The sequence below is a fragment of the Callorhinus ursinus genome, unplaced genomic scaffold, assembly GCF_003265705.2.
Source record: "Callorhinus ursinus isolate GAN/ISIS: 27379988/994484 unplaced genomic scaffold, GSC_fseal_2.0 scaffold88, whole genome shotgun sequence".
NCBI classification, from domain to species: domain Eukaryota; kingdom Metazoa; phylum Chordata; class Mammalia; order Carnivora; family Otariidae; genus Callorhinus; species Callorhinus ursinus.
The window spans coordinates 1718681-1790105 of NW_027397150.1; the positions used below are offsets into that span (position 1 = coordinate 1718681).

Consider the following 71425-nt stretch of genomic DNA (forward strand, 5'->3'; position numbering starts at 1 on the left):
AGAAAACTGTGCACCAGGGTATGGAAAAGATGGTGGTAGATTAATGTCCCATGACATACAGATAGGAAAACCCACAGATGCTTCCAGTCGATACATTGTGTCCACATTTACAGAGAACAAAATGTATGCAGAGTGTCCTGGTGACGTTACCGTTATAATTTGGAAACTCTTAACCACATGGGATTTGGCCTACACTAGGAGTGGGACTAGGGTCTCCGTGGACAGACTGTTGTCCAGGCCAGCTTCGTGGGGGTCACACAGGGCCCTGCTCTTCGGGGGTCCCTGCCTAGAAGCGTCCATATGCCAGCCTTAAGGCTTCATCATTGCCGTCTTGAAATACTTAACTTTTGAACAAGAGGCCCCAGATTTTCACTTTGCACCGAGACTTACAATGATGTAAACTGCCCTGATTGTTACAGTGACTATGCAGGAACTAAGTTTCATTCCTTTCATCCAAGCTTTAAACCTTGCTTTAGCTTGGGAACAAGATTTTATTGATAAACAAGCCTTGTTTGCAAAAAAAAAAAAAAAAAAAGCAAAGTTCTGACTTACAGGGAGTAACGGATGTTACCATTTAAATTGTAAATATTATAAAATCGAGAGAGTTAAACTTGCCATCTTTTTAAATTGATGTGAGAGGAAATGGGGCCCTCTCATCCCCAGCTAGTCACTGTGTTCAGAAGTGAGCTGGTTGTCATGGAAATGCATAATAGCATGTTTATTTGGGTTAAATATGAAGTCAGACTTTTTCTGACAGAAGAGAAGTTGATTTGGCTGATTTGTTTGACAATGAAGAGTGGTTTTGCTTATTAGAAAGAGTAAACATAGGCCTCATTGTGCCCAGGGTAATCGTTTATGCATGTTGTCCTAGCATGATAACTGGCAGCCCACCATCATTAGGTTATAAGGCAGATAACTTTCACACACCGACAGAGTTAAATCTCCAGGGCTAAGATTTTTTTTACTGCTCCCCCTAGAAAGTACATAATAAAATGTATGTTATCAAAATATTATATTAACCCTGGTGTGTTAAAATTAATATTCAAAATTTTCTAAACCTTTCTATGTATATCGGGTTAAACAGAGACTTCTAAAGGGCAATGGATAAAATTAAGGGTCACTCGATAAGTCTTGATAAAGTCTTTTTGGTATAAATCAGAGAAATTGGAAATTCGGGAAATAAATCCATTTGCAAGTCAGGCAGTTTTTAAATGTCTTGTTCAACAGAGTTAAGGAGAATCGAATCAGGGGCTAGAACCTCATATGTAAGTTTCCTGATAGAGAATTTGCGACTTGGGCCATATAACTTGGAAGGAGCTCAAAGGATTAAGCATGGATGGGGGATGTGGCGTGGGCTGTTGACCCCAGGGGTTTAGGAAGTCAAGCAAAACTAGCCCTCACATTTCCTTAGACGAGGAGAGTAATCTTTGTGTACTTCCTGCCATAAAATGTAATCCCCTCACTCAAGACTTGAGGCAAATGGAGTTTCTCTTCCTTAAAGCCAATGGAGCCCAGAAGCTAAGGAATGCTGAAAAGTGGTAAGTAATAACCCACAATGAGAAGGGGGGTGTCAGAGCGACACGAGACCCAACTTCATGAAAGAGTTCGAATAATTGGAGCAACAAAATAAAGCAGCATTGGATTACAGCCTAAGATGTAAAATAAATATCTATGAGTTCATACTGATATAAATCAAGGATTCAGTAAATAAATATGTGGGAGAAGAGACAGACATCTCACGCAGAGGAATTCCAAATGACTTTACATACACACTCCCCCCTCAAGGAGGGGGCAATTAGGAGAGGTTGGGGGGTGACCCCCCTCCAGAGGTGTGGGCCCTGCTTTGTGACCCTCTTCCAATGGGCAGGGAGGCGGAGTGGGGAGACACCCCACAAATACCACCTCTGCCAGGGGGCTAAGTCAACACTGACAATCACAGATCATGTCACAGTTTTATACTCCAGCTGTAATGTGATGAAAGTGGTACTTCACCTCTGTGATCAGCCTCCCCAAACCGGCAACCACAGTCTAATCATGAGAGGAATGCCCCATGAATGCCCATCACGGAGTGCCCTACAATATACCGACCAGCACTCTCTAAAACTGTCAGGGCCATCAAAAACCAGGAAGGTCTGAGGAACCGTCACCATCCAGGGGAGGCTGAGGAGATTCGACAATAAATGTAATGTCACCTTGGATGCAATCTTCCAATAGAAAAAGGACATTCAGGAAAAACTAAGAAAATCCAAATAAACCAGGGGCTTTAGGTAATAATAATGCATCAATATTCGTTCATTAACTGCAACAAATGTACCGTATTAAAGTACAATGTTCATAGTAGGGGAAATTGTCAGGGGTAGGGGAGTATATGGGGAACCCTTTGTACTATCTTCCCAATTTTTCTGTAAATCTAAAACTGTTCTAAAATATAAAATCTATTATAAAAAATAGTGATAATAAAAATGAATGGAGCTTAACAATCAGAATATCTATCATTATTTTATCATCTTTATTAAACTGGGACAAATTTCTACCTTTATATCTAATAATAATGTATACGAAATACAGCATATGGCGGAACATACTAAGTTTTACCATGGGGATCCAATCAGTAAAAAGACCCAGTCTCTTTCTTTTTTAGAAAGATGTATTTATTTATTTGAGCAGGGGAGAGATGGGGGGAGAGCGAGAGAATCTCAGGCAGACTCCCTGCTGAGCGTGGAGCCAAGGGAAGGCTCTATTCCAGGACCCTGAGATCATGACCTGAGCCGAAACCAAGGGTCGGCTGGCTTAACTGACTGAGCCACCCAGGTAGCCCGACCCAGTTTCTTCAATAAACAAATTACAGGGGCAAAAGGTGACAAACAGGGAGCCTATGAAGAGGTTTAGGAGACATATAAACCAATGGAATGTGAGGACTGTGTTTGGGTCCTGATCTAAGCAACCAAACTCCCCTGCCCCACTTCTCTCGCTGTCTTGCCTGGGCATCCTCATCACCTGCCTGACAAACTATCTGCACCCAAGCCCATGTCTCAGGGTCTACCTTTGGAGAATAAACTTAAAATAAAATTTTTTTAAAATAGAAGAAGAAAACTGTGTTCCATTTCCAGTTCTTGGCTGCACATAGCCTTGGAATTAAGCCCAGCTCCCCCTTCCCCAGCGCCAAAGGACATCAGTCAGTGGGGATCAAGGTGAAGGAACTGGGTCTTTCCTATTCTCTTCCTTTTGGGGCTTTCAGAAGAACCAGTGTTTGTGGACAAGAAAGAGGAGAGGGTGCAGGAGGGGGAGGAAGGAGAAAGGTAGACATCCTCTAGAGGCTCCTATGGGTACTTTTTTTAGTTTATTAAGATAGAGGTTCCAACTTCCAACTGGAAGTTGGAACCACAAACAGAAAGAGAAATGAAGAGCCTGGGAAATGTGAGTGGGACATTACAATTTATTTGTGCATTTTTGTGACCCTGATTGTTTCTTAAAACTAACTCAGAGCCATTTCTCCTAGAGAGGCTTCTGCTGCCAGATAATGAATCAGGTAATTCTTCCATCTGCCCTAACCCTCCTGTATTTATTCATCAAAAGACTGTCTTCTTCCTGATTACAAAACAGATTCAGTAGGAAAGATCCTTTAATGAGAATTCAAGGAACACTATCACCCTAACAGGTCCTGCTGGGCAGCAGACACTGGGACAAATCACTGAAGCTCTCTGACCTCAGCGTCCTCATCTGTGAAACAGACTCTTTGCCCCATAAGGTTTCTGAGACCCTCTTTAGTTTCAAGAATCCTACAGTGCTATTATTGGTGGAGAAGCTCATTCCTCTCAGGAATGTATCTGCCCCCCCCCCAGGTTCACAGTGGGCTGGAAAGGGAGGAGCTGACCCTGGTACGGACCCCCCACTGCACAGCCTGAGCCCCCCCATGGGAGGAGCCAGCACCCCCCAAGCTGCAGTGGGGTTGGGGACAGCCCAGCTGGCTCCAGGCCCCCAGGCCAGGCAAGGGATGCAGGCAGCCCCCGTGCACCGGCTTAGCTGCTCCTGGGACCAACCGCCTCAGAGGCTGCCTCCCCATCACCTCCCTCCAAAGACTGGCCCTTGATGAGGTCCCCACCGAAGGCAGCCTGCTCTGGCTCCAGGACTCCTCGAAATGTCCTTAGAGTCTTCCTCTCTGGAGGGCTTCCCTGAGGACAGGCCTCACTGGCACGGGAGCGTGGCTGTGAGCCAGGGAGATAGAACACGGGAACACAGGATCCTCATGATTCTTGAGAGGGCCATACACACGCACACGTGCGCACACAAATGTGCACACAGAGCCCCACACACGTGCACACACGGCCCACATGCACACATGTGCACATGCATGCACGCACATGGACATGCCCATGCCCACACATACACACACACACACACACACACACAGACATGCATAGCCACACCCACACACATACCCACGAATATGGTGCACACAGCAGCACACACGCGCTCACGTACACAGTTGACCTAAGGGGTAGAGTCACCGCGGTGCCTGGCGGCAGGGGACCGCTAGCTCTAGCTAACAGTGAGATCAGAGAAGACTCACACACTAGAAAAGGCCAACAGAAGCCTCATTAACTGTAGTTTAAGCCTGGTAAGTGTTAGTCGACTCTTCAAGAAGCCTACAAGCCATTCCCCTGAGGCTTGTAGGAGAAACAAAGCAGCGAGGGGAAGTGATTTTCTCCACAAGCAAAGGCCTCAGTCTGCCACTCGTGTTGTTAAGGAGCATAAATCCCCATCAATAATCACACTGATCTTCACGTCACTTCTCAAAACATAAAATGCCTTTCAGCTCCTCACCTCATCTGACTTTCACAACAAGCTGTGAGTTACTGGGGTCATGAGGAAAGAAGCAAGGGGATCGGGAGACCTAGTCCCTGCCACCCACTTGCTGGTGGCTTAAGGGAGTGACTTGTCCTCAGGGCAAGTTTTGCCTTCATTTTACAAACCAGGAAGCTGAGGCCCAAGCAGGGTAAGTGACCTGTCCCTACCAACCAGCAATATCACGGCACAGACTGGAAAGAGTGAACACTTGAAGCAACAGCTTCTTCGTTACGGGGTCTGTTGTCCACGTAGAAATGATATCCGGGGGCACCTGGGGGGATCAGTCTGTGAAGCCTCTGCCTTCAGCTCAGGTCCCAATCCTGGGGTCCTGGGATCGAGCCCCACGTCGGGCTCCCTGCTCAGCGGGACCAGAGAGCTCTCCCTCTCCCTCTCCCTCTGCAGCTCCCCTTGCTTGTGCTCTCTCTTTCTCTCAAATAAATAAATAAAATCTTTAAGAAAGGAAGAAAGAAAAGAAAGAAAAAAAGAAAGAGAAAGAAAGAAGAAAAAAGAAAGAGAAAGAAGAAGGAAGGAAGGAAAGAAAGAGAAAGAAAGAAATGATATCCAAAGGCTGAGGTGGGCAGGACGTAGGACTCCTGAGGTGCAGAAGACAGGAAATCCATCACTGAAAAATCATTTTTATTGTTTTCTCCTTGTTATTTCTTCAGAGAAATGAATGTGTGAATGTCAATGCCTGTGGAATCAATATGGAGCAAAACAAGGGGGTGAGCATGACTCACACATGTGACTCCCCCGAACCCCAGGTCTGACAAATAACCTGAGGCCACCGAAGCATCACAGGCCCCACCTGCCAGTCACAGCTGGTAGTGAAGAAGTGTCTCATGCAGACCTACCCTCACCACTTCTAGGCACTTCGACGGGGCGAGAAGAGTAGAGGCCTAGAAGTGCGGAGTCCAGACGCCCAAAAGCGCCTCAGTTAAAATCATCTTTTCGTTGCTATCCCAAATCTACTGCTTGCAGGTTTGAAGCCATGCCTCCTAGCTCTGATGGGACACGACAAGCTGGTTTGTGCCTACAGAACCATTTCCTTCCTAAAGATTCCAATCACACCCTTTTCCACCTTGCTCTTTACCACCTGAAGAGCCCTTGGTGGAGGAGCCCCTCCCCTCAATACTTGTCTTCTCAAAGGACCGCCCCCCCAACTATGCTGAAGCCTGGGGGAGGGGCTTTCCCCAAAAGAAAAAGGAGGAACTGGAAGCAAAGCAAGAGTTTCACCACAGTGCTGGCCCAAGGGCTCTGCCAGCAGCCGAGCCCATGCAGGTGGGATGAGGTAGCCCCTGCTGTTCGCCCCCCCAGGGGAACATTCACATCATGGCCCCATTGTTGGGCAGCCCATCTGCCCACTGCCTGGCTTCCAGCTGTAATCTCCCTATCTTGAGTTTTATTTCTCCTGGATTTTTAGGGGGAGAGGTTCAAGACAAGGTAAAAAATTAGTGTGTATTTTTTTATCAAATATAGCCCTTTGGGAATTGTAGTGGGTGTGACTCAGCTTTACACTAGGAAGTCATAAAGTCTGCCACTGCTAACCTCATCCCATGCCATCCTCCATGGTGCAGAAGTACCAGTACGACATGATTCGGTGCTTACCCAGAGAAGGAAGAATCACTGATTCCCAAACCTCTCTGTACCACCTAACTGCTGCTTTCTGTGTAAACTCTGCTGTACTGGTTTCACTTGCTCCATTAACATTTATAGAATGTGATTTATGAACCTCAGAGAGTCTGATCCATTGCACTTTATACAACTGGATAAGCTGAAAGGAAAATGCACAGACTCATCTTGGCATTAAAAACAAAAAAGACGGTTGTCCCACTTATGCAACATCATGGTCAGATGATAATATGCAGAGGACGCACACTGGCCGAGGGGCTGGAGAGCAGGTGCACAGTCAGGATGGGCTCAGAAGCATGGTGAGGGTTGTGTCCGGAGAAATTGCATCCAGCTGTAGAAATGGAGGCCCAAATACAGCAGCCTAAGCAAAACAAAGTGTTCATTTTGTCACATACAAGAAATCAAAAGATACAAGGCACAGAGGGTGGTGATGTAGTTCCACAAAGTTGTCAAGAACCTAAGTTTCCTCGAACTTATGAACCAACCATTCTTACTCGGTGACTCCCGTTCTCAAAGTTACAAGATGACTGATGAGATCTAAACCATCATATCTGTTTTCAAAACTAGCAGAAAAGATAAAAAAAGACTAAGGACAAAAGATTATGCCCTGGCATTCTGTCCACTTTCAAGGAACCTTCCCAGAAGTCCCACCTAATGACTTTTGTTTATTTTTTTAAGATTTTTATTTTTTTATTTGACAGAAAGAGAAACAGAGCACAAGCAGGGGGAGCGGGAGAGGGAGAAGCAGATTCCCTGCTGAGCAGGGAGCCCGATGTGGGGCTTAATCCCAGGACCCCGGGATCATGACCTGAGCCGAAGGCAGACGCTTAACCAACTGAGCCACCCAGGCACCCACAACTTTTGCTTAAATACCATTGGCCAGACTTTGCTTGTAACCAAACATAAGGGCGATGAACCAGGGTTTACTTCGAGGCAGAATGGAAAAATAGATATTGAGGGGGCAAAAAGCAAATGCTTTCAGAGCAATCCACAATCTGTATAAAGTCAGTGAGCTGGGTTGTGAGATCTCAGCTGAGCTCAGCACACAGTGGACATGAAATCGAGATGGTGAGGGGTATGTACGGTGGGTGTGAGCTTAGCAGGACAGCGGGAAGCATGCAGAGTCAGGTGGGAGATTAACAAAGTGAAGAGTGGTACATAATCTGGGTGGGCTCAAGTGAGACAGCCAGGGGTATGTAAAGTTGGTGCGGGTTCAGAGAGTTAAAGTTAGTGTCCCTTTGGCCAGCACGGATGAACTTTCACGAAGCCTTTAGACCCATTTTGCAGCTTTTGAGAGCATCAGTCCGTAAGAACCACTTGCACAATTAAGGGAAGTGAGAAACGCCCTGCTGTCCTCGATGGAGGCCATGCCCACCCCGCGGGCTGTGTACACACTTTGTAATGAGGGTCTGCCTTCATCGGGACAGATGTCACATTTGTAGAGACAGGTGGTCCCTCTTGTCAGTCCCAAGCAGCCTCCACTTTGCTATCGTCCTTCTGTGGCCCAGCTTCCTCAGGTTAGCAGGCTTCATACATCACAGCAGGCAGGTTTATACACCTCGACCCAAAGCCAGAACTGCTAGCAAATTACCTTGACATGTTGATTGCTTGCCTTATCTCACCCTGGAGGCCTCCCCAGTCCGCCTTCACACCCTCAGAAACACTTCCAATTACTGCACTGGTTTATCAGGGATTGCTTTCCTGGTGTTCCCATTCTGCTCTCTACAACCTTGGTTGTCTGAGTGATAGATCTCTGAGTTGTTGCTGCATCCCTCTTAGACATGCCCCTGCTTATCTTTGCCTCTGTTCCTCGAGGATGGGTTTTATTGCCACGAAGACTCGGCTTGCACCCTCTGTTGTACCATCAGCACTAATGGTCACTCGAGCCACTCTTGTGCACCTATAGGTGGCCCCTGTAAGAGAGATTTCCAGAAGCAGAATGCCAAACATAATACTTCATCAGACTTCTTGATTTACACAATGGGAGGAAATCTTTACTTAGGATTTCAAAAGACAGTAGAGAATTTCAACATTAACCAGGAATAGTGCTCTGTTGTTGATCCAGCCAATGCCAAGTTGATGACGGGAAGGAACACTGGTGTGTCACAGGATTGCAAAGCACCATCCCAAATCCCTCCCAAGGCCAGCATTCCCAGCCACCCCCTAAGTCCCTGCAGCTCAAACACTGCTACGCCTATAGTCAAGTATGACATTGTAGAGTTCAACAACTTTGAGAGCCACACCTGAAATTGCTTGATTTGGGTTAGGACTGTGGTTCATGACATGCCCTTAAAATCATCATAGACTCTAAGAGTTGGCATTGACTCATTGACTTATCTGCCATAAAGTCATACATTTAGAAATAAGCTCAACGTGAGTTCTTAAGAACAGTGGTCTGAAAGAATCAATATTTGAGGACCCACCTTATTATTTTTAAGATTTTATTTATTTATTTGAGAGAGAGAGAGAGAAAGTGAGAGCACGAGCTGGGAGAGGGGCAGAGAGAAGCGGACTCCCCACTGGGCAGGGAGCCCGATGATCCCAGGACCCCGGGATTGTGACCTGAGCAGAAGGCAGACAGTTAACTGACCGAGCCACCCAGGGACCCCAAGGACCCATCCTACCTTAATTTGCATATGCCTAATGTATTCCCAGAAAATGGTTAATAGTTGATCCAGTCTCCTTTGCCGAAGAAATTATCCATGGTTATATATTCTCGACAAACCTGTGAGACAAAGTGCCGGAGCTCTGCTGGGAATCAGATATTGAGTTTTGTTTTGATTTGGGTTAGTTATCTTGGATGGGAAATTCCCCTTCCTTTGATAATACCCTATTAAGTAAGTTGGGATTTCACACAGGTAAAGTTACGTCAAAAATCTAGACTCTGTGGGGAAACTGACTTTTAGAATGTTTTGTTCACTTTTAGAATGAGGAAGAAGCAATCAAAATTATCATTCATGAACCCACATCACAGGAACATGTCTGGTCTTCTTTGGAGAGGTGAGCTGACCCCAATTTCAGGCCACCACAGGAACTCAGTATAAATTTCCAACACTATGTTATAATTTATAGAAGCCTAGCTAACTCAACAACTGGCAAGAATAACAATTATTGCTCCTTGGTTACAAAATATTTCTTTTGTTCGAGCATTCTTTGAACTCTCATTCCGTATAAAACAGCTTCATCATCAAAGAGGCCATGAGAATTTTGCCAGTTGCTAGATGGTAACATGAGGTTGTTGACCGTTCCATGGTCCTCTTGTTTACTTGGCTGCTCAATGAAATGGAATCTCCCTATTGGTCAGGACTGCTGCTCATGAGGGGTCCTGAGCCAGGGTGGGAAGCCAGGCAGAAAAATAGAACAAATCTGGGAATTACAGGTAGGGGTTGGAAATGGGGAAAGCCAACAGGGCTCAGAAGCCAAATGAACAGTCAGGAATCAGATACCTCTCAGGAGTCAAGATTAACCTCTCAGGATGTTAAAGACCCAGCCAGCAGTTAGGAACCAGGAAACCCACAGGTACCAGAACCCGGCAACATCAGATTTGGAGTCATCATCACAATGGGTTTGACACTGAGGTACCTGCTCTCAGCGGGAGAGGCTCTTCCTCCAGTTCTGTGGGGGCAATCTAGGATGTGACCCTTCTGGGTAGTGCAGGTAGAAGCAGAGGGTCCGTGTGAGAAGGGATGGAGTCGAATGACAGAGGCACATGTGTGGAATCACACTGAAAGGCACAACATAACATTTCAGTGTGGTGCTTGGGGACGGTCAAAACTGCTAGCCGGTACTTAGACACTTATGTCGTGTCAGAATTGGGGGGCACACTGGCCAGGAATAGCCATGAGGGGTCAGGGGAAAAAAATGGAAATGGAGAAATTTCACTTTGACACTGTCCCAACTCCCTCTCTGTCAGTTCCATATCTCCACCTTCTGGCACACTTCCTTGCTGGTTCTCCAGTGCCAAGCAATCCCAGGCTGCCCATCTGTGGTCCACATTCTTCTTCGGAGGCATGGCACTCATATCTCTCCATTCCTCAAAGTTGTCCAAGTTTAAAAAAAAAAAAGGTGCTTTTTTTTTTTTAATTTAGAAGGCTTGTCACAGATGCTAAGAGGAAAGCAGGTGCACCAGAGAAAGTCTAAAGGAGATATAAATGATGAATATGCTTTGTGCTCCTGAAGGTATTAGTACTTGAAGGGAAGAACTAATTAATACAAAAGAGCCTCTAGAGCTCTGCCCCCCAGCACTCTAGATGAATAGGGGTTAAAAAAAAGTCTCTCTTCTAAAAAAGAAATCCTTAAGCATATGACTTGAGTTACAGCTTTTTAAAAAGTTGTTGGTTTTCCTTCACAAGAGAAAAAAAATCAAGGCTTCTAAGGACGCTGTCTGAAAGGGATAACTGATTTGTCTCCCTTATCTCCCTTTTAATCAAATATAGTTCTAGGAATAAACACAGACAACTTGAATTTTAATGGTTTCCCAAAAATGATACTTGGCCATATTAAAAAAAAAAAGCAGACATTCTGTTTTCTAGGACAAGAGATAAATTATTACAGAGGCCACACAGCACAGCAGAGAAAGCTCCTATTTTCCCTCCAAGCCCCTCCTCATCCCTAGCTCATCTCCTCACAGAGACAACACTTGCAGAGTCCTTCTGAAGATTACAAATCAGGTATGTGAAGTCAATAAACAGACCCGGCACACTGATGAATACCAGCCATTGTTGAATGAGCTCGCTTACCTAAGGGACGCCCAACTGCCTCTCCTTGTAAACGCATTTCTACCTCATCCAAGGAGAGAGCGTGGCAGGAAGAGTGTTCAGGGGAAGCAGGAGAAATTCCTGCATAAGATCCAGAAAACTGGGGAACAGTCTCAGCTTGCACCAGTTGGCTGTGTGAGTCTCCGCAAGACATTTGTGCCCTCTGGGCCTCTGATTGCTCATCTGAAAAAAGAAGGATTTGAACTACACGATAACTTTGGTCACTTCTGGATCCGGGGATCTCTTATACCAATTCATGACCTTCCCAGGCAGAAGGAAGGCTGGTAAAAGGCTGCCCCTTTTAGACGGTTGCTCAGATGGTCAGATGTTTGCCCAATGTACCTCTGCGGTCATCCTTCCACCTGTGGTTCCCAGACCTGACTCACCTCTTCAGACCCTGCTCAAGAGCACAAATGGTCTTCGACCCTCAAGACCAGATGGAAACCCCTCCACTGATACTGCCCTGAGATTTAGGATAAGATGCTTAAATTATCCAGTCCTCAGTTTTCTCCTCTGCAAAAGTAGCAGAGTAATCTTCACCTCATTGAGCTGTGATTAGGATTAGATGAGACACCAAATAGGAAAATGATTTATAGGGTGGATGGCACAGTGCAAAGCGAATATAGCAGCTGCGATTATGGGTGGTTTAACACCATTGGAAGCACTCTGTGGGAAGGACCCCAAGAGGTTGGATTCCGAGTCTGGACACTGGCAGGGTCCTGCCCTTTGGGGGTTATGTGTGCCCAGAAGAATCTGGCAGAATGGCATTGGATTTTGCTGTAATCAGACATTGTTTTTTTTGTTATCCTAACCAAGAAAGGAAGTTTGTTTAAACTTTCACTTGTAGGCAAGGGGAAGGATCTTGTTTTAATGGCCCGGAAAAAGTTTTCACACCATTAACAATATCCTACCCATCTGACCTGGGGTTTTCCTATTTCAAGAGGCAATTGTGGACTTTCAGGAAAACCACCTATTACTAGTTGTAACCAATCAATCAAGCACAGGAAGGAACTGCAGAGCTGTCCCCACAAAGCCCCACTCTTCAGCTCTGCTGGGCGTCCTGGCAACAGAACACAAGGCTCCCATAGTCACAAGGAGGCTACAAGAAAGAAAAGACACTCAGAAGCAGGTGAGCACACTGCTGGGCTCCGCAGACGTGTCCTGAGATGTTCTCTGTTTGCAGGGCTGCTCAAGGCGGTAGAATCTCTTCCAGCATTCTCTCCACATTGAAGCCAAAGTGCTATTTGTTGATAAAAGGTTTTAAGCAGTTACCTCAGAAGATAGCCCCATGTGTTGGGTTTTCTGAGCAGTCAGCTCTGTGGAAGCCTTAATTAGCATCTGTCTCTCTCTCTGAGTCCATCCCATCCACATGTGCAGGTCACATGCCCTTGGACAGAGCTGGTTTCATAAACAGAAGAGTAAGCAAGTACTTGCATAGTATAATTTGGGACATGTCACAATCTCTGCTGCTCAAAATATCTTCCTGGCCAAATGCCACAGTGCCCAGCATTCCCAGCATGAAACCCACTGCGGCTAGTCCTGCCTGCCCTTCATCCTGTCCCTGGGTGTCTACACAGATGAGTCACAGCACCCCATCCAGGCCTGGCCCAGTAGCACTCTTTCGTGAGGCATCCCATGATCCTCCATTCGCAAGTGATCCCTGACTATTCTGAATTCGTGCATCGTTTATGATACATATGACTTCATGTTTACACATGTGTACTATTTCCCACTGGGCACAATCTTGAGGGTCAGTCCCTCATCGAGGTCTTATTTACCTTGGTACCACTGTCCCATCCCCAGAGTGGGCCCCTTGTAAGGAACCAGTATCTGACCCACGGACACCATGTGGGTGAGTGGGTGGTAAGCCAGCTTCACCTGGGCTGAGTTTTTGTTGTCCACCAGCTCCACATACCCCTCAACTGTCACTCTGCTTCTCAGAGTTTCATTTCCTTCCTATGAACTAAGGCCACCTGAGAGTGATAAAATGCCAGAGTTCTCCCAGCCATCGTCACTAACCCACTGGCTGAGTTTACAGCACACATCGGTTCAGCAAATGCTCAACATGACCCGCATCCATTGTTGGAAGTAGCTTGACAATGTCCACACTGCAGTGAAGTTTTTAAAAAGAAAAAAAGGTAAAGAGAATAATAAGATGAGGCCAAAGGAAGAGTAAACACACAGAAATAAATTCTCTATAGTCCTATTGAGTTATAAAGGTGGGGCAAGAATTCACCTTTGAGCTTCCCAGCAACCAAAGCAAAAAGATATGAAAGTAAAAGTACATTAGTTGTCCAAGAAAGGGCAACTCTTCCTGATATTAAGATCTAAGAGAAAATGATGTAGTAGCCATTGCCCAAAAATGAATACACCAGAGAGTTTCATAGAATGGTTTCCTGCTGAGGGGAAGAATGAAGGGGGGGAAATCGGAGGGGGAGACGAACCATGAGAGACAATGGACTCTGAAAAACAAACTGAGGGTTCTAGAGGGGAGAGGGGTGGGGGGATGGGTTAGCCTGGTGATGGGTATTAAAGAGGGCACGTTCTGCGTGGAGCACTGGGTGTTATGCACAAACAATGAATCATGGAACACTACATCAAAAACTAATGATGTAATGTATGGTGATTAACACAAAAATAAAAAATTTAAAGAAAAAAAGAAGAATGGTCTCCTGCTTCATCCTTGCATACAAGAATGTTCCGGTGATCTAGTGCTCTACCACGACCCCAAAATCATGGTTTCAAATGATAGCAATCCTTTAGTATTATCTCACTGGGGACTACCTGGGCTCAGCCAAGCAGTTCTGGCTCAAGTTCTCTTACAGAGCTGCAATCAGACAGTGGCTGGGTCTGGAATCATCTGGAGCCTAAGAAGTAGCTGGAGGCTAGAACAGCCAGGCCCCTTCGGATACCTGTAGGTGCTCTCTGCACGAGACTTCAGCATGGGAGTCTTAGAGCAGCCAGAGTTCTTACGTGGAAGCTCAGGTGGAAAGGGAGAGGGCCAGGCAGGCTTTCCCACCTCTCTGGAGCCGTCTCGAAACTCACATGGCATCACTTCTTCCGCAATCTGTTTACCAGATGCAAGTCACTAGGGCCAACCCACACTCAAGGGCAGGGAGATGAGCCTCCATAGTTCGATGGAAGATTGTCCAAGAATATGAGAATATGTTTTAAAGCCACCATAAATTACACAATAGAAATCTGCAACCCAATAAATGCTCTTCTTTTGAAAGCCAAAGAAGAGATAGTCTGACTTAATCAAGGGATTAAAATCTACCATATCTAGGGTTGTGCTGCCCAATATGGCAGGTAACCACTGGCATGCACGGCTATTTCAAATTATTTAAGATAAAACAAAAAAGTATAAATGCTATTCTTCAGTCTTAATAGCCACATTTCAAATATTCAGTAACCACCGGTGGCTAATGCTATCATACTTTATAGCACATTTATAGAGCATTCCCATTATTGTAGAAAGTTCTATTGGCCATTACTGATCTGGAATAATGAGAGGACTGTATATCCTTTAGCTGTCATGCTCATGCTTCTTATTAAAGCACTGGTAGGCATTGGGTAGCAGAAATGTCTGAATTTCAACATTTTACAAGAGTATGAACTGCATGAAATCTGTATTGTTAATGAAGGAGATGCCCATAGAGCTTGAAAATCAATAGGATGAAAGATAGCTTCACTTTCCTTAAAGTAACTGAAGGCCCCTAACCAAGACCCAGATTGCTGGCCACCCCACCTCCATGTGAGGGTTTCCAGAAACTGTCTCCTACAAACAGTTAAGAAAGAAAGATAAAATCTAAGCTAAAAAGTAAATCTCCTCACTCCTTCATTCAACCAGTGTTTACTGAGCAGGCATGGATGCTACTCTGTATTCTTGAGAACATTTCCAAAATAGATTTTACTAATCTCCTAGGCCCCACAAACAAACAAACAAATGTCAATAATGCACCCAAGAAATATCTACTTTAAAATGGCATAATTTTCTCATGAAGCCACCAGAGACAAATGGTTGCAAAATATACCCTTTAGTAGCTGAAAGAGTCAGCCAGCTATATATAATCATCAGCTACAAGCCAATTAAATTGAAAATACTATCTGCCAAAAATGATGATTTGGGATTTAGAAAAGTCCAAGTCAAGCCACTCTGTTTTCCAGTAAGACAGAGAGGCCATTTCTGGTTAGTGACAATAAAATTATTTCACCAGCATAGAGAATAGTTATTTTTATACTTTTCATAATAGGGGCATGTGCAGCTAGATCATACATAAATTGTTGCAAATCATTAAGAAATGAATTAAAAAGAAGCACTGGAGGAAGCAGAAGCAGAACACTGTCCCATTTTTTAAAGACTGGAATTACTATCTGATCTGTTAGGAGACCATTCTCATGAAGGCTTTCCATGGTCTAAAGCTCAGGTTGAATGGAAGCATTAGTTACTGGATCCTGAATCCCAGCTGTGCTGAATGTCTTCTGTCTGGCCTCCTCATCCCCTATGCACACCTCCGCCCCCTGCTCTGTGCCCCAGGAGACTGGCCCTGTGGACTGCATAAGTAGGCTCCCTTGCCCCTTTGTTTCTGAAACTCAGCCAATGGATGGCATTAGCAAGAGATTAGAGGATGGGAAGATAGAAAGGCTAAGCTCTCTGTGCCCCCAGCTCCCTCCCTGCCAGGCCACCATGGGTTGCCTCTATTCCCCAAGCAAAGGCTACAGTTCTTGTCTCCATAGAGTTGCCCTCTCCAATGCCAGGATTCTTCAGCCCTGGGAGCTGCGATGGCTCCCAAGGTCCTATACGAAAACTTGTAGGCTTTTCTCAACCTCATTTTTACCTTTGTGTATAATTCCTTTTATTAATCTCTCTTCAGTTTTTCAGTCTGTGTGGGCTGTTTCTAACAAGCCCTGATGCTAGCCCATTACTAGCTTTATGTACAGAGACCAAAGCAAGATCGATTCATTTATAAGATATCTTAAAGCTACTCCTGACAAATTTTTCCAACACATAATAGTGTAACACGGTTAATGATGAAATATCATACCTAAGTCCAACCTGTTCCTCACAGAAAATATCAGTCAGAAAAAAATCTAAGAAATCCAGAAGTATAATTTATGAAACCCAAAACCAACACAACATTTAAGGAAGAGTCCACCAAAATAATGGTTCTATGATTTGATGGAACAATACTGTCCTTTTAAAAAAAGCAGGGCAAGGAAGACTTCAACCAGATAAAATTAATAAGAGTAAACAAATCAGCTCTCACTTGGAGCAGAACTTGAGCAGTTCTGGTTGTGAGAAGTCTTCAGAAGGCACTTTGTAATCAACAGGACTTACATGAGGAAGAAAAACCAGAATCTAATCAGTGAAGAGATTTGTTCTCCCAAAGAGAAGTGCAGTCATCCTTGACTTAAAGACAGTGCACCTGAAACTAATATAACATTTACGTTAACTATACTGGAATTAAAATAAAAGACTTTTTAAAAAGGGCATTGCAGTTGCCCTATCCTCCACCACCATGGTGCAGGGAATGAAAGTCAGGCAGATCTGCTTTCCCATCTCTCCAAATCAAAATCTTCTATAAGTAGAGAAAGTGATATCTTCAATGTAGGGTAGGCATGAGGATTAAATAGAAAAATGCATGTAAAATACCAAGTACAATCTTTAATACATTAAAGTTTGTTCAACGAATGGAAATCCAAAAAGGAAACCAAAGAGTTATACCCAACACCAGTCTGAAAATCAGCACGATCAGGAAAAAAAGATGGGAAGGAAGAGGCTGATGAAGTATCCCTGGTCTACCGTGGGTCATGTACATCTTGAGGACCTTCATAATAGATGGATTCCCTTCCCAAAGAGACCATAAGGAATAGTCACCTAAGGGAATTTTCTCGTAATCTGCCCTGGAAGAGCTTCAACATTTTTCTTCTTCCACCATCTTGTGTTTTGAGGTTAATTGACACTTTTTCCCCACTGCACTATGGTGGTCATTTCTTGCTGTCACAAACTATCCTGGAGGCCAGCAGAGGTGAAAGGGGAACTAGACTGAACTAGACAACTATTGGCAACCATGGTGCCCTTCCAGTTGGCCAGGAGTTCCCCTGGCACCTTATTCCAGAAATGTCCTGAATATGTGCCCAACTGCATCCTCTGCTTGGCTTTTTGGGACCATCTCATCTGAGTGGTGAAACATTGCCTTTGCCTGGGTTGGCCACATCCCAGAAGTAAGATCATCATTTTCTTACAGAAGGATTACCTTCCTTTGTATGTCATGGGTTAAGTCAGAGACACGTTACTGACTCTACTTCTAGATGGAATTCATATTTTGACAGCAATTTATAAGACAAGGAGGTACTTCAGCAGGACCCCAAGGAAGTGGGGCTGAGGACAAAGTATTTTGATAAGTGAGAGGAAGAGTGTTCCAGGGACTGAACCAATGCACTATGTTGAGAAGACTAAGGAAATCACATATGAGAGAATCCTAACGCCAATTCAGAAATTCTCCTCTATCCCTGGAGTTGGCTAACAGATCCCCAATTCTGCAATCATGGCCCAGTTTTCCCAGCTTTCCTCCTCCTGGATTTGTCATTCCATGATCCTCAAGGACAAGGTCCCAGTGGACTCCTCAATGAAATGCTGTTTGGTGAACAAAGCAAACTCAAGAAGAGATCAACATGCAGTGCACACCTGCCATGTGCAAGGCATTACACAGCACATTTCTATATATGTTATCATAATTAATCCTGATAGTAATCTCATAAATAGACAATGTAATTCCTATTTCACAAGCACAGAAGCAAAGACTCAAAAGTTCAGTAACCTTCCCAAAGTTAACTTGCAGAACTACCATGGCACTGGGTCTCCCTGTTTCCTAGCCCATTCTCTTTCCCTTCTGCTCCATGTTCATCAAGGATTCCATCCCATTATTCAGCATCTTTTCCTGCAGCTGAAACTTTTAACATCTATCCTCGCTCCATCATCAGTCCTTCATTCTGTACACAATGCTGCAAATGACTTTCAGAAAGTCATATATCCCAAGTATACAGCCTCCTCCTATTCTACAATTTACCTGATGTAACTGGGTGCTTAATAAGGGACACCTGTATCATTCATCTATTGCCGCATGGTAAACCATCCCAAAGTTAGAGGCTTAAAACAACGATATATTATATCTCATGTTGCTGTGAGTCATTTGGGCCATTCTCCATTGGTCTTGCCTGAAGCACCCACCCCCCCATAAAGCCATATTTAGCTGAAGCATTAGCCAGGTACAGGGCTAAACTAGGACTGTTTGGGGTGACAGGGCCTCTCTCCCCATGTGGTATTTCAGCAGACTTCCTCACAGCATGGTTGTCTCAGGGCAGCTTCCAAGAGGACAAAGCCAGAGTGAAAGCAGTTTTCAAGCCTCTGCTTGTATCACAGGTGCTGATGTCCCATTGACCAGAGTAAATCTTGTAGCCATGGCCAGAGTCATTGTGGGAGGAGGCTACTCAAAGCATTGATACCACAAGGTGTAATTCATTGAGGGTTATTACTTTAACAATGTTACCACAGTCCCCTTGTGGCCCAATGATTCACATTTCTTCCATTTGAAAAATGCACTACCCCTCTCAAACCACCAAAGATCTCATCCAGTCATTGTGCCAAACTTCCAGTCCAGGACCTCCTGATCTGTCTCGGGTCCAGATGTGGGCTGAGGCTGCTGAGGTGAATTTCATCATGCAGCTTCTCGGGTGTGGCTTTTCATCATTCAGGACCCATGGACTAAAAAAATGTTATCTGCTCCAGACATATTGAGCATACAATTTTGAGAGGACATGCCCAATAGATACTCCCACTTTAAAGAGGGAGGAACGTAGCCACATAGCTGTCATTGGTCCATAGCGATTTTGAAATCCAGCTGGACAAAAGTTGCAGGGCCTCCAACTCTGAGTGCAGGAAATGGTTCTTGCACAGAGCTGGCTTTACTCCCTGGAGGTGCCTGGCCCTGCCCTTCTGAAATGGTCTTCCTTTGCAAAAACAAATAGCCGATGTGTGCCGCTAAGTGATTTTTCTCTGCTTGCTTCCTGCACCATTTAGTCTAAGCTGGTCACATTCTCTTATAAACCTTGTGGACTTTCTACATACCAGGCTATGGTCGATTTCATTACACAAAAGCTATACCAACAGTTATTTTTGAGACATGCCTCTACTTTGGTCAGCATGTCAAGGAGCTATGAAAAAAGTGCCCTTAAAATTCTTAGAAGCCCTTTTGTATAGCTAAGAGAATCCAGTAGATACCATTTGAGATCTTTCTGTCGTCCTCACAAAGTCTTACAGCCACTCTTGGTTAGATCTGGATCCTGAGGTCCTTTCTTATTTTGAGAATCTTTTGCCAATTGGAGAGACTGGAAATGTAAAGTGGTTTTCTTTCCCAGCCCAGCATACCCCTGGACCCTGCATGTCAACTTAAATTCTGCTTCCGAACAGAGCAATTCTTTCTGGAGTGCATCCCTCTCTCCTCATACCCTATTAAATACAACTTTTTAAGGTAATTGACCCCTCCAGCATCCCAGATGGAAACCTTAAGCCAAACCCACAACTTCATTAGGTGCATTTTCTATCTTCCAGGTCCTTGGAGGGGGCAGTGCTGCCAGCTGGGGCTCTGCTATGTGATATGGGTTGCCCGGGATCCCTCCAGTCTCAGCCTCCTCTCGGGTCTCCGGGCTCCACCAGAAGTCGGCTTGCTGCCCCCACAGCCTCTGCCAGCCTCTCAGTCCCAGAGCCACTGCCACATAATATAAGATTTTATTACAGCAACATGTCATTTCTGGGTATCTCTGTGTAATAAATCTCCCCAAAACTTAGTGACCTAATCATTTGTTACTTGTCATGATTCTGTGAGTTAGCTGGGTCACTCTTCGGCAGGGCATGTCTTGGATCACTTGTGCAGCTGCATTCGCCTGAGGAACCCTTGGGGACTGGACTCAACGGCCCTTTCCTGTTGCATGGTATTGACTTCTGGGCTTCCTCATAGCCCAGTGATCTCAGGGTTCCTGGAGGACAAGGTTCACTGAGGGTGCAAGTGTTTTTTAAGCCTCCACCTCCATCACATCTGTGTGTGTCTCGTTGGCCAAACAAGTCATGAGGCTGAGCCCAGCATCATCGTGGAAGAGGACTCTGTAAGGGTGTGGCTACTGGGAGGTGCAATTCGCTGGGGTTGTCGCTGTAACAAACTCCCGCAGCACCAAAATATAAGTTTTGTGGTTTTTTTCCCTGTATCTTCATTCAAGTATATAGCCCAATACCTTGTGCACTTGGGTATCTTCGGTATACACATCTGTGTAACCCAAAATGAAGAGGCACAGGATTTTGGAAATGCAAGGACCAAAAAGACTAAAAGCTACTATAGCTTTGGCGATCCAAAGCACTATAAAACAAAGGTAACCATTACAAAAACCTTTTCCCCACCAACTTTCCAAAGTTCTTGTGAACCGGGTATCTTTTCTCGTTGAAGGTCTTTAGGATATCACGAATTGCAAATGAATAGCTCTAACACATCAACCTTGTTTCTGTTATGGTCAGAGGCAATTCTAGAAATAAATTCTATGTGATTTGAGAAACCCCTGATCCTAAATAACCGTTTGAACATCTGAACAATCACATAATGTCTATCCCTCAGTATTTGCACAAGAGAAAAAGAATTGAATAGAATTACTGGCATTTCAAAGCCAGTATTTGAATTTTGCTAAGATCAGACACGAGACTTGATTTGTCTTTCTCATTTGAGGAAAAGGTATACTTAGTTTTTCACTAAAATAAAGAGAATCATGAATGTGTTTTAATGGCCTCAAAGACTCTCTTTACATGAATCATTTTCTCCAGAAGAGGTTGGGGTTTTTCATCAGTAGTGGGTAATGATGAACACATTTTGAAACTGTCTCTTGATTAATGATGTCTTGCCTTCAAGGATTGATAGGCCATAAAACTCTGTGCTAAAAGACACTTTCTTGCTTTGCTACCAATTGTGATTCTAAGGATCCGGGTATGTTTGCTCCGTTTTTCGCCTATGAAGCAGAGCATCCCTTCCAAGGGCAACAAGGGGATTCACTGAGAGCTGGACTGCGCATGCGGTGGCTTTCTGTTCTGTTTGTTTGCTTCCTTGTTATACAATTAACTTTCTGCCCCAATTTCCAGCTGTCAAATGGCAAATGATGTTCTGACCGCCATCCGGGGGAGAGGGGGACAACAGGAAGAGTTCCCAAGCCTGTTCTTTGGGACCAGATGGGGTCACTAACACACTGCAAGCCGAGGGCAGGGGTAATGGACATCACAGTTGCTCTCTCACTGAGATGCCTACTACCAATTAGTCCCGATAAGTACCTGGAGCCTCCTTTGATGATGATGATAACCAGAGCCAGCCTTTATTGATCTCTCGCTGTGCTGAGCACTGTTCAAAGCACTTCACATGGATTAACGCATTTAATCCTCACCATCCTGTGAGGTAGGTGCTATGATTATCTCCAATTGATAGAGGACGGCACTGAGGGGTAAAGCAATTTGTTTATTTAGCTCTAAAAGGCAGAGCTAGGATTTGAACCCACCACCAGCTCTGTTCCTTCAAAGATACTAGTCTTGTGAATAGAATTCAAAATTCCTTCCTGCGTCTATGACCTTGGGGACTGTATCTTCAGCAGCAAGTCACTGACATTTGTACACATGGAATATTAGCAGGCCTTTCTGAGGATTCACACAAATGGTTAACAGAAAGGCAATTACAGAAGCTCTGGCCGGTCCCATTAGGCCGTGAACCTCAGGCTAGGTCCTGTTCTCTTGGACTGTCTGGACACCTACATTCTCCTGGAACTCGGATGGAGCCGCTACCCAGAGCTGGGACCCTGGTGCCATCCACCCTCCTCAACCACCACCACTGTGGCCCCCCCCAACCAGTCAATCCCAACGTGTTTCCTGAGGACCTACTATATGCCAGGCCCCAGAGCAAGCACAGGAGATAGACCTACATACTGGCAGCTTTCGGCCCCCAACAGCCCTGACGCCCAATTGGAGAAACATGATTAATTTGGGGAAATACCAACCTGGAAGTAATGAGAGGGGATGTTTTTAAAAGAGTCAAACTAAACCACCTTTATGATCCCTTCCAACCCCACCCCCATTCTGCTGATTTCTAAGGCAAGCATTTATTAGTTTGATTTCAACACACACACTTGTACCTGTAATTACTATATAATGTCTGTTTACTTTTTTAAATGAAAATGAATTTAAATTAATCTTGTTTTGTGAATTTCAAGGCACCCCCTGAGATAAATGAAGACACTCCAGGGTGTCATCAAACCAGTGCTGGGAATCCTTGCTCTAAAAAGTAGAGAACCAAGCTCATTAAACCTTCAAGGAGCCAGAGGGGAGAAATGTATATAGATATACAGATTGAGCACAGTAAAGAGGGAGTTTTATATGTCTATTACTCACTTATATACACATACACACACAAATACCTATGAAAGGTGGTGCACCAAAATGTGGTTATCTTTAGAGAAACCATCTGTTGTAAATTTAACACCAATGCCCCCTCATTATTAAAGCCTCCGCACCACAGAAGAGATTTTGGGAACAACATTTCCAAAAGCGGGAAGAGGCTGTTATTTTCCAGAGTTGGACAAATGCGTAGAGAGGTTCCACACAGCATCCCGGTGAATCTCTTGACACTCCCCACATGAGTGCTGTGGACCGAGATAACTGGTGGGAATTTTCCAGATGTTCTTGAGCTTTATAGTAGAGTGGCTTCCAGGCAAGGTGTTTGAGAGCCTCTCACTTAGAGGTCACGAGCTAAGATCAGTCATCTGGGAACCTTTGCTACCATGGACCATCCCACAGGTATGCAAACCTCTAATGCCCTTATATTGCTTCTCTTTATATTTGGAAAACATAGAGTGGCTTCTCTTTGAATACCGACTAATATAATTAGGTGATAGGTAATCATTTTTCCTTTTTTGTGTATATATATATTAGCAAGAGGCCTCATCCCGGAGAGCTTTGTATGCCAGTCTACAACTGTTGGGATGTTTTGTCTTGAAGGCAGTAAGGAGTTTCTGGGGAACTGGAAGTGGGATCTGTGTTCTGTGAAAGTCACCACAACTGCGCAGAGGGGAAATGTGCAGAGGCTGGGATGGCGGAGGCCAGTCCAGACAACCATGGAGGTGACGTGCCCTGAGAAGATGCCACAGAGATGGGGTCTGGGTGGGAAGAAGTTCTTCTGGGGGGCTGGGGGGTGGGACAGGGTGGTCCATGGCTCCTTCCCCTTTCCCCCAAACTGCAGGGAGGCTGGAGGCACTTAAATTGAAGAATGAGACACCAGGCAATTTCTGGCATGCCCGGAACGTGCTTCATAGGTGGAGAGAGTGGAAAATGATGTTTCAAGAATTCCTCCAGAAAGGAAATCTGAGAACCAAGCCCTTCCTTGGAACAAAAACAGGAAAGTCACAATGTACATCTAAGCATATTTTTCTTGGACATCTTCCTAACGTGTAGATAAAGCAATAAACTGTCTCAATCAGGGACTGTGGGTGTTTCTAAATGACCTCAAGCTTCGACCCCGGCCAGTTAGGCCTCTGCCTGTGCTGGGCGGTTCCTTGGACCACCGCCCGCTCAGCCAAAGCTCCTCGGCTCCAGAGAGGAGACACCTAGACATGGCCTCTTGGGGTCATGTTGTAGGTGCTGCCAAGGGCTGTCAAGCAGAAGGGGGAACAGAGCTGCAGGACAAAGGGGTCTTACACCAGGGCTTCTCAGGCATAGGTGTGCAAATGAACCACCTGGGGATCTCACAGTTCTGGGACGGGGCCTGAGATCCTGCATTTCTCAAAGCCCCCAGGTGATGCCAAGGCTGCTCAACTGTGGGTTATAGTTTGAGAAAGGTCCAAGAGCAGTCAGAAGAACAGCCAGGCGATTGTTTAGGTGACCAGAGGGAATCAGATGTTGACCATTCCTGAACTCCCTGGATTCACTGTATTTGCTGCCTCTGCACTGGAAAACGGACCTGTTGCAGTCTACAGTGTGGGGCACTGAAGACTTAAAACAAGGGGGGAAGACACAAGAAATGAGACAACAATTCAGAAACCTCAAAGATCTAGTGTTGCAACCAGCATGTTAAGGATAAGAAAAGAAAGAAAAGAGGGCCTCTGCATTCCTTGTCTATTGCTACATAACACATTGCCACAAACTTAGTAAAGAAATACCCATTTATTATCTCACAGTTCTGTAGGTCAGAAGTCCGACTATAGTTTAGCTAGATCCTCTGCTCAGGGTCTCATCGGGCTGAAATCAAGACACCAGATGGGTGGCTACAACTATCATTGGGGGCTCCAGGTCCTTTTCCAAGCTCGTTCAGACACAGAATTCACTTCCTTGCAGTTGTAGGACTGAAGTCCCAGCTTTCTTGGTAACTGTCAGCTGGGGACCACTTCAGCTCCTGGAGGCCACCTCACCATGCGGCCCCCTTTAGCCGAGTAACATAACATAATCATGAGAGCCATATCCTTGCACGAAAGGGTGTGTGCCTTTGGAGTCATCTTAGAATTCTGCCAACCACAGCAACCTATGAGTGCCCATCTCACCCTGGAGATATTTCAACATAAGTGTAATCCCTTCATTTATTCTCATCAGGCTCCAAATCATCCTGTGACAATGGTGGTGGAAAGAGCAGCCTCCGTGTTGTGAGCACCAATGATGTGCCAGCACTTTGCTAGGGACTTTGCACATTTCTAGCGTATTCAGCCCTCTCAGCCCTTAATGATCTATATTATTGTAGACATCTATATTTGTTCTAGGAGACCTAGAACTTCTAAGTAACTTGGTCTAGCGACACAGTTTAGTGACCCAGTGACTTTTTATAGAATGGATTAGGTCCCAGTCTGGACCACCTGAGTGACCATTAATTTCCTCACCTAGAAACAGAGAGGTGAAGCCAGGAGATCTCCGAGGTTCCCTCCAATTTTGACAATTACTCCATATAAACTGCAATGCTGAGATGTTTGGTAATTTCTTCCTTTTGGATTCCAAGCAAAGCCAAGGCTGTAGCAGCATGAACAGTGGACATGAGAGAGCTCACCCGAAGGGTTTCCATCACACAGGTGGCTCTTAGCTACCTGAGTGTTCCCTCTTCTCTGATTCTGCTCTCCCCTGCCCGGGCTTGATAGCTTTGCACAAACCAAAGCCCAGCCACTTGTCCTTCCCCATCTCCAGCTCCCCTAATAACAGCTTCTGCTCTAAGGTGCCACCCCCCAACATCCCAACATGGAGTCTCCGTGTGCTCCTGGAATGCTCTAAAGGGAAGAATTAAAGTGCCACGAAGGTGATAGAATTGTCGGAAATACAAAACATCAACGGGTAAATTGTGAGATTTCAGTCATGGAATGTTCCATAACAGGGTACAAATCACAAATTTTTCAACAAGACGACAAAGAGAAATAAGGAAAAGCTATCAGTGCCATCTTGTGGAAAGACCTATATTAAAATGTCCAAGGTAATCTGGCCACACCCAGATCATGTCAAAACCTCCACTCACTGCTCATGATGTGCATCCAAGAGATGGCAGGATGGCTCCACTCTTTGTTTACAGCAATGGAGCTGATTGGTGGATGGTCCATTCTGATTGCCTACTTCTTGTGCCATGGCAGTTATTAAATAATTTGTATAGCATCCCTCACTATACGAATACCACAGAAATCCCCATAGCTCCAACACCACACACACACACACACACACACACACACACACACACACACACAACCCACAGTCAAGCTGTCTGCCTCAATCCTCTATAACATGACTCTCTATAACATGACTCTCCAAATGTGGGAACTTTACATTGACCTATCACAGCACCTCATCCCCAACAAATGTAAACATACGTGGACCACAGGTGCTTATGGTATAACTATCTCTTGCAAAAACAAAGTTGATTTTATTTCACTTCTTAAGTTGATTAGAAATTATTTCTCCTCCTTTCTTATATCTGAATATTACCCTCGTATTAGTTACCTGTTGTTGCATAAAAATTACCCCAAATTTGATGGCTTAAAATAATAAATAATTATTATCTCATAGTTTCTGTGGGTTAGGAATTCAGGAGCAGCTTAGCTGGGTGGTTCTGGCTCAGGGAATCCATGAGGTTACCGTCAAGATGCTGGCCATCTGAAGTCTCGATGGGGCTGGAGGATCCACTTCCAAAATAGCTAGCTCCCTCACGTGACATTGGCATGAAGGCTCAGTTCCCCACCACATAAATCTCTCCACAGGGCTCCTTGAGTGTCCTCACAACATGGCGTCTGGCTTCTCCAAGGCAAAAACCACAAGGCCTTTTATGACTTAACTTAAGAAGTCACATGCCATCACTTCCACCATATCCTACCAGTTACACTTCTATCAATGTGGGAAAGGACCAGACAAGGCAGGAGGTGGTTCCCTGGGACCATCTTGGAGGTGGGGCATCACACCACTGCCCTTCCTGTATCTAATTTCCAAATCATCAGGTTCCAGGTGTGAAATGTGTTTACACAAAGGAAGATCAGCACACTTAAGACACTGAGAATTCTGACTGCAGTCCAAGGGCCCCAGGAAACCAACTGCAAACAATCCTTTGCCTTGATGGGACAAAGAGGCCGGCTTGGAGCAAGGAATTCTCTGACTCTGGCTTCACCTCTAATTGCCACTGGCATCAAGCCAGTCTGGGAACTGGAAACAGAAATAGGTCAAAACATTTTTATGGACTGGGGAAGGGGGAGCTAGGATGTCCCAAAACTGTTCTGTTGAGCTTGTCAAGGAAAGTTACTTCTACTGTTTCATGATGGAAAGAACAAAACTCCTGTCTTCATACGACTTTTCTGGTGGTTCTTACCCAAGCTTATCTTTCCCCCACCGACTTCTTTAGCGCTTGTTATTTTTATTGCACAATTAACTTTTTTAATATATATTATCTGACTGTCTTTGATGAGTAATTTAGTGCTTTATTATATGTTATGAGAACAATTACATTGGAGTCTAAATCCTCTCAAGTATGTTGTAAATTCCTTCAAGTCGGGGAAATTAAGCTTATTACTCAGCTCACCAACAGTGTCAACAGACTGTTCTCCAGGAATGTGTCCCCCCTCAACACACTCACATACAGGCATTCACATACACCCTCAATCCCACACTTGCAGATGACAGAAGAGGAGCTCGACAAAGAGCAAGGCTTATTTATCCCTTATTACAAAAATAGTAATTAGACTTAGCCAGGATCATCCTGATACAGTCATTATTTCCTTAAAAACACAGACACGTAAAAAGTGCACCTTGAGAAGGTGCTACATGATGCCCCTTATGGTCCACAAACTCTTGCACTGAAGAAGAGACACATCGTGCATCATCCCATAGCCCCGGAGACTCGCGTACACCCCCAGAAACGTGCATTCACAGTCTCGCCTATGCATTCCTTTTTTTTTTTCCTTCATTTGCTCTTTTAACATTTTTGAGCACTGTTTATTAGATTTGTGGCTCCTACACTAAGAGATAACCCCAATCCAATAAAATAACTGGGAGTACGTATTTATACAAGGTGAGAAGTGAGCACAGATAAAGGCTAAATCTCCCTGAGGGTCAGGTAACATTTTATAGAGGAGAAAGGAAAGGATGATCAGTGTTGAATTGGCTGCGGGGAGGGGGTGGGGCGCGGAGGGGGCGCCGGGTCGGGCGCTGACACGGTTAAGTTACAGAGGTCTGAGCCAAAAAACCATCACAGAGTGGTTTTCCTTTCAGTTCGAGGCTCCCGGGCCCAAGACAAAACATTAAATAGCACCCTTGACCATGGGACACAGCCCAAGGCAAGGACACTGGGCCCTTTTCACCCAGGCTCTGTGGGAAGGGAGGGGCACAGCTGTAGAGAAGAAGGAAATTCCTACAGAGTGAGCCCGCTAACCTTTCTCTAAGGGAGGTCCAGGCAGGTGGAAGGATGCTCTCCTGCCCCTGCTGAGACCCGCACAAGCGGAAAGTCACAGTTAGGGGCTCAGGAGAGAGGAGAATCTCTGTCCCCCACCCCAGAAATGTCTTCCCTCTGAAAAAGATAGGCCTTGAGGTAAGGAGGCAAGGAAGCGCGCGCGGTGTGGGGAGTGATACGGGAAGTTTTTCTCTAATGAGTGAAGGCAGCGAAGAAAGGAGAGCAAGACAAAGGGACCAAGAAAGTTTCAACTTGGAAGGAGCACACGCCAGAGTCTTGTCTCCAAAATCAGATCAGCCAGAAACACTGGGGAGCCACAGCAGGCAAGGAGGGGAAGGAACAGATGTGGATGGGCAAGGAGATTGATCGGGAGTTGGTGGGAAATGGGAGTGCCAACAGGAAGGGCCTCCTCAAGGCTCAGATCGCAGAGAAGGGGGGGCAAGGGGGGATCATGCAGCTCCCGGCCCCTGGCGAGGGTAGGTGGGGGCAGTGCTTCAGCCTTGTCTGGTTAACTGGTAAGCGGATTTTCCACAGGGTCAGGGGAGCCTCCGAACTTGGGGGAAGAAAAATTCCTTTCCATTTTACTGGAACCAGAGATTTAAATGGTCAAATATGTGTCAGTGGCAGGTGGGGACAAGGGAAGGGAAGTACATCTTTATGGCTAAGTGCCCTGGGCTTGGATTCAGAGAGGCCTTGGCTTGCCAGCCCAGCCACAAATTAGTTGCGTGTCCTTGGCCAAGTTAACCAACTTGTCTAAGCCTCAGATTACGTGTGTACAAAAAAGACACAAAAATACGGTCCACATGTTGTTATTCCAGAAAGCCTTTGGCGCAGGGCCTGGTACATAAGCAAATTCAACAAGGGTTAACTATTTTCATAAGTATAATTAGTCTGCATCACTAGGAGCACATTGTTCAAATGAGGATACAGACGGGTCAGATCACAGCCAAGACGCCGTGTTCAGAGCTAGGTCTCTACCTCTACGAACAACACCAATGAACTCTGGTCTCCCCACCGGAGGGTGACTCAGAGAGCCTGGAAGTCATGAAATACTAAGAGAAATCCTGCAGTTGTTTAACACAGATGATATTTGGGAGTGTGAGGATGGCCATGTGAAGAGGCAGCATCCTCCCATTTAACTTCAGGAAATAATACTGGGCATTAAAAATGCTGGAGCCAGGCTGTCGGGTTTCAGATCCCCAGACCCTTAGTCACCTCACTCAAGCTCCTGAACCTCTCTGGAGCCTCAGTTTCCTCATCTGTAAAGTAGGGTTACTTAGATTACCTGCCTCGTGAGATTATTGTGGCAATTAAATGAGTTAACACAGGTAAAGTGCTAAGAATAGTGTCTGGCCTATAGCGAATGCTCAATAAACGTTCATTCTTATGTCGTGGGTTATCACTGGACTATAATTACTATCGCGGATAGGACTTCAGGGCGGCAGATGACAGCCCAGTATTTTTTAATAATCCCAGCAATGGAAAACGAGAATAGTCCTCCGCACAGCGGCGATCGCCCTCACTGGACAGGCTCAGCAAGTCACTGATAAGGACCGGTCAGTCACCGTAGAGGAGATTCCTCCCCCGAGGAGGAACCCTTGGGCGTCCACGGCGAAGAAAGTCAGACCCCAGGAGGCCAGGCCTGGGACAGCAGGGGCAGTGGACACTGGTGTAATAACTGCCACCGGCCGTCAGAGAGCAGCAGAGCCAGACCCCGGGTGGCCTCGTCCGCACTAGGCAATTCATCGTTCCCTCTGGGTTTGCCTCCCGGCCGTTTGGGTAGCTCCACCAATCCCCGTGCGCTCCGCTGCGGTAGTCCCGCCCAGTACTGAAACCCAACCAATCAACGAGGGCGCTGCTCCGGACCGGGGCCGGATCGCGGCGCCCGTCCTGTCACTCAGAGCCCCGCGGTCCGGCGCTTCAGCCCCGCCCCCGAGGCGGCTCAGCCAATCCCCGCGGCGGAGCGGGGCGTCGCCGGACGGGGCGCGGAGCCCACGTGGTCCCAGGGCGCGGGCGCCGGTAGGTGGCGCGGGGCCCGGGCGCGCGGGGCGCGGGGCCGGGGGAGGGCAGCGCGGTGGCGTGTTTTGCCGCGGCCATGGGCGTGCAGCCCCCCAACTTCTCGTGGGTGCTCCCGGGCAGGCTGGCGGGGCTGGCGCTGCCGCGGCTCCCCGCGCACTACCAGTTCCTGCTGGACCAGGGCGTGCGGCACCTGGTGTCCCTGACGGAGCGCGGGCCCCCGCACAGCGACAGCTGCACCGGCCTCACGCTGCACCGGCTGCGCATCCCGGACTTCTGCCCGCCGGCCCCCGAGCAGATCGACCGCTTCGTGCGGATCGTGGACGAGGCCAACGCGCGCGGGGAGGTCAGCGGGCGGGGCCTGCCGCGGTCCGCGGGGGACAGGGCGGGGACAGGCGGGCCGGGCCCGGAAGGGAGGGGGAGGCCGCGGGGAGGCGGCGAGGAGTGTGAGCTGGAGGGAGAAGGGGGGAAAGCAGAGGCTGTTGAGCGCTCTCCTGATGTCACTTCTCGCCCCTGAGAGCCTGAGAACCCTGCGAAGCCCTGGGCCTGTGGGAAGACCTGAGGCGGGCCCGAGGGGTGGGGCGGGCCTCAGGCTCCACCCCATCAAGCTCCCTCTTCCCAGGCCGTGGGGGTGCACTGCGCGCTGGGCTTCGGCCGCACTGGCACCATGCTGGCCTGCTACCTGGTGAAGGAGCGGGGCCTGGCTGCAGGAGATGCCGTCGCTGAAATCCGGCGCCTTCGACCCGGCTCCATCGAGACTTATGATCAGGAAAAAGCCGTCTTCCAGTTCTACCAGCGGACTAAATAAGGGGCCTCAGCTCCCGTCTGCGTCCCAGGCCCTGACCCACGTGTTCGGTGGGGCCAGAGACGCGGACACGCCCTGAAAGTTAAGCCCTCCGGCTCCTGCTGGCTCGGGAGACCTGAGTAGCCGTTCCCCGCAGGCCGGTCCTGACTGCAGAGATGGGTGCAGCCACACTGGGAGGTTGGGGGGTCCCTCCGCTGCCTCCCTGAATAAATAACTTACAAGAACGAGCCCACAGTGCGTAGCACCTTGCAGTTTACCAAGCATGCCCACACGTCAACGAATTTGAGCCTCACCCGAGCCCTGTGACCTGGGAATGGCAGCAAGGCCACCCCTGTTCTTTGGGTGAGGCAGCTAAGGCTCAGGCCCAAGGCCACACTTCTAGAAAGTGGAAGGGTGGGCCAGGCCTTCAGCCTCTCTAAGATGCTGAGACTCTTGTGTTCTCTGCTGACCTTTGATGTGTCTCCGGCGGAGCTGGTCAACCAAGAGGGCACAAATCCCCAGCAGCCCTGGGTGTCTGATGCTAACAGGCCGGGAGAGCCCCTGTGGACACAACCCCCCCAGTCCAGGCCCCCCCCTGCCCCTCGTGTGTCATCCTCTCGAGACAGAGAAGGCCTGCATGTTGTCCTCACAGATAACCACCATCTCCAGCTCCCAAGGGCTGGACACCCCTCACCAGCCTTGGGCTGCTCAGCCCCCCTGTGAGCAGCAGCCCCCTTACGCTGCCCCACAGCCTCGTGATACTATGACAGGCACGCATTCCAGATGCAGTGGAGACGGAGGGAGGAGGCCAGGGTCCCCCTGAGGCCCCCATCCCGTGTAGCCTAGGCCAGAGGCAGGCCTAAGGCACCTGCTCCTGACACATCTTCCTCCTTTCCACAGCCGCCCACCCAACTCAGCCCCCATCCAACACTCTCTCACGCGCTACCCCATCAGCCAGAGTCTCGCCATCTGTCTCTGGGAGTGGGAGACAGGCCGTAAGACGTCTCCCCCTTTCCTCTGAGGTGTGTCAGAGCTGAGGGCTCCATACTCCTCCCCGTTCCCTTGGTCCCTACCACCCAGCCAGGTGGGGGTGTGAGGGACCCCCAATTCCAGGCACAGAAGCCTCCCCACCCCACCTGCTGCTCCCCGGCAGCATCCCAGGCTGTTTGTTGGTGCAAACCAGAGACCCGTCCAAAGGGGAGTGTGTGTGTGTGTGTGTGTGTGTGTGTGTGTGTGTGTGTGTGCGCGCGCGCGCATGAAGTCAGGAAGCGTGCGGATGGCGCACTTCCTGAATCCCTTCCCTCCGCCTACCCGGGAGGCTTGAAGCTGCACCCCGGGCTGCACATCTGCTCTGATACTGCCCCACCAGGTGGGACAACAAGTCCTCACCCTCGCTGCCCTCCCTTCCTCCCGCGCTCCATCCTCCCCACATCTTCTGCACTGCAGGACAGGAGCCTGCCCTTCCCTTCCTCCCAAGGCTCCTTCAAAGGAGACAGAATATTTTTCTAACCCCATTAGAGCCCTGTGTGCAGCCTCCGTCCCCATAATTTAAGCAGATCTCCGCTGCCTCAAGAGTTCCTCCGGGAAATAAACATATAATTATGTGCTTAAGGAAATCGGTTTTTAAATAAGTAAGAGTTGACTTGAAATGGAAAACTCTGCCCTTATCCTTCTTCTACCTTGGGAGGTTAGCCTGAGGCTCCTTCTTGGCTCATCCCCACCCCCAAATGTTCTGCCTGCTCACCATCCCCTCTTCTGTATGTGGCCACCAACGACGGGTTACAGGCTAGCCGTGACCCTTCCCCAGTCTGCTTCACTGGGGGATGGCTGTGAGGAACGAGCCATCTCCACCGACACAGAACCTTCGCACTGACTCACACCAGGGTCTGTCAGCCTCACACTGCTGACATTTGGGGCTGGAGGCTTCTTTGTTGTGGGGCTGTCCTGTGTGCTGTGTGGTGTTTAGCAACATCTCGCCTCTGCTCACTAGACGCCAGTAGCATGGCTCCCCAAAAAATGTGACAGCAAGAATGTTCCCAGACATTGCCAGATGTCCTCCAGGAGAACAAAACTGGTCCCAGTCGAGAACCACTGCATCAAAGCAACAGGCACCAGGTGCAACGGTAAGCTTTCGTTTCCTATGGGAAAGTGCTCGGGAATTTCTCCCGTGGATGCACAAGTCTTGAGAGGGGAGAAAGGACCAAACACCGTCAAACGCTCTTACCTTCTCGAGCTGTGCCTGGTACCCAGCCCCAGCCCGTCCCCTCTAACCAGGGCAGGTTTTCAAGATGGTGACAGCATTAACTTTTGACATTCAGGAGGGTTTTATTCTCCATGAGCGGCTGGGGGGCACAGCTGCGGTGATACGGACTCGCACTCCCATGTCTTTAAAGTTCCGTTCGTGTTTATTCTCTGCACTGTGGCTTGAGTTCCCTGCTGAATGGAGGCTGTTAGATGGGAAAGACATCCCTCCATGTCATTCGGGTTCTACAGCCAGCACCTCCTTCGTTCCTCTCCCAGAGAATTGTTCTGATGCACAAGCAACTGGCATCAGGACAGGAGGGGTACCAGCCACTCTGAGACCGTTCCTCCCTGGCCTGGTCCTCCTACCTCCACTTCACCCCCAGCAAGCCCTCACACACAGGGGTTCTGCTCTGCGGGTCCTGGGTTCTGTGGCCACCTCCCAGGACTGTGTCCCAGCACACAGCCTTCTGCTGCGGAGATCAGCCTACATCCTGCCCACTCCCCCATCTCCCTTGGAGCTCGGCCTCCTCAGCACCCCTACTGGCTTCCCTAACACGTAGGGACCTGTCCCACGGGGCGGCTCATCACCCGTCCTCCCCAGGGGAAGGAAGCCCACTCCTCGTGCACGGTGCCCCCACCTGCCCCCCAGGACCCCTCCAGATCTTCCCAGGGAACTGATGAGCATGTCACAGGGGCTGGGATTTGATCCAAATCATGAACTATTTCCCAGAATGAACTGCACTCACTTGCCAAGCCTCCAGTCAAACCTTCTGCTGACTGTGTTGCCATTCTTTCCAAGAAGGACACTAATTTGGTCTCACAGGATCTTTTTGTCACAAAACAATACCAGTTACCACTAATGCCTTTCACACTTGGTGTGACTGTACTTTGTTTAGTTATATGGTTGCAACCGTCATATTTATGAAGCCCCTACCATATAGCAGGTGTTTTTACGTGCATCGCATTATATCATTTTATCCTTACAACCACTCTGCAAATCAGGTATTTTTCCCTTTTAATAGATAAACTGAGGTTTATCAAGCTGGCTGAGTTGCCCAGTGCCTCACAACTGCAGTGAAGGAGCTGGGATCACATCCAGACATCCCATCTGCTGGGGCGTCCCCCCAGCCCCAGGGACACAGGGCAGTCTGTCTTTACAGAGCTTGGCATCAAGGGCCATCTTACCAACTTAGCCTCCGATGTCCCCTCTCTCCATCCTCCTAGGAGGCCAGAGAATAAACATCTGACTGAGGCCAACACATCTGAGCTCTGGGTGGTGCTTTAAGATGCAGCCCAAGAATTTAAGTCCTGAATAGTGGGGCTGATGCATGAGGTGACTCTGTCACATCCACTACTACCTAACTCAGAGCAGGCATTGTCTTCACCCAGCATGACAATCTTGAGGTACACGTGAATGGCACTAAGCCCTTGCAAATGTCTTTTTGTGTCTGATGATTTATTAAAAACTCTAATATCCCTTCTGTTTTTGTTGTTGTTATTTGAGCCCTTAATGCATGCCAGGCTCCATGCCAAGTGCTCTATAGACGTTCGTTATCTCACTTAATCCTCAAAACAACCCTACGGACGAGGTCTTACTATAATGCCCAGGGCACATATGAGTAAACTGAGGTCTGGAGGGTTTGAGCAGCACACCCGGTCACATAGCTATAGCAGGATTCAAACCTGGGTTTATCCAAGTACAAAATGTCTTGTCTCTTGGGAGTGGAGAGGAGACTTGGCTGTCATGAGAAAGTACGCAGTAGCATGTGTGTCCCCCAGAAGCGAGGCACTGGGACTCACAGGCCGTCAGTGGGATCTGGGATCACCACCCCACACCAGACTGGGGCAGTGCCGCTCTGACCTGGGAGCGCTGAGTGCTGACCTGTGAGGCCGGCCACCACACCAACAGGGTTCCGCCTCAAGCCTCCCACACCATCAAAACTATAGTCCCCTATCAACTGAGAAATGAGTTATATGAGCACTTCTTCCATTACTTTTAAATTTTTCTCTGGCTATTATGGATTCAAGGCATACTCTTGAGAAGGCAGCATGCTTGTCCAAGCAAGCAGAAATTTGAGAAACACTTGGTGCACATCCACACCTGAAGTTGATGACTTATTTGCAACCTTGATAACCAAATCCTTTGTGCCAATAAATTCCTTAAATTGCTTCAACCACTCTCTCACCCTATTTTTCCCTTGACTTATTCTGTCACCATGGTTATGTGATCACGAAACAAATTGGTGATGTCATCTTGGAGCTTTCAATATGTGGGATTCAGTATGGCAAACGGTTCTGGGATTCTCCCCCTACCTTTTATACTAAAGATGCCTCTGTCTCTTCCTTACTAATATATATGGAGTAGGGACTCTGCTCTAAAACCAAGGTGGGATGTACGGACAGTACTCGCTGTGGCTGTCCCACAGGTGGGTGGCACTCCTCACCTCCTGCAGTGGGTTCTATGTGCCCTTTGGCTCCCCAAGCCTACTCTGAGCAAATTTGCCAATTTGCACGTTTTCTGTAGGCACCTTTGTGAGGCTGAGTTGGGGCTGGGTGCACCTCAGGCCATGAAATATAATTAAATAAAGTAACCACACTGGGATCAAGCCAGCAGAGAGAACTATGCCATTTTTGACCATGACCTGTGAGGCCCCAAGGAATCCAATCCCTTCTTCCATCTCCTTCCTCCCTCCCCTATAGCCCTTGTTCTCCCTGCTCTGCCTGTTTTGGGGTCCCCAAGACCATCCTCACTAGAAGGACTCACAGAAAATCTGTCATACTCTCAATGATGGCTCATTTTGGTGGGAGGATACAAGGATGATCAGCAAAGGGGAAGGGCGCACGGGGCAGAGTCCAAGCAAGCGGGCACGGGCTTCCAGGGGCATCACATGCACATACAACTCACCCAGCAATTGTGGAAGCATATAGATATTGCCCAATGATGCAGTTCCCCCGGGCCTAGGTGCCCCGGGTTGTTGTTGGGGGCAGGTCCCATGGGCACGCAGCCCCTGCAAGACTGACCTTGGCTGCTCAGGCTGCAGCCCCAGAGGTCAGCCTTGACACTGCCTGGCTCCAAGCAGCCTGGCATATACACAACCACACAGTGAGCACAGACCATCTGCCTGACCCAAGGTCTCAGGTCCACAGAGACCTTCTTATCAGGCAGGATGTCCCAAGAGTTCAGAGATCACCTCGCAGGAGCTGGTTGAGGGAAAGGCCTGACAACCTTGGGCTTGTGTAAGGTTTGGGCCAGCCATCCTGCTGAGTGGACTGGTCCCGCACATGGCTAGGCATTCTGCGCTCTCTCCACATGACAGTCAGGGCAGACTGCCTGGGAGGCATTTGTCCCCAGCTCTGCCCAGCTCCCAACTCCCACTCCCCACTGGTCTCAGTTTAACACCATTTCCCGGGGAAAGGTTTCCAACTGCCCCCACATATACTCCCACATATTCCCAAAGCATCTGTCATTCTACCTCGCGGGCCCTGGCTCACCTATGATTCATCTCATCGTTTAATGTCTTTCTTTCCTCCCAGAGTCTAAAGACCCTGGCCAGGCTGCTAGCACCCAGCACGATGCTTGGCACATGGGCACTCGGCAAACACATGACAATGGACCGACCATCTGCCCAGAGACGAAGAACTGGGCAGGATAAATCTAGGGGGTGCATCATCTAGTGGGGGATACGTGACACGTGCACACCCCTAAGTGTGTCGCGAAGATGCGATGCATAAGTACTTAAGCAGTGCTGGCATGATTAAAGAGATAAGAGGAGTGTGTCTGGTCAGATTCGGGAAGTTGCTCCTTCCATAAGAGGTGGAGAGCAGAGTCGGAGAACCTAAGGGAAATGTACAAACGGTGGCTGTTATTGAAACCACTGGTGGTCTGTGTCAGGTGCAGAGTCCATATAGGGAGGCTTAGAGAGGTGAGCAAAGTCAGTGGGTGGCCACGCGGGGCAAGGTGGGGGCGATGCTGGGAGTCTGTTGGCATGGAAGAGCTAAAAACCTCTCCCAGGGAGCAGCAGGAAACACAGGGTTGGATTCAGATGGTGGTGGGGGCCACAGAAGCTCGTGCCCAAGGGTCAGGGTTGTATCTGATCACCAGCGTGGAGGTGCCACGGGCCTCTGAGCAGAGGACACCTCACTAGGACCCATTTGTCTTAAGTTCCACCCTGACAGAATGGCCCCATTATGAGCGACAGGATGGTGCTTTATGATTTAACACTGCCAAAGAGAGACAAGGTCTCACCGCTGCTAATTTTTAAGACTTTCCAGAAGATACAAGTTAAGTAAGAAACTGCTTTCCCTACTTGCTGAAAGTTAATGACTATAAAGCTTTGCCAAAGAAAGTAAAGGGGTTGTTAAGTCAGAGTGCTCGCCCTCTGGGCTTGCAGGTTATGATTTTTTAATGCTTTTCAAATGGGAAAGGATCTCAAGCAAGTGTCATCCTTACATGCTGGAAATGTATCTTTCCAGTGGCAGCCAGCACGGCTCCCGCACACCCACTGCCCTGGCTGATTGGCTGGCATCACATCTCAATTCTTGGGCTGTTGCTGTATCCCAGTTGACTCAATTCAAAGGTCCGAAGGGGTGGTGGCCCTGATGCTGCATTCAGTCCAGTGCCCTGGTATTTGTTCCTATTGTCCCAAGGCCAAGGGCGCCTTGTGAACTCAAACTTTCTACCTTAGTTGTACCTTTTGCCCCAACCCCACCCTCCCATTATGTCTGTCCCCTGACCTACAAACTTGTCTTCTTTTGGCCCAATGGTGGTCAGTTTGTCAAGTATAGAGGAGCCAAGTGGACCGGATGGTATGTTCTCCAGTAGGTGCCGGGTATGGTGTGTGCCAAGGAGGAGCGGTCCCGGGGACGCCAAAGGCTGCTCCCACCACGGGAACACGCAGGTCCTCAGAGGAATCAAGGCAGCTGTGAACGCCAAAGCACCCTGAGCCCCGGAGCACTCTTGGCTGCCCCCCCCAGCTGGAGACCTGGAGAATAACAGACCAGCCTGAGCACCCAGGGAGCCCTCTCCTGCCCCTCACGGGAGACTAAAGAGCTCAAGATGGAACTAGGTAGGGACGGTGACGGTGAGCAGCCTCCACACTTTGCTCCTCAGTCCTTTGGATCCTGGATCCGGCCTGGCATGTGTGCTCAAAACCCTCCAGGAAGGGAAGGAGGCTGGGATTGCATGGAGAGCTCTAGGCGCATGCAGGTGTCAGGCTGCACCCTTGAGAGCTTAAGGGTGACCTTCAACCCACCCCAATCCACTTCTGCTCGTCTGATAACCCAGAAGCCGCAAAGGAAATCACGGGGGGTGGTCAGAAAGGAATTAGGGAAATGCAAATTAAAATAGCAGTAAGATGTGATTTTATATACATCAGGTTGGACACACACATATACCAAGTCTCAAAACACCAAAGTTGGCAAGGCTGGAGGAAAGGGAACTCTCAAGTTGCTGGAGGATATATAAATAGTTCAATAGCTTTGGAGAGTGATGTGGCCAGCTCACCGGAAAATTCCAGTCACTCCACATCTCTGTGTATATTCTGGACAAATTCTGCACGTGAGCAGCCTAGAACCATGTATGAGGCTGTTCATTTATTCATTAAACTCAATACAATGTATTGAACACCTACTGTATTCCAGGCACACTTCTAGGAGCTCAAAACCGAGCATGAACAAAATGTAAAAACCTCTGCCCTCATGAAGGGTATATACAGTGCTGTTTAAATGGCCAAAACCTGCAAACAAAAAAATTTAAAATATCCTGCTAGGAAAATGGATGAACGCCAAACTAGGTATATAGGCATAGATACATCTCGGAAGCAGAGCTGGGCACTTAAGAAACTTGCAGGGTATGTACTACAGAACCATTTGTGTGAATAAAAACAAACACTATTGTAAATTGCTTACAGATGCATACATAGTTCATAAAATTAATGCTTCGGCTACCCACCAAACCCAAACTTAGGGGCCTGCTGGAGGGTTGGGGGTGGGGAAGAGTTAGTGAAGGAATAGGGAGGAGAACTTCAAGCAAACTCTGGAATGTCTTATTTCCTCGAAAGGAAAATCGGAAGCAAATATATACGCTAAAATGCTAGCTTTGTACTTTGTGCACTTTACGCACATCCGTGTTTGTTTTCGCATCCTGGGTCCTTCTCAGTTTGAGCGCAAGGCGGGCAAGTTGTTGTTTTGTATTGCTTTCACTGTTTAGAAAAGAGTTGGTTGAGAGAAGGATTGAGGGCACATCCCCCCAGCGACCCAGGACCGGAGCGCCTCCACACAGCGTCTCTGGGGTCCGGCCCTCCAGGGCACCCGGCAGGTGCATGTGAGCCCGGGTCGCGGCGAGCTGGCGTGGCGCCCCCTCGCGGCGAGGCCGAGCGCGGCAGCCCCGACGGCGCCCAGTCCGCAGCAGGTGGCAGGTGCAACCCGGGAGAGCACCTGGCGCCCGCTGGTAAGGCTGGAGAGGCGCGAACGCTCTGCTTCCGAAATGCTGCTTTTAAGGGGCTACCCTGGAGAAACAAATACGAGCCAAAGGAGACGTGTACAAATGTTTTTCGCAGCGGTGTTTAGAATGGCCCAAAATAGAAAATGGCACCACTATCCATCATTAGGAGAATCGATAGTTAGAGGCATGTATCCGATGAAAGGCTGGTTGCGGTGGGAGCGACAGCTAGAGCCACGTGTGTCAGCCTGGACCCATCGCCCAAGCCATGCCCCATCCTCCCACAATAAAATACCATTTATGTAAACTTTAAACATGCCCCCATATACTATCTATTGTTAACGGACACACACGTGTAGTGAAAGTGTAGAAACAGACATGGCAATGAGGATACCAACTTCAGGGGTTACTTCTGGAAGGGAGACAGGAGGGGGGGTGGGACTTCAGCTGATTCCATACCACTTTATTAAGAAAACAAAAATCTAAAGCAAATGTGACATTTTGGAATTAAATAGAGCTGGGGAGTGGGTACCCAGGTGTTTGTGTTATCCGCTTTGATTTCCAGAGTGTTGAATACCGTTGCACACACACGGGCAGAGCCCAGAGGCAGAGGGAAGAGCCAGTGAGGGCCCAGAGGAGGGAGGAGCTGCGGTTGCTAGCAGAACCCAAGGGGCCTCCCGGCACAGAGGGAGAAGACGGTGGCCTCCCATAAGGCTGGAGAGGGAGACAGGGCCCAGCCTGCCCCGCAGGATACAAAGGGACATGGTTTAGTCTCTGGTGATGGAGAGACGGTGGGAGTTTTAAGCAGAGGGATATTTGCGTTGGTCTGTTTATATTGAGTGGGTCACTTCTTTCTTCCGTGTAGGAAATGCATGGGAACACGACCAGGGGCCGGGAAAAGAACGGAAGAGGCTCTCCCAGCAGCACTGGCTAAAGCTGTGGGGGCTCCCCGGGGGCGGTGGCAGTGAAGATGGGGAGGGTGAGGGGGATCTGAGGCACACTTTGTAGAGGACCCTATAGAGCTGGGGGAGAGATCCTGGTGAGGGTGACTCTGGAGTTTCTGCTGGACTCACGGCTGGCAGAGGAGGAGGGCAGCAGGGCAGAGGAGGGCACTGGAATGGGCCGTCTGTGTACCTGTCCATCCCCTGTGAGGAGGAGACTGCAGGGTTTTATTTGAGAAATGCTGCTACCCAAGGGCTGGAGGAGAGGCTACCTGTATATTCTAGTCTGAAGTCCACAGGAGAGGTTGGTCACATCAGGAAATAGGAATTTGCGGCCACCACATGTGGCTTAAAGCCACCGGACTCGGGCACAGTGGGCAGTGGACCAAAGGGAAGGGGAGGGGTGGGGAGGGCGCCCAGGACTGAACTTGGAGGACCCGTCCCCCCACCATGCAGTGTCAAGAAGAGGAGGATCTGGCCAACGGACTGAGAAGGAGCTGGAGGTGGGAGAAAGTCAGGAGGGGGCAGGATGGACTCCAGGAAAGAAAAGCCACTGGCGAGGGAAGCAGGGTTCAGCGTTGAAAATGCTGCCTCGCAGCTGGGTCATCAGAGGGCGGAGCTCTGCCCCTCGCAGCCACCACAACTGAGCCATTGTGATGCTGACCCAGGCGGGTCAGGGGTGTGGCGGTCAAAGCCAGACTTTCCAGGATGCCGGGTGACCCTTGAGAAACCGGGCACCAAAAGGAGGAGAGCAGCTGGGGGGAGCTGGAAGGGGGCCAGCGAGGCGGAGGGAGAGGTCCGTCTTGTAGGGGTGACATCTGTGCGTCCCTGTGCAGATGAGGACAGGAGCACAGAGTAGGACTGGTGGGAGGACAAGAGAGTAGGAAGGCAGGGAAGAGCGCTTTGGGCGGAGGGAGGCAGAGCGAAACCCAAGCGCCAGGACAGATGCAGCTGAGCCAGCCTTCCCTGTCCGCCTGCAAGTGCCATGCTCTTGCCCAAACATCTCATTGCCTCTTCTTAGTTTGTTCTTGTTCCCGGGCATTTGGCTCCCGGGGCCCAGCACGCAAAATCCTTTAGGGCCACCTCCCCTACATACACGTCTCACAGCCTTTCCACTTCCATTCTGGCTCCATGTCTACCCAGGGAGCTGGAGGAGAAAATGAGCAAACTGCAGAAAATGAAATCTGACCTATTATATGCATTCTGTATAAACGCATGAAATAGATTATGTTTGACAGTGGTAAACAGAGAACCCAAAAAAATCCAGTTTATCACTTTAATTATATATGCTTTTCTTCCTCGATCTCCAAGGAAGAATGCACCTCCATCCACTTCCAGCCCCTTCTGCAGAGCTGTTCCCTACTTCCTAAGCCCGCCTCCGGAGACCCCAGGTTCTGGCCAAGGCTGCCCTATCTGGAGCTGAGCAATGTGTAGTATGCTGCTCAGGATGATGCACGCAGGGAGGAAAGTAATGGGCGTGTAGATGCGAAAAGTAAGGGAATGGTGACGGGGGTGGACTCGTGATTCAAAGGAGCAGCACAGATGAAGTTAGCCTAGCATCCAAGTAACTCAGCACCTTTAGGTCAGGAAATACCACCTAAAAATGTACCGATTTAGGAAGAAGAGAATGAGAGGATGGGAGGGCTGAGGAGGGCACACGAGACCCCAGTTCAGCAGACCTCCCACCGCTCCCACACCGGAGCAGGGCCAACGTAGGATCCGCTTTCCATCAGTCTCCACCCCACACCCACCCTCTGTGGGTGCCAGGCACCAAAGGTACAGCAAAGAACAAGACAAACGTGGCTGGTGACCTCAGCAAGCCGGCAGTCCTGGGCGGTTGCATAAGGGAGGCGATCAATGCCGATGGACGGATGGACAGATGGACATGCTACTTGTGGGGACAGGATGTGTGGCACCTGACCCAGCCTGGCGGGGGGGGGGGGAGCACAGTGGTCAGGAATGTTATATGAACTGAAATCTGGGGCGTGATCCGGTTTTCGCCAGACTGGCAATGGGGGCGGACAGCGGGGAAATTACACACAACAGAAATACAGATTGTGTGTGCACGCGCGCACACACATGCACAGTAGCTGTCATACGAAAGGGTCCTATTCAGAACATTTTTGCTGAGCTCCTGTGCACTTTGGGGCAGATCAGAGTCATGATACCACGTTTCAGACTTGCACAGCAGGGTGGTGACTGGTGCTGCTAACCAACACGGGCAACATCAGAAAAGGACCAGGTTGGGAGGCAGAGGCTGGGTCCAGTCTTGACATGCTGAGTTTAAGGAGCCTTTGAGACCCTGTGCATATTATCCCATTGCTCAGTGTTCTGTTTGAATAGAACTTTCTCTATGTGCCCCAAAGCCAAACAGATCCGGAAGCATGGTGGGTATTCCTATATCAGGTCAGATTCCCCAACATAAAGGCAGCTGGTTGACTAAGTCGTTTCACACTCCAAACACGGGGTTACAGTCTGTGTTAGAGAGACACGCCTGGGACTCGTTGCCTTGGAGGCCATCACTTAGACCACGTGGTAGTTCGTGAGAGAGTGTAGAGTACAAAGAGAAAGGGCCTGGGGCCAGGGTCCGCAGAACTCACTCAAAGCTACCGGAGGAGAAAGGCTGAGAGAGCGCGCAGGAGTGGCCAGAGAGCGGGGATGAAACCGGGAGCGGCGTCCCGGGGCCCCGGGGCCCCGTGTTCAAGGAAGGACGGGGTGGTCCACAGGGACAATGGGGGCCAACAAACAGAGCGAGAGTGAACAGCCGTCTGCCGGATACACCGAGACAGAAAAGTTAGTATGACACTGGGAGTACGCGGCTCCTAAGAAGATGGAGGGCTAGGATTCTCTTCCGGGAGGAGAGCTGGGTGTACAGGGTGCCATGTGTGCAGCAGTGTGATCCTCTACATGCTACTAGAAATCAGAGGTCATCGATACCTCGTCACAGGTTGTACACCTGAGTTCAGTGACATTAAGCCACTGCCCCAGGTCCTCCACTTAGTAAGCCGCAGAATCTGGATTAGAACCCAGATCTTTCTGACTCCGGAACTCCTAACAGCTATGCTCTGGTGTATCTCGAATCTCATAGTGCGCGAGGCCTGGAGACACAGACAGGAATTAGACTTGGCCCTTGCGTTTGGGAGGTCACATACTGGAAATCGAGAAAGACAATAAAGCAATCGTGATGTGGCAAAATAGAATAATGGGGGCATTTAAAAAATACTTTAAGAGGCAGAAAGATTGTACTGAGTATAAGCAGGAGCTAAAAAAAGAAAGCCGGGGGGTGGGCGGGTAGAGAATGACCCGGTATTGAGCTCGCTAGCGCGGTGGCTGTCCATGTGGCCACAAGGGGTCGCTGCAGACCTGAGACACACACACACACACACACACACACACACCTCTCTCTCTCTCTCTCTCTCTCTCTCTCTCTCTCTCTCTCTCTCCCCCTCCCCCCACTGGCCCTTCAGGCTCCCTCCAGATGCTTCTAGAAGGAAGGTGGGGAAGGCGGGAGGGAGAGTGTGGTGATCAGATGCCTCCCAGTGAGCCCTCCCCCTGCAGGCCGGCCCAGACCTCCATCCCCAATCTGGCTCCACCCCCACCGACTCCCCTCTTCCGCATCTGTCCTAAGGACGAAGCTAGTAAAAGCCGGGGTGTGGCAGGTTCCGGGGGCTCCAGGCTTCCTGGCTGGCTTGCTCTCCGCAGCTGACCCCCATCAAGCACTTCCTACTCGAATGCTTACATTTAAATTAAGTAAAATTAAGAACAACTAAATTTCAGTTCCTCACTCTCACTGGCCGTTTCATTTCTTTTTTTTTTTTTTAAGAACTTATTTATTCACTTGACAGACACAGCGAGAGAGGGAACACACGCAGGGGAAGTGGGAGAGGGAGCACAAGCAGGGGAAGTGGGAGAGGGAGCACAAGCAGGGGAAGTGGGAGAGGGAGCACAAGCAGGGGAAGTGGGAGAGGGAGCACAAGCAGGGGAAGTGGGAGAGGGAGAAGCAGGCCTCCCGCTCAGCAGGCGCCCATTGCGGGACTCGATCCCAGGACCCTGGCATCATGACCTGAGCCGAAGGCAGATGCTTAACAACTGAGCCACCCAGGCGTCCCTCCCTGGCCGTTTCAAGTGTCGGGTGGCTACGTGGGGCTAGCAGACGCTGACCGGGTGGCCCAGAGAACATCTCCACCGTGCCGCAGGAAGCTCTAGTAGCACCACTCACATTTGTATCTCACTAGCCACCTTAGACACGAGGACCCTAAGGTCTCAGCAGGTTCAGGTCTGGAGCGAGGACTGAAGCTCAGAGGGACAGCTCCAGGGTCCACCACGCTGTCCCTATGCCCAGAGCTGCCCTCGATCCCGATTGCTGTGCTCTCCCCTCCATCTCATGTGAGGGGGACTGACTTCCCAGGGCTCAACAGCCACCATCCCTCAGGGCTGACCCTGACTGATGGGGACACCTGGGATTTAAGCACCCCCCCCCTTTTTGAAATTAAAGTGTAGTTGTCATACAGTATTATATTAGTTTTGGCTGTACAACAGAGGGAGTCACCAGCTCCATGCGTTATGAAGCCATCACAAGGATAAATGCAGCTACCATCTGTGGTCACCATACCAAGCAGTCATGTATTATTAACTATGTTCCCTATGCTGTACATTGTACCCCGTCATATTTATTCACAACTGCAAGTTTGTACCTTTTAATCTCCTTCCCCTATTTTGCCCTTCCCCCCAACCTCTTCCTCTGGCAACCACCAGATTGTTCTCTGTATTTATGAGTTTTTTCTGTTTTTAAGTTTGTTGTTGTTCATTTGTTTTGGTTTTTAGATTTCACATATAAGCAAAATCATACTGTATTTGTCTTTTTCTCTCTCTGACTTATTTCACTTAGCATGATACCCTCTGGGTCCATCCATGTTGTCAAAAATGGTAAGATTTCATTATTTTTATGGCTGAATAATATTCCATTGTGTATATATACCACATCTTCTTTACCCATTTATCTATCAATGGACCCTTAGGTTGCTTCCATAGTTTGGCTATTGTAAATAATGCTGCAATGAACATAGGGGTAACATATACCTTCTCAAATTAATGTGTTTGTATTCTTCAGATAAATACCCAGAAGTGGAATTGCTAGGTTGTATGGTATTTGTATTTTTAATTTTTTGAGGAACTTCCATACTGTTTTCCATATGCATCACTTTGCGTTCTCACCAACAGTGCACAAAGGTTCTCTTTTCTCCACATCCTTGCCAACATGTGTCTTTTGAATAAGGCCCTTCCAGCCAGGTGTGAGGTGGTATCTCATTCTGGTTCTGATTTACATTTCCTTGGTAATTAGTGATGTTGAGCATCTTTTCCTGTGTCTGTTAGCCACCTGTATGTCTTCTTTGAATAAACATCTGTTCAGATCCTCTGCCCATTTTTTAATTAGATTGTTCATATCTTTTATATATTAAGTTGTATGAGTTCTTTATATATGTTGCATATTAACCACTTACCAGTTATATCATTTGCAAGTATCATCTCCCAGTAGATTAACTTTTCATTTTGTTGATGGTTTCCTTCGCTGTGCAGAAGCTTTTTAGTTTGATGTCCCATTTGTTTAGTTTTTGTTTCCCTGGCCTGAGGAGACACATCCAAAAATATATTGATAAGGGGCACCTGGGTGGTTCAGATAAGTTAAGCATCTGACTCTTGATTTTGGCTCAGGTCATGATCTCAGGGTCCTGGGATCAAGCCCTGCACTGGGCTCCCTGCTCAGCGGAGATTCTGCATCTGTCCTTGTTCTCATCCTCTCTCTCTCTCTCTCTCTCTCTCTCTCTCTCTCAAATAAATAAATAAATAAATCTTAAAAAAATATATTGCTAAGACCAGTGTCCCAGACCTTACTACCTATGTTTTCCTCTAGGAGTTTTATGGTTTCTGGTCTTACATTTAAGTCTTTAATCCACTTTGAGTTTATTTTTGTGTATGGTGTAAGAAAGTGGTACAGTTTCATTCTTTTCCATGTAGCTATCAGGTTTTCCCAACACCATTTATTGAAGAGACTGTCTTTTTTTTCCCCATTGTATGTTCTTGCCTCCTTTGTCAAAGATTAATTGACCATATAAGTATGGGCTTATTTCTGGGTTGTCTATTCTGTTCCACTGATCCAAGTCTATTTTTCTGGCAGCACCATATTGTTTTGATTACTATAGCTTTGTAGTATCATTTGAAGTCAGTGAGCATAATGTCTCCCACTCTGTTCTTCCTCAAGATTGCTTTGGCTACTCAGGGACTTTTGTGGCTCTATACAATTTTTAGGATTATTTTTTCTAGTTCTATGAAAAATGCCATTGGTGTTTTGATAGAGATTGCATTGAATCTGTAGATTGCTTTGGGGGGTTTAGACATTTTAACAATATTAATCCTTCTAATCCATGAACATGAAATACCTTTCCATTTATTTGTGCCTTTTTCAATTTCCTTCATCAATGTCTTATAGTCTGCAGTGTGAAGGTCTCCTTGGTTAAATTTATTCCTATGTATTTTATTCTTTTTAATTCAATTGTAAATGGGATTATTTTCCTAATTTCTCTTTCTGATAGTTCATTATTAGTGTGTAGAAATGCAACAGATTTGTGTATATTATTTCTGTATTCTGCAACTTTGCTGTATTCCCTTATTAGTTCTAATAGTTTTTTGGTGGAGTCTTTAGGGTTTTCTGTATAGTATCATGTCTGCAAATAGTGACAGTTTTACTTCTTTTCTAACTTGGATGCCATTTATTTCTTTATCTTGTCTGATAGTTGTTGCTAGAACTTCCAATAATATGTTGAATAAAAATGGTGAGAATGGGAGTGTCTGGGTGGTGCAGTCAGTTAAGCATCCAACACTTGGTTTCGGCTCAAGTCGTGATCTCAGGGTCATGAGATCCAGCCCTATATCAAGCTCCACACTCTGTGCAGGGTCTACTGAAAACTTTCTCTCCCTCTCCCTGTCTCCCCCTTCATCACTCTCTCAAATAAATAAATAAATAAACAAATAAATAAATCTTATGGGAAAAAAATGGTGAGAATGGGCATTCTTGTCTTGTTCCTGATCTGAGAGGAAAAGCTTTCAGGTTTTTACTTCTGAGTATAATGTTAGCTGTGCATTAGTTATTATAAATGGCCTTTATTATTTTGAGGGATTTTCCCTCTATGCCCCCCTTGTTGAGATTTTTTATCATAAAATGATGTTGAATTTTATCAAATGCTTTTTCTGCATCTATTGAGATGATAATGACTTTTATCTTTCATTGTGTTAATGTGGTGTATCATGTTGGTTGATTTCTGCATATTGAAACATCCTTGCATCCCTGAAATAAGTCCCACTTTTACTGTATGGTCAAATTTGGTTTGCTAATATTTTGTTGAGAATTTTTGTACCAGTGTTCATCAGGGTTATTGGTCTGTAATTTGTGTGTGTGTGTGTGGTGCCTTTCTCTGATTTTGGTATCAAGGTAATGCTGACCTCATAAAATGAGTTTGGAAGTCCTCCTTCCTCTTCAACTTTTTGGAATAGTTTGAGAAAAATAGATATTAATTCTTCTTTAAATGTTCAGTAGAATTCACCCGTGAAGCCATCTTGTTCTGGACTTTTATTTATTGGAAGTTTTTTGATTGCTGACTCAATCTCCTTACTAGTGATCAGTCTGTTCAGATTTTCCATTTCTTCATGATTCGGTCTTGGAAGATTATATTTTTCTAAGAATTTATCCATTTCTTCAAGGTTGTCACATTTGTTGGCATATAATTTTTCGTAGTAGTTTCTTACAATCCTTTGTATTTCTGTGGTGTCAGTTGTAACTTCTCTTTAATTTCAGAGATTATTTGTTTGGCCACTCTCTTTTTTTCTTTTTTTTTCATGGTCTATAGCACCATAATTTATTTTTTTTAATTATTATGTTATGTTAATTAGGATACATTACATCATTAGTTTTTGACGTACTGTTCCATGATTCATTGTTTGCGTATAACACCCAGTGCTCCATGCAGAACATACCCTCTTTAATACCCATGACCAGGCTAACACATCTTCCCACCGCCCTCCCCTCTAGAACCCTCAGTTTGTTTTTCAGAGTCCATAGTCTCTCATGGTTCGTCTCCACCTCCGATTTCCCCCCCTTCATTTTTCCCCTCCTGCTATCTTCTTCTTTTTTTTTTTTTAAACATATAATATATTATTTGTTTCAGAGGTACAGGTCTGTGATTAAACAGTCTTGCACAATTCACAGTGCTCACCATAGCACATACCCTCCCCAATATCTATCACCCAGCCACCCCATCCCTCCCACACCCCCACCACTCCAGCAACCCTCATTTTGTTTCCTGAGATTAAGAATTCCTCCTATCAAGGTGTAATGCTGAGTGAAATAAGTCAATCAGAGAAAGACATGTATCATATGACCTCACTGATATGAGGAATTCTTAATCTCAGGAAACGAACTGAGGGTTGCTGGAGTGGGGGTTGGGGTGGGAGGGAAGGAGTGGCTGGGTGATAGCCACTGGGGAGGGTATGTGCTATGGTGAGTTCTGTGAATTGTGCAAGACTGTTGGATCACAAATCTGTGCCTCTGAAACAAATAATGCAATATACGTTAAGAAAAAAAAAGAAAAGAAGATAGCAGGAGAGGAAGAATGAAGGGAGGGAAACTGGAGGGGAAGACAAACCATGAGAGATGATGGACTCTGAAAAACAAACTGAGGGTTCTAGAGGGAAGGGGGGTGGGAGGATGGGTTAGCCTGGTGATGGGTATTAAAGAGGGCACGTTCTGCATGGAGCACTGGGTGTTATGCAAAAACAATGAATCATGGAACACTACAGCAAAAACAAATGATGTAATGTATGGTGATTAATATAACAATAAAAAAAGAACTCCTCCTATCAGTGAGGTCATATGAGACATGTCTTTCTCTGATTGACTTATTTTGCTCAGCATAACACCCTCCAGTTCCACCACATCGTTGCAAATGGCAAGATTTCATTCCTTTTGATGGCTGCATAATATTCTATTGTGTATATATACTACATCTTCTTTATCCATTCATCTGTCAATGGACATCTTGGCTCTTTCCACAGTTTGGCTATTGTGGACACTTCTGCTATAAACATTGGGGTGCACGTACCCCCTTGGATCTCTACATTTGTATCTATGGGGTAAATACCCAGTAGTGCAATTGCTGGATCATATGGTAGCTCTATTTTCAACTTTTTGAGCAACCTCCATACTGTTTTCCAGAGTGGTTGCACCAGCTTGCCTTCCCACCAACAGCGTAGGAGGGTTCCCCTTTCTCCGCATCCCCGCCAACATGTGTCGTTTCCTGACTTGTTAACTTTAGCCATTCTGACTGGTGTGAGCTGGTATCTCATTGAGGTTTTGATTTGGATTTCCCTGTTGCCGAGGGATGTTGAGCACTTTTTAATGTGTCTGTTGGCCATTTGGATGTCTTCTTTGGAAAAATGTCTGTTCATGTTTTCTGCCCATTTGTTGATTAGATCATTTGTTCTTTGGGTGTTGAGTTTAAGAAGTTCTTTATAGATTTTGGATACTAGCCCTTTATCTGATATGTCATTTGCAGATATCTTCTCCCATTCTGTCGGTTGTCTTTTGGTTTTGTTGACTGTTTCTTTTCCTGTGCAAAAGCTTTTTATCTTGATGAAATCCCAATAGTTCATTTTTGCCCTGGCTTCCCTTGCCTTTGGCGATGTTTCTAGGAAGCAGTTGCTGCGGATGAGGTCGAAGAGGTTCCTGTCTATGTTCTCCTTTAGGATTTTGATGGACTTCTGTCTCACATTGAGGTCTTTCAACCATTTGGAGTCTATTTTTGTGTGTGGTGTAAGGAAATGGTCCAGGTGCATTCTTCTGCATGTGGCTGTCCAATTTTCCCAACACCATTTGTTGAAGAGACTGTCTTTTTGCCATTGGACATTCATTGGACATTCTTTCCTGCTTTGTCAAAGATTAGTTGACCATAGAGTTGAGGGTCCATTTCTGGACTCTCTATTCTATTCCATTGATCTATGTGTCTGTTTTTGTGCCACTACCATACTGTCTTGATGATGACAGCTTTGTAATAGAGTTTGAAGTCCGGGGTGTGATGCCACCAGCTTTGCTTTTCTTTTTCAACATTCCTCTGGCTATTCGGGCTCTTTTCTGGTTCCATACAAATTTTAGGATTATTTGTTCCATTTCTTTGAAAAAAGTTGATGGTATTTTGATAGGAATTGCATTGAATGTGTAGATTGCTCTAGGTAGCATAGATATTTTCACAATATTTGTTCTTCCAATCCATGAGCATGGAACGTTTTTCCATTTCTTTGTCTTCCTCAATTTCTTTCATGAGTATTATATAGTTTTCTGAGTACAGGTTCTTTGCCTCTTTGGTTAGATTGTTTTTCCTAGGTATCTTATGATTTTCAGTGCAATTGGAAATGGAATCAACTCCTTAATTTCTCTTTCTTCTGTCTTGTTGTTGGTGTATAGGAAGGCCACTGATTTCTGTGCATTGATTTTATGTCCTGCCACTTTACTGAATACCTGTATGAGTTCTAGCAGTTTGGGGGTGAAGTCTTTTGGGTTTTCCACATACGGTATCATATCATCTGCAAAGAGTGAGAGTTTGACTTATTCTTTGCTGATTTGCATGCCTTTTATTTCTTTTTGTTGTCTGATTGTTGTGGCTAGGACTTCTAATACTATGTTGAATAGCAATAGTGGTAGTGGACATCCCTGCCGCGTTCCTGAACTTAGGGGGAAAGCTCTCGGCTTTTCCCCATTGAGAATGATATTCGTTGTGGGTTTTTCATAAATGGTTTTTATGATATTGAGGTATGTACCCTTTATCCCTATACTCTGAAGAGTTATGATCAAGAAAGGATGCTGTACTTTGTCAAATGCTTTTTCTGCATCTATTGAGAGGATCCTATGGTTCTTGTTCTTTCTTTTATTAATGTATTGTATCACATTGATTGATTTGTGGATGTTGAACCAACCTTGCAGCCCAGGGATAAATCCCACTTGGTCATGGTGAATAATCATGCGGATGTTGAACCAGCCTTGCAGCCCAGGGATAAATCCCACTTGGTCGTGGTGAATAATCCTTTTAATGTACTGTTGGATCCTATTGGCTAGTATTTTGGTGAGAATTGTTGCATCCATGTTCATCAAGGATATTGGTCTGTAATTCTCCTTTTTGATGGGGTCTTTGTCTGGTTTTGGGATCAAGGTAATGCTGGCCTCATAAAACAAAAATCTCCCAACAAATCCTGCTGGGTTTAGGCTTTATTTGCTGTTCTTTCTCCAGCTCCTTTAGGTGTAGGGTTAGGTTGCGTATTTGAGACCTTTCTTGTTTCTTGAGAAAAGCTTGTATGGCTATATACATTCCTGTTAGGACTGCCCTTGCAGCATCCCAAAGATTTTGAACTGTTTTGTTTTCATTTTCATTGGTTTCCACGAATTTTTTTAATTCTTCTTTAATTTCCTGGTTGACCCATTCATTCTTTAGTAGGATGCTCTTTAGCCTCCATGTATTTGAGTTCTTTCTGACTTTCCTCTTGTGATTGAGTTCTAGTTTCCAAGCATTGTGGTCTGAAAATATGCAAAAGCCCAGGGGAATTCTACCAAACATTTAAAGAGGAATTAATACCTATTCTTCTGAAACTGTTCCAAAAAATTGAAATGGAAGGAAAACTTCCAAACTTGTTTTATGTGGTCTGAAAATATGCAGGGAATGATCCCAATCTCGTGGTACCAGTTGAGACCTGATTTGTGACCTAGGATGGGTCTGGAGGATCTTCTGGAGGATGTTCCATGGGCACTAGAGAAGAATGTGTATTCTGTTGCTTTGGGATGGAATGTTCTGAATATGTCTGTGAGGTCCATTTGGTCCACTGTGTCATTTAAAGTCTTTATTTCTTTGTTGATCTTTTGCTTAGATGATATGTCCATTTCAGTCAGGGGGGTGTTAATTTTCCCCACTATTATTGTATTGTTGTTGATGTGTTTCCTTGCTTTTGTTATTAATTGGCGTATATAATTGGCTGCTCCCATGTTAGGGGCATGGATATTTACAATTGTTAGATCTTCTTGTTGGATAGATGCTTTAAGTAGGATATAGTGTCCTTCTTCATCTCTTATTACAGTCTTTGGTTTAAAATCTAATTTGTCTGATATAAGGATTGCCACCCCAGCTTTCTTTTGGTGTCCATTCACATGGTAAATGGTTTTCCACCCCCTTCACTTTCAATGTGGGGGTGTCTTTGGGTCTAAAATGAGTCTCTTGCAGACAGCATATGGATGGGTCTTGTTTTTTAATCCAATCTGATAGCCTGTCTTTTGATTGGGGCATTGAGCCCATTTACATTCAGGGTAACTATTGAAAGATATGAATTTAGTGCCATTGTATTGCCTGTAAGGTGACTGTTACTGTATATTGTCTGTGTTCCTTTCTGGTCCATGCTGCTTTAGGCTCTCTCCTTGCTTAGAGGACCCCTTTCGATATTTCTTGTAGGGCTGGTTTCGTGTTTGCAAATTCCCTTAGTTTTTGTTTGTCCTGGAAGCTTTTTATCTCTCCTTCTATTTTCAATGACAGCCTAGCTGGATATAGGTTCTTGGCTGCATATTTTTCTCATTTAGTGCTCTGAATATATCATGCCAGTCCTTTCTGGCCTGCCAGGTCTCTGTGGATAGGTCTCTTGCCAATCTAGTGTTTCTACCATTGTTGGTTACAGATTTCTTGTCCTGAGCTGCTTTCAGGATTTTCTCTTTGTCTCTGAGACTCGTAAGTTTTCCTATTAGATGTCGGGGTGTTGACCTATTTTTATTGATTTTGAGAGGGGTTCTCTGTGCCTCCTGGATTTTGATGCCTGTTTCCTTCCCCTAAATTAGGGAAGTTCTCTGCTATAATTTGCTCCAATATACATTCTGCCCCTCTCTCTCTTTCTTCTTCTTCTGGGATCCCAATTATTCTAATGTTGTTTCATCTTATCGTATCACTTATCTCTCAAATTCTGCCCTCGTGATCCAATAGTTGTTTATCTCTCTTTTTCTCAGCTTCTTTATTTTCCATCATTTGGTCTTCTATATCGCTGATTCTCTCTTCTGCCTCATTTATCCTAGCAGTTAGAGCCTCCATTTTTTATTGCACCTCATTAATAACCTTTTTGATTTCGACTTGGTTAGATTTTAGTTCTTTTATTTGTCCAGAAAGTGTTTCTCTAATAACTTCCATGCGTTCTTCAAGTCCAGCTAGTATCTTTAAAATCATCATTCTGAACTCGACTTCTGACATCTTACTAATGTCCGTATTGATTAGGTCCCTGGCAGTTGGTACTCCTTCTTGTTCTTTTTGTTGAGGTTATTTTTGCCGTCTTGTCATTTTGTCTTCCAGAAAGTGGTTGCTTTTCTGTTCAGAGAGTTGTTGCTATTCTTTTCTTCAATCTCCTTGAGTTTGTACGTGTTCAGTATGGTTTCATCCCTATCCAGCTGAATTCCTGGGACCAGACGAAATCCAGGTCTCCTACTCCTCCGCCATCTTGCTCCTCCCCCCCCTTTCTTTTTTCTTAATGAGTCTGGCCAAAGATTTATCTACTTCATTTTCTTTTCAAAGAACCAGCTCTTAGTTTCATTGATCTTTTCTATTTTTCTGTCTCCATTTCATTTATTTTGACTCTGATCTTTGTTATTTCCATCATTCTACTAACTTTGAGGTTTGTTTATTCTTTTTCTAGTTCCTTTGGGTTAAGTTTAGATTGTTTATTTGAGATTTTTCTTGTTTCTTGAGGTAGCCCTGTAGGGCTATGAACTTCCCTCTTAGGACTGCTTTTGCTGCATCCCATATATTTGTGGATGTTGTGCTTTCATTTTCATTTGTCTCAAGGTATTTCTTGATTTCGTCTTTGATTTCTTCATTGACCTATTGATTGTTTAGTAGCATGTTGTTTAGCCTCCATGTTCATGTTTTTTTCTAGTTTTCTTCTTGGAATTGATTTCTAGTATCAAAAAAGATTCTTGATATGATTTTGATCTTCTTAAAATTGTTGAGGCTCATTTTGTGGCCTAACATGTGATCGATCCTGGAAAATGGTTCATGTGCACTTGAAAAGAATATGTATTCTGCTATTTGGGGATGGAAGGCTCTATATGTATCTATTAAGTCCACAAACACCATCTGGATGAGAATTCTCCCCCCATTATCTTCCCCACTTCCTTTTAGCCCTGAATTATCCTTACCGTTTTAGTATTATGGGTTTGATTCCTTTCCCAACCCATCTCCATCTCAGTTCAAGATCAACCTGGGTCCTGGAAGATTCCTAACCTAGGAGCAACTCCTAAAGTTACCTTCCTTCCCAAGGGAATGGCATACAGCCAGCTCAGCTCAGAGGGCCAATTCCACTAACGTCTTTAAAAATGCAGTAACAGCAAGATGGCAGAGGAGTAGGAGACCTGGATTTCCTCTGGTCTCAGGAATTCAGCTGCATAGGGGTCAAACCATCCTGAACACCTACGAACTCAACAGGAGATCGAAGAAAAGAATAGCAACAACTCTCTGACCAGAAAAGCGACCACTTACTGGAAGGTAGGACGTGCAGAGAAGTGAATCCGAGGAGATATTCGGGAGGATAGACGGCGGGGGAGGGGGCCTCCGTCGGCCGCTTCTGGCAAGTGATAGAGCCGCGGAACACAAAATTGGATCTTTTAGAAGTCGGCTCTGCTGAGGGACATCGCTCCAGTGGCTAAACTGGGGGTGGAACCCTCGCAGGACAGTGTGGTCTCAGGACCGTCGGGGTCACAGAAAGACTGGGGGTGCCTGAGTGTGGCAGAGCTCCCAGGTATCGGAGCGGGGAAGCCGGCTGCAGAGACAGAGCCGAGGTGCGGGCTCTCAGCTCGGGGTGGCCATAAACTGTGATCCACAACCCAGTCGGGCCACTGCTCCTGCAGCAGGGACCCAACAAGCGACAGAGCCGGGGAGACTCCCCTTCCTGATATAAGGTGGCAATCCTTATATCAGACAAATTAGATTTTAAACCAAAGACTGTAATAAGAGATGAAGAAGGACACTATATCCTACTTAAAGCATCTATCCAACAAGAAGATCTAACAATTGTAAATATCCATGCCCCTAACATGGGAGCAGCCAATTATATAAGGCAATTAATAACAAAGGCAAAGAAACACATCAACAACAATACAATAATAGTGGGGAAAATTAACACCCCCCTGACTGAAATGGACATATCATCTAAGCAAAAGATCAACAAGGAAATAAAGACTTTAAATGACACAGTGGACCAAATGGACTTCACAGACATATTCAGAACATTCCATCCCAAAGCAACAGAATACACATTCTTCTCTAGTGCCCATAGAACATTCTCCAGAATAGATCACATTCTAGGTCACAAATCAGGTCTCAACTGGTACCATGAGATTGGGATCATTCCCTGCATATTTTCAGACCACAATGCTTGGAAACTAGAACTCAATCACAAGAGGAAAGTCGGAAAGAACTCAAATACATGGAGGCTAAAGAGCATCCTACTAAAGAATGAATGGGTCAACCAGGAAATTAAAGAAGAATTAAAAAAATTCGTGGAAACCAATGAAAATGAAAACAAAACAGTTCAAAATCTTTGGGATGCTGCAAGGGCAGTCCTAACAGGAAGGTATATAGCCATACAAGCTTTTCTCAAGAAACAAGAAAGGTCTCAAATACACAACCTAACCCTACACCTAAAGGAGCTGGAGAAAGAACAGCAAATAAAGCCTAAACCCAGCAGGAGAAGAGAAATAATAAAGATCAGAGCAGAAATCTATGAAATAGAAACCAGAAGAACAGTAGAACAGATCAACGAAACTAGGAGCTGGTTCTTTGAAAGAATTAACAAGATTGATAAACCCCTGGCCAGACTTATCAAAAAGAAAAGAGAAAGGCCCCAAATCAACAAAATCATGAATGAAAGAGGAGAGATCACAACCAACACCAAAGAAATACAAACAATTATAAGAACATATTATGAGCAACTCTATGCCAGCAAATTAGATAACCTGGAAGAAATGGATGCATTCCTAGAGATGTATCAACTACCAAAACTGAACCAGCAAGAAATAGAAAACCTGAACAGACCTATAACCGCTAAGGAAATTGAAGCAGTCATCAAAAATCTCCCAACAAACAAAAGCCCAGGGCCAGATGGCTTCCCAGGGGAATTCTACCAAACATTTAAAGATGAATTAATACTTATGCTCTTGAAACTGTTCCAAAAAATAGAAATGGAAGGAAAACTTCCAAACTCATTTTATGAGGTCACCATTACCTTGATCTCAAAACCAGACAAAGACCCCATCAAAAAGGAGAATTACAGACCAATATCCTTGATGAACATGGATGCAACAATTCTCACCAAAATACTAGCCAATAGGATCCAACAGTACATTAAAAGGATTATTCACCACGACCAAGTGGGATTTATCCCTGGGCTGCAAGGTTGGTTCAACACCCACAAATCAAACAACGTGATACAATACATTAACAAAAGAAAGAACAAGAATCATAGGATCCTCTCAATAGATGCAGAAAAAGCATTTGACAAAGTACAGCATCCTTTCTTGATCAAAACTCTTCAGAGTATAAGGATAGAGGGTACATACCTCAATATCATAAAAGCCATCTATGAAAAACCTACAGCGAATATCATTCTCAATGGGGAAAAGCTGAGTGCTTTTCCCCTAAGGGCAGGAACGCGGCAGGGATGTCCACTATCACCACTGCTATTTAACATAGTATTAGAAGTCCTAGCCACAACAATCAGACAACAAAAAGAAATCAAAGGCATCCAAATCGGCAAAGAGGAAGTCAAACACTCACTCTTTGCAGATGATATGATACCGTATGTGGAAAACCCAAAAGACTTCACCCCCAAACTGCTAGAACTCATACAGGAATTCAGTAAAGTAGCAGGATATAAAATCAATGCACAGAAATCAGTGGCATTCCTATACACCAACAACAAGACAGAAGAGAGACAAATCAAAGAGTGGATCCCATTTACAATTGCACCCAAAACCATAAGATACCTAGGAATAAATTTAACCAAAGAGGCAAAGGATCTGTACTCAGAAAACTATAGAATACTCCTGAAAGAAATTGAAGAAGACACAAAGAAATGGAAAAATGTTCCATGCTCATGGACTGGAAGAGCAAACATTGTGAAGATGTCAATGCTACCTAGAGCAATCTACACATTCAATGCAATCCCCCTCAAAATACCATCCACTTTTTTCAAAGAAATGGAACAAATAATCCTAAAATGTGTATGGAACCAGAAGAGACCCCGAATAGCCAGAGGAATATTGAAAAAGAAAAGCAAAGCTGGCAGCATCACAATTCTGGACTTCAAATTCTACTACAAAGCTGTCATCATCAAGACAGTATGGTACTGGCACAAAAACAGACACATAGATCAATGGAACAGAATTGGGACCCCAGAAATGGACCCTCAACTCTATGGTCAACTAATCTTCGACAAAGCAGGAAAGAATGTCCAATGGCAAAAAGACAGTCTCTTCAACAAATGGTGTTGGGAAAATTGGACAGCCACATGCAGAAGAATGCAACTGGACCATTTCCTTACACCACACACAAAAATAGACTCCAAATGGTTGAAGGACCTAAACGTGAGACAGGAATCCATCAAAATCCTAAAGAAGAACACAGGTAGCAACCTCTTTGACCTCAGCCACAGCAACTTCTTCCTAGAAACATTGCCAAAGGCAAGGGAAGCCAGGGCAAAAATGAACTATTGGGATTTCATCAAGATAAAAAGCTTTTCCACAGCCAAAGAAACAGTTCACAAAACCAAAAGACAACCAACAGAATGGGAGAAAATATTTGCAAACGACATATCATATAAAGGGCTAGTATCCAAAATCTATGAAGAACTTCTCAAACTCAACACCCAAAGAACAAATAATCCAATCAAGAAATGGGCAGAAGACATGAACAGACATTTTTGCAAAGAAGACATCCAAATGGCCAACAGACACATTAAAAAGTGCTCAACATCGCTTGGCATCAGGGAAATCCAAATCAAAACCTCAATGAGATATCACCTCACACCAGCCAGAATGACTAAAATTAACAAGTCAGGAAACGACACATGTTGGCGGGGATGCGGAGAAAGGGGAACCCTCCTACACTGTTGGTGGGAAGGCAAGCTGGTGCAACCACTCTGGAAAACAGTATGGAGGTTCCTCAAACAGTTGAAAATAGAGCTACCATACGATCCAGCAATTGCACTACTGGGTATTTACCCCAAAGATACAAATGTAGGGATCCGAAGGGATACGTGCACCCCAATGTTTATAGCAGCAATGTCCACAATAGCCAAACTGTGGAAAGAGCCAAGATGTCCATTGACAGATGAATGGATAAAGAAGATGTAGTATATATACACAATGGAATATTATGCAGCCATCAAAAGGAGTGAGATCTTGCCATTTGCAACGACATGGGTGGAACTGGAGGGTGTTATGCTGAGCAAAATAAGTCAATCAGAGAAAGACATGTATCATATGACCTCACTGATATGAGGAATTCTTAATCTCAGAAAACACACTGAGGGTTGCTGGAGTGGTGGGGGGTGGGAGGGATGGGGTGGCTGGGTGATAGACATTGGGGAGGGTATGTGCTATGGTGAGCACTGTGAATTGTACAAGACTGTTGAATCATAGATCTGTACTTCTGAAACAAATAATGCAATATATGTTAAGAAAAAAAAAGAAGATAGCAAGAGGTGAAGAATGAAGGGGAGTAAGTCGGAGGGGGAGACGAACCATGAGAGACGATGGACTCTGAAAAACAAACTGAGGGTTCTAGAGGGAAGGGGGGTGAGGGGATAGGTTAGCCTGGTGATGGGTATTAAAAAGGGCACATTCTGCGTGGAGCACTGGGTGTTATGCACAAACAATGAATCATGGAACGCTACATCAAAAACTAATGATGTAATGTATGGTGATTAACAAAACAATAAAAAATTTTTAAAAAATAAAAAATAAATGCAGCAACATCTCACAGTTCAGGGGTAGAGTGAGAAGTCAGGAAGAGTTCACACACCCAAGCAGCTAGAACATGGTGAAAATAGAAGCAGCTAAGGTAGAGGCTTCAACTGTTCTGCACACAAAGCACAATAAGTGCTTGCAACCTAGACCGTTTGCGGTTGCCCCGTCTCTACCTTAGCTGCAGCCCTACAGAGCTGCTGCCCCACACTCTGGACTTGCAGCTGAGCTTGACTCAAGTCAAGAGATCTGTTGGAAAGAAAACAATAGGGGAAAATGTACAAATGTTAACATCTTAAGGTGAGTGGATAAAATATCCATTTCCTATTTTACCTCCTCACCATGTCCACCTCTCCCAATCAACAGAGTCACTTTAGAAGTGCCTGCCAGTGTCAAATTGTTTTCCCATTTCCTGTGAATCAGAGAATCTAGAGCACAAAAAGTTAGAAAGTTCACATTCTCCATTCCTGTCTTTGGCAATAAGCACATTGAATTCTTCCCAAACTGTGTGGAACTGCTCACTTAAAGACTTCCAGGAAAAACCTTACTGTCAGAAAGTGCATCCTGGTATTTTACCCAACCCTCCATGCTTCAGTTTAAACTCCCACGTTCTGTCCTCAAAGAAGGTGAAGGTGTGTGGCCTCCTTCTCTGTTGAGGGCTCGTTAAGTAGTTTCCAGATTCTATCTGTTAAAAGTGATGCTGCTATGAACATTCTTGTATATGTCTTTGGTGTCAGTATAAATGTATTTCTGCTCGGTGTGTACCTAGGAGTGAAAATGCTGGGTCATCCGGTATCTTTATGATTCATTTAGATTTTGTCATGCAGTTTTCCAAAGTGGTTGTACCAATTTACACTCCCACTGGAGGTTTACAAGATTTCTATCTGCTTTACATCCTCACCAGCACTTGCCTGTCTTCCTTGATAGTTTTAGTCATTCTCGTGGGGGAGGTAGTGGAGTTCCATTTAGTTTAAATTTGCATTTCCACAGGGATTTATGAAGTCAAGCTTCTTTTTCTATGTTCATTTGGCACTTGGATATCTGCTTTTGTAAATTACCTATTGAATTATTTTGCCCATTTTTCCAATAGGTTGTCTGTCTTTTTCGTACTGACTTCTAGAAAGTCTTATATTCTGCATATGGGTCCTTTCTCAGCCATGTGTATGGAAACTATCTTGTCACCCTGTGGCTTACCTGTTTACTCTCTTACTGGTGCATTTTAAGGAACAGTTTTCAAAATAATAACCTGACAGTCTTAAAACCTCAGATTCAGAACTTCCAGCCCATTCTACTCTGACCTCATCAATCCCTGAGTGCCTCCTGAGCTGATGGTCCTATGGACCATTTTCAGGATTCCACTTTTCCACCTCATTGCAGTGTACAGACACATTTCTCCTTGGATAGGAGGCAAATTTGGAGAATTGGAGGTCACTCAGGGTAGGGGATGGATGATCTTAGTGTTTGCAGAACTGTGCTGCCTTTCAAGCTAAATGATGCTGAAATCACACAAATTCTGGCAGCCTCTGTATCTTTCCATAGCCTTGTCCCATCTTGGTTCATTAGCATGAGATTTTCGAAGCCACGGAGAATGTTCAAAAGTGCTTACTAGTAAATTACTTGACTCCTTCGGGCATCATGGTGAAGAAAGTTCACCTATATAATACCCCTTCCACCAAAGAGGAAATACTAATTTGAACTTCTAAAGTTTCTTCCCCACTTCCTCTATTTAGTGTATGAGGCAGCAACACCACCCACATCATAGGGGTCACTCACTCGCACCTGGGCCTGTGGCTTAGATGCTCTTCCCTCCACCCAGACTTTGCATCTGCCTTTATCTGGACCTATGTCCCTCCTCTGTGCCAGGCCAGGCCCCATGTTGCTCTGCAGGATTGTGCTGTTCTTCGGTAAGTCACCAAGCGTGAGCTTTCCCTCTTGGGCACCAAAGACTGTAAGTCATTTATGGGACTTCTCATTTTACCTCTCTGGATTCAAGTGGGTTTTATGGCTGGAGCTTGAAATGAGTGTGTGCACATGGGTGTGCTTGACAGAGATGTGGTGTGGTGGGGGGCCTCCCTGATGTTTCCTATCCCATTTTCCTTGGTCCTTGGAAGGGCAGGCTTTCAATATCAGAGCTAAATTAGGGAGGCAGAAAATCACATTGTGAGGCCCAATGACATGTTTACCCTGTCAAATAAGATGAAATTACTCATCAGGCTGTCTCAAAAGGAAAATGAAGTTATAGAAGGAAAGAAGGCTTTGGGTAGGGGGTGGACTGGAGGGATCAGGGAAATGGAAAAAGGCAGTTCTGTGCATTTTGTTCAACAATAGGAAATGGGCTTTTACAAAAAGATACCTTGTCATGAAGCCTCAGTGTTTTCTTAGAAGCAGTCAACCATGACCAGGCTTCTCATCTGGTCAAGGGGCTTTGCTCTGAGTGTCCAAAGCCCTTTACAAACTGGCCATCCCCCTTCTGCCTATGTCCTTTCTCTGTCGGGGATGAGGAGGGTCTGTTTTGGGTCTGACTGGTCCTTGGGGAAGGTCTGAAGGATCAAATCCATTCTCCCTGATCTATATCTCTCTCCTTGACCCACCTCCCCAGGGACCAGTCACCCATGCCAGCGATGGAAAGCCTGCTCCTCCAATAGTAGAGAATTATGGGAGTGGGGAGAGGGTCACTAGGCCCCCCAGACTCAACTCAGTCTCAGCCACTATTACCTTCTACACTTAGAAGAAACAAGTCTGGGCAGAGCCACACTTGATGCTTGGGGACCCCAGAAAACCAGCCTAAGATGCTGGAACCCAGGGCTATATGTGGAGAAACAGAGTTACCCTAAGTGCAGAGTTGCTATTTCCTCTTAGATGTGGGCAGAGACAAAGAAACAAGCACTGAAGTCCTGCTTTGTAGTGCGTAATGTATCTCATCTAACCTTTAGAATCATAGGGCAAGTATTTTTCTATCCCTATTAAACAATTGAGGATACTGAGGTTCAAAAAGTTTATGAAACTTGCATAGAATTACCCTGCTAGCAAGAGTAAAACAGAGATGCAAACCCAAGTCCATTGGTGCTTTCTCCATCCCACCGTGATACCTCCAGCAGGGCTGTGGTTGAGGTTCTAATCAAGTAAGACCGGAAAATAAAATTCATTTCAAGTTCCTGGTGGGGTATGTTCACACAACAAATGGTGCCTATTACTATTATTGACTATCAGAGATTCAAGAGGCCAGGGGCCCTGACGCTGAGCGTGCTGGTACACGGCTATACACTAAAGGTGTATTTGAAGTTTAGGAGATGAACCTTAATTTTCTTCTGAGCTGAGCATTAGCTAAGTTCAGTGCCAAGACTGGAACCCACCCTGTGTAGACACACACACATCTATGACAAGTATCTCAGAGCTCCCACAACACCACCACTCCCTAGCACCATGGAAGGTACAGCTTGGCAAAGCAGCATGCTCCAACGTGCTAGAGCTCAGTTATGAGCTAGTCCTTCGTGCTTTGCTGAAACCTGCCTCCCTGGTCTCTCTCATTCCCATGAAATAGTCCCACTTCTGCCTGAAGTCTCTCCCCCTCTTTTAAGCTCCACCCATTGAATATTAGAAGACCACTGTGTCCCTACTCTGCTGTGTCTTTCTCAGATAAGTATCCCCCGACCCCTCCAGTGGGGAATGGTTTCTCCACCCTGTTCATCATCCTGGTCTGCTTGGTCTCAATGCACCTGGTCAGTCAGCCAGGAGCTGGGCCTTCCCCTCCTCCCCACCATGGCCTGACTAGCACCAAGATCGACCGGGCTGCCGTCTCCATTGTCCGGGACTCTGTTTTGTGGCTTATGCAATGGCTGTGTCACCACTTCATCTTCAGCCTGTAGCAAACTGGGGTCCACAGTCCCCTTTGTAGGAAGGGCTGTAATGCAGCCCCCGCCCCACTGCGCTGCCCGCGGCCAGCTAGCTTCATCACAGACACTGGCTCTGCTGGCACAGCTCCCAGGTGTCACAGCTGGACAGCAGGTCATCGGGGCCTGGGGACACGAGCTCATCTGAAGTGTCCCTCTGCTCTCTGGATGCCTTCTCTCTTGTAGGCTTCTGTGCTCTCAGCCCTGTTTACTCACCACTTTGAAGCTGCAGAGGTGTTTTTCCGGTAAACAGGGGAAAGAAGAGGGGCATCACTACATTGCAAGGTTTTAGTCACCCTGAGGTCAGGCCTTCTTTCTGCTTGCAGTGAATGCAGTCACCACGTTTCCAGGGAGTGGGTCACTATACGCAACCGCTCGGTAAGGAAGAAATGACTGTCACACTTCTTATTGTATAGGCAGAATCAGGAATTGAAGGCTATTGGGATCCAAACAGTGTATCCAAGTTCACACAGAAAGAGATGGATTCATGAGTCAAGGTCAGGTCATGTGATTCCAAATCCTACATGCTTCCCACTACACCAAGCTCAGAGGAAAAGATGTATTTAAGATGGGGCCGGGGGGAGATGGAGGGATGGCAAGAAAGACTCATCATTCTGCACACACTGAAAGCCTGTAGTTGAGCTAGCCCAAGCTGAGCAGAGAAGTGAAGCTGAAAGCCTCTGTCTGGGTCCCAGGCCATGTGGACAACAAGGGTGACAGCATGTGAATCAACAAGCCAAACGGCCGCATCTCAAGCCCCTGGTGAGAGGGTCTTCCCCCACCCCTCCCAAGGCCACTCCCACATTTCTCCGTCTCTGCACAGCCCCTAGGACGGGTCAGTGTGAAGGACACAGTAGGGCCTGAGGACAGCTGGCCCAACTGTGTTCGGCCCTATGACACTCATTGCTTCACCCCTTGTCCCAAAGTCTAGAACACTCTCCACCATTTCATGTCCGGCTGTGCCCCTCCATCCCTTGGGCTACTCACACTTTTAACCTCATCTATCATCATATCGTGGCCTGGCCTCTCTTCCCAGGCCACTTTGCTCCTCTAACGTTCATTCATTTAAAAGCATTAGGGGCAGGCACCTGGGTGGCTCAGTTGGTTAAGCGTCTGCCTTCAGCTCAGGTCGTGATCCCGGGGTCCTGGGATCGAGCCCTGCATCGGGCTCCCTGCTCAGCAGGGAGTCTGCTTCTCCCTCTGACCCTCCCCCGTCTCGTGCTCTCTCTCTCTCTTTCTCATTCTCTCTCTCTCTCAAATAAATAAATAAAATATTTTTAAAAATTAAAAAATTTAAAAAAAGCATTCAGGACACCTGGCTGGCTTAGTCAGGGGAGCATGTGACTCTCGACCTCACAGTCATGAGTTCAGGTCCCACACTGGGCATGAAGTCTACTTAAAATTTTTATTTTTAATTAAATAAAAATAAAAATTCTGCTCTGAGCCAACGTGGCTCAGTCAGTAGAGCATGCGGACTCTTGATCTCAGGGTCATGAGTTCGAACCCCATTTAAGTGTAGAGCTTACTTAAATTAAAAAAAAAAAGCAATAAAGCAAAAAGCATGATTAGGTCAATTACATAAAAATATTTTGGGGCACCTGGCTGGCTCGGTCAGTAGAACATGTGACTCTTGATCTCGGGGTTGTGAGTTCAAGCCCCACGTTAGTGTATAGAGATTACTTAAAAATAAAATCTTAAAAAAAAATAATAAAAAGATAGATAGATAATAGATGATAGATAGATGATAGATGATAGATAGATAGATAGATAGATAGATAGATAGATAGATAGATAGAAGCATCAGGGGCACATATAAAGGTATGCAAACAGTGTGATGCACTGGCCTGTTTGTCATTCCCTCACTGATCGAGATGGCAGGCCAGGTCCCTCAGCCTTTAGTGATTCCTCACCTCCTTCATCGGTCACTTCCATGCTGGACCCTCCAGAGCTCTGTAGACAGATTGGGCCGCCGGACTGCATGGTCTGCCTTTGCTCTCTGAGTTCTGCAGGTGCAGATAGGAGCTCGGACCTACCCGTGCAAGGGTCCACTCTTCTGGATCCTGCTTCATGTGCCCTGCCTGCCCCACATGGCTGGGCACAAAGGAAAGCCTGCAAGTGTTTATTCAACAGAGGCTTGTTGAACACAGACTATTCCTGGCACAGATCCTAGGCATAGGTGACGTGACTGTGAACAAAACAAGCAGAGTCCCTGCTCTCGCAGAGCTTACATTCTACACAGAGGGAGACAGGCGATAACAAGTAGGCAATTTAAAGAATAACTTCAAATAGAGACAAGTGTTCTGATGACAATACAGTGGGGTGTTGTTAATAGTGATTGAGGAGAATTCTTTCAACTGGGGGTCCCAGAAAGACCTAAGGGTGTGACATTTGAACTGAGATAGGACAGAGTATTCTAGGCAGTGGGTCCAACATAAAAGCTGAGTGGCTGGAGATGCTGAGGGCCTGGGGGGGCTGGGGAACTGAGGGGCTGAGTGGCTGGGGGCTGAGGGGCTGGGGGCTGGGCATTTGGGTAGCTGGATGGTTGAGTGGCTGAGTAGCTTGGTGGCTTGGTGGTTGGGTGGCTAGGTGGCTGACTGGCTGGGGGGCTGGGCGGCTGGCAATTGGGGGGCTGAAGGGCTGAGTAGCTAGGGGGCTGGGGGCTGAGTGGCTGAGTAGCTTGGTGGCTGGGGAGCTGGGTGGTTAGGTAGCTGGCTGAGTAGCTCAGTGGCTGGGAGGCTGTGTGGTTGGTGGCTGGATGGTTGACTGGCTGAGTAGCTTGGTGAATGGGGGCTGGATGGCTAGGTGGCTGGTTGAGTAGCTCGGTGGCTGGGTGGCTGGGTGGTTGGGTAGCTGGGTGGTTATGTGGCTGGGTAGTTGGGTGGCTGAGTGGCTGGGGGGCTGGATGAGTAGGTGCCCAGGGGGTTGGGTGGTTGGTTTATTGAATGGGTATGAGCACCCATTCCTGAGATGACAGGCCTCCTTGTGAAGGAGGCTTTCTGCTCCTTACCCTAATTCTATCACTCTGTTCTCTTACAGTTCCCTGTGTTGGGCAAAGTGGTGAGTCTCTTTTATGTCTTTTCCAATTCCAAATATGTCTCTGGGCCAAAGATTGATTGATGGGCCATTGGGTCCCCTGGAAACATCTTCAGAGCCGCAGACTAGGCCCATTCCTCAGGAGTCCTGGCTGATGCCCAGGCAGAAATGAGACCTGGGACCCCACTGGGCTCAGGCTGAGGATAATTCTAGGTGATTCAAGTCCCAGCAAATGGCTCTGGGTCTCATCTTATTCCCTTATAGCTGGCACTGGCCTTTGTCTCCTCCTCTCAGAGTGTCTCTGAAGCTCCTATATCCCCCACTGACCAAGGCCCTGGACTCCCTCCCGTTCCCTGTATGTTCAGAGAAGGCAGCTTTGTCCCTCCACTACCTCTGCCTTCCGGTCCATCCTGACCTGCATGGGGCTTTCTGTCCAGTAGGAAAAATGCTGGCCTATGAACATCTTGACCGCCAAGGACATGTTCTATGGTGCCAGCGTGGGATGAGGGGGTGCTGGACAGAATTCAAACCCACGTGGGCTCCATGCTGCTAGAAAGAGCAGCAGCAAAAGCAAGGCTCAACATTCAGTTCTGTGTGAGCCTGCAGGGGTGGGGGCGGGTCCTAAGGATCCAGAGAGACCCAGGCAAAGGCAGGCTATGCTGGGGCTCCCCACCCATTCCTCCTCATTGCTCTCAGCTATCAGGCCTGGCTCCTGAGGCTGCCTGGGACCACTGGTGTCTGGCTTGTCAAAAAAGTACGGTCTGGGGACAGGCCCAGCCTGGGACTGCCCTGCAGATGGTGCTGGGCCCCCAGGAGCTCATCTCTTGTCCACGTCAGGCTGTAGACTGCATTTTAGGAATGAGGACAGACAGAATGCATTTTAAGAATGAGGACAGACAGGACAGATCCCTCCCCAGGACAGTGGTGGAAATGAAAGTCCCTGCAGGGGGGTGGGAATGGGGGCCGGGCTGGGAGAAGGTTGACAAGGAAAGCAGAAGGAGCAAGCCCGGGGGTGGGGGGACACTCCCCACACCCACCCCCGGCTTCTGGCTGGTAGGCCGTGTGCAGTTGTCCTCAGAGGTGGAAGCAGCACAGAGTTGCCCTGGGGGAACCGGGGTAAGTAGCCCGTCTGAGGGGTGAGAATTGGGTCAAGAGGAAGGAGGTAGAACAATGATGGAAGGAATTCAGCTCGACCCAAGCTTGGAGATGTTGGAAGGGCAGCTGGAAAGGAGCCAAGGAGGAGGTACAAGAGAAGAAGACCAGAGAGAAGGTGTGAGGAGAGCAGGGCAGGGGAGTGGAGTGGACTAGAGAGAAGAGGCAGGGGAGAGGAAGGAGGGGAAAGGAAAGCAGAGGACCAGCCCTGGTCTGGCACGAAGGCCTGGGGGACGGGGCGGCCACGCAGGTGCTGCCCAGGAGCCTCCATCCCCAGGGGAGGCCCGAGGCTGGAGGACGGAGGGAGAAAATGGGCTGATGGGACGTGCGGCTCCAGGATGACCCCGGTCTTGTGTCTCACAGGCTGGTTGTACCTCCGAACCTTGCCAGACCCCGTGTGTGAGGGCGACATCCTGATTCTGCAGTGCCAAGGATGGAAGAACACAGCCCTGTCCCAGGTCCAGTTCTACAAAGACAGGAAATTACTCCGCAACCCGAAGGCCAAATGGATTCTGCACATGGGGACAGCAACCCTGGAAAGCAGTGGCCAGTACAGCTGCACTGGGAAGGTGACCTTCACCCTGCACCTGGGCACACAAAGGTCAAAGATGACCATGGTTCAAGTCCAAGGTGAGTCACCAGCTTCGGGGGCGTCGGGGGGTTGTGGGGGCTAGGGTGCTGCTCAGGGATCTGGTCTCTAGAGGTCAGCAGCCCTCCCTCTGGCTGCCCCTGATGCCGGGCTGACCACAGAGCCCTGAGATGTCCACCATGCTGTCCAAATGCCCTGCCCCCGCGGGGTACATCTGGACCCCGGGGAAGGAGGGGTATGCCCTGGGCCACGGAAGCACCCTGAACCAGCCCAGCCACTCAGTCCCAGAGACCCTGGGCCAGACCCTTCCCTTCTGGGGACCAGATGCCCTACAAGGCCCTCTGGCTCTGGCTCAGGATACCCCGAGGGGCTGGGGTGTAGTCATGGGATGAGAGGTGGGTCCTGGGAGACAATGGCAGTGTCTGTCATGGGGCACGGGGCTGTGGCCTGGGATGTGCCCTAGCTTAGACCCCCGCCTCTGGGGACTCAGGGTTCGGGAGTTCCCCCTGAGCCTGGGCCTGTTCCTCCCCAGAGCTGTTCCCGCCTCCAGTGCTGAGTGCTGTCCCTTCTCCTGAACTCCGTGAGGGGAGCCCGCTAACCCTGAGATGCCAGACGGAGCTGCATCCCCAGAGGTCAGCCTCGAGGCTCCTCTTCTCCTTCCACAAAGATGGCCGCACCTTGCAGAACTGGGGCCCCCACTCAGAGCTCTGCCTCCCAGAAGCCCGGGAGGGAGCCTCTGGGCTTTACTGGTGCCAGGCCACCCCTGAGGGTAGCAGGGTCCAGAAACAGAGCCCCCATCTGGAGGTGAGGGTGCAAGGTAAGTGGGGAAGAAGGGAAGACACTCCCCAGGGATATGGGCTTCAGGTAATGGGACCCCTGGGCCTGTGGGGAGGGGTCCCCAGGGGAGGAGGGGCCAGGGGCCTGGGTGGTGTAGGTGAGCCTCCCGCCCCGTGTGCTGCCCCAGCTCCTGTGTCCCAGCCTCTGCTCACCCTGAGACCCAGGTCCACTGGCCTTGCTGTGGGGAACGTGGTGGAGCTCCTCTGTGAGACCCAGAATGGCTCCCCTCCAATCCTGTACTCATTCTACCTGGACGAGAAGATCCTGGGGAACCACTCTGTTCCCCATGGAGGAGCCGCCTCCTTCCCCTTCACTGTGATGTCAGAGCAGGATGCTGGTAGCTACTCCTGCCAGGCGGAGAACAATGTCTCCAAAGAGACAAGTGAGCCCAGGACACTGTCCCTGGATGGTATGTCTTGTCCCCCACCCAGGCTCTGAGCCTCAGCAAGCTGGCAGGGGTCAGGTCTCACCCCTCTGTGTACCCCCCACCCACACCCTGCACTGCATGAGTGAGATGGACCCTGCTTGGGGTATCTGCCCACTGAAACTGGAGGGAAAGCATGAGATCCATGGGGGGCAGGGGTATTGTACATGGTCATCAGTGGTGTTGCCCGTCCGTGCTGGTATCCTCTGGACCATCCCTCATTCCATCTACAAGGCTCCTTTAGGCCACACGGTTCCCCCTGATGCCAGCCATTCTGCCTCCTCTGTGCCCGTCTGGGGTACATTTCTGAATTTCATCCTCAATGCTCATGGTCACCCCTACTTCATCCCTTAGGTCTTTGGGGCTTGCCTACCCTCACCAGCAGCCCCTGGTTCGTTCCTTGTCTATCTGTGAGCCTGCTTGGTGTGCTGGTCATCGCCACTGCACTTGTGGCTTACTTCAGACCCTGGAGAAAAACTGGTCAGTGAACTTTTTGACTTTCTTAGTGGCCGAGTCCTTAAGCCAGGCACTGCCCAGCCTTTGGAGAGCCAGCATCTGAGGGGACCAGCTGCTCCTCTTTGGGGTCTGGGTGGGAGGAGGGACTTCTCTTTACATGTCACACAAAGGAGCCCATGGAGGGACACTTCCAGCTTCCAAAACACACACACACACACACACACACACACACACACACACGCACAGTCTCACATGCCCATAGTTGCCCAGAGATGCGCACAAACACATGACCGCACACTTGGGCTTAAACAGAAGCACAAACAGAGGAATTCTTACCAGCCAAACTCAATGCACATCAGAGTCCTTCGTGTTTGAAAGACAATCTGGCTGATGAATATGCCAAGAAAACCCCAAGCCACCCACACTCTGTCACACCAGAACTCTGCTAAGCAGAGGAGAAAGAAGGAATGGGAACCCCAGTGAGCATCTGCATGCTTATGAGCACACACCCATCTTGTCCAGTGCTGCGCCTGAGGGAGTGCTCAGTGGAGGTTCACTCATCAGAAAGGAAACATGGCGGAGACGACCCAGCAATGGCCTGCTCCCAACACTGTCTCCTAATTCTGTGACCTTGGGCCCGTTCACTCTAGAAGTCATCAAGTATCTCCCACTTGGGGTTATTGTGAGGGTTTCAGCTAAGGAGATGACATCTACCTGATACCTAAGTGTTGGGCTGGCATCTGCCGGGGTCTTGGTACAGTCTCCCTCTAGTCTATGGATTAGACAGGATTCCAGACCCTGCTCCTCTCCTGTCCGGTCATGACGATGAAGGAGGAACGGGGGCTCCCGCTGCAATCACCTTGGTGGCTCCCCACTTACTCCTGTTCTAACCCTTCTTCACCTCGGGCCACATTTAAGGGAAGGGCTTCCCATGCCAAAGCTTTTTGGTACCAGCTTATTCCGAGTCCTTCGAACCCACCTACAGAGACTCAAATCAACCCCACCTCCTCCCCCTGCCCCCGGGGGGAGAGGAACAAGAATAAGACATCATTATAAATATCATTCCTATTTTCCACTTGCCAAGGGAAAAAGTCATTGTTCTCGCAGACCACCGAAGCTAGGTTTTCTAATTCAAGTTGGCAGCTCCCTCTGTTAGAGACTTTGTGGTGAGTTTTTAGGGAGCTGGGCTGGACTACTCTGTGAGAAAGCCCACCCAGTCATGCAGTCAGCGTGTTCCTCCCTGAGCGCCTGCCTGGCCCCCTGAAAGGGCCTCTCCCCAGCCCTGGACCCACTCCCCTGCCTTACCAGCACCCCAGTTAGGGCTTGGGCCAGCCTCCA

The 71425-nt window shown here is 47.2% G+C and overlaps 2 protein-coding genes and 1 long non-coding RNA gene across 7 annotated transcripts in view; 2 read left to right on the plus strand and 1 right to left on the minus strand.

The window, feature by feature from the left end:
* Positions 1 to 6585: 6585 nt before the first annotated feature.
* On the minus strand, positions 6586 to 8382 carry LOC141371704 (uncharacterized). The gene is made up of 2 exons (XR_012376864.1): positions 7873 to 8382; positions 6586 to 6838 (listed from the first exon to the last, which is right to left on the minus strand). It is a non-coding gene; the product is annotated as an uncharacterized lncRNA (long non-coding RNA).
* A 21818-nt stretch (positions 8383 to 30200) lies between these two features.
* On the plus strand, positions 30201 to 31249 carry DUSP23 (dual specificity phosphatase 23). The gene is made up of 2 exons (XM_025860698.2): positions 30201 to 30563; positions 30840 to 31249. The coding sequence occupies exons 1-2, from the start codon at positions 30297 to 30299 to the stop codon at positions 31023 to 31025; spliced, it is 453 nt and encodes a 150-aa protein (XP_025716483.1). The 5' UTR covers positions 30201 to 30296; the 3' UTR covers positions 31026 to 31249.
* A 30214-nt stretch (positions 31250 to 61463) lies between these two features.
* The window catches only part of FCRL6 (Fc receptor like 6), a 16361-nt gene continuing 6399 nt past the window's right edge, over positions 61464 to 71425 (plus strand). For 3 of the 5 annotated variants that reach the window (XM_073888236.1, XM_025860685.1, XM_025860688.1), the window contains exons 1-6: positions 61464 to 61610; positions 66633 to 66653; positions 68145 to 68411; positions 68903 to 69187; positions 69335 to 69616; positions 69986 to 70111. In XM_073888236.1, the coding sequence (XP_073744337.1) occupies positions 61550 to 61610; positions 66633 to 66653; positions 68145 to 68411; positions 68903 to 69187; positions 69335 to 69616; positions 69986 to 70111 (1042 nt within the window). In that variant the 5' untranslated portion in view covers positions 61464 to 61549. The remainder of the gene's footprint in view (positions 61611 to 66632; positions 66654 to 68144; positions 68412 to 68902; positions 69188 to 69334; positions 69617 to 69985; positions 70112 to 71425) is intronic. The other 2 variants (XM_025860687.1, XM_073888237.1) reach the window with 2 other exon arrangements.

Bases quoted from the DNA above. Each gene is read 5' to 3' on its own strand.
- DUSP23 (XM_025860698.2), top strand. From the start codon at position 30,297: ATGGGCGTGCAGCCCCCCAACTTCTCGTGGGTGCTCCCGGGCAGGCTG. The intron at 30,564-30,839 runs GTCAGCGGGCGG...CCCTCTTCCCAG, and splicing joins AGGCCAACGCGCGCGGGGAG to GCCGTGGGGGTGCACTGCGC.